Below are 63,086 nucleotides of genomic sequence, written 5' to 3'. Positions count from 1 at the left end.
TGAACCTGGGAAGAGGTTCAAGATCTAGTGTTTCAACTTCCAAGCAAGGGCTGGCTTACCTGACATAATGTTCCAAACTATTTTTTGGGATGGATATATTAGGCTACAGCCAATGCGGTCCATCTGTTGAATAAAAGTAAAATGTTTTGCATGTTCAAGTTACAGTTCATAACTTTGGCCAGAAAGGAGGCCCATTGCCTGAAGTGTTCTCCAGTTCATCCATGACATCACTGCCCTCTGGTAGGTTTCCTGCTTTTGATGTGTTTAGGTGAGGAGAATCCAGGTTTTGGCCCACCTCCTCCTGAAAGCAAAGGACTCGAACAGAAACTGTGTCCCTGTTATTAATAACAGACTTGAAGAGATAAAAAAATAATCCTCTCAGCTTTGGCACGATCTAAGGCTGAGTAACTTCTCTTGAAATCACTTCCTAAAACCTATTTTATAGACTTGCTTTTATGTGGCGTAATTGTTTAATTCTTTTGATTGATTTATACCTGTTTTATTATTTATGAATTTTATTGTTTTAGTCTTATTTTTTGTATTCATTTATATTTATTGATGTTTGTCAGGTTCACTGTCCTTATCTTTCATCATGTCTTCCCTCGATGTTTTGCTTCTTCTTGTTTTTTTTTAATTTTCTCTTGCTTTTGTCTGTCAGAGCAAATTGATCAAAATGAGTTAAACATAGAAACTATGTCTGACTATGAATATTTTTGGCTGCAGATAACTCGGCGGACAGTTTATCCACTGCTGTAGAAGGTACGGCGATAGACATGACAATGTGAAGTAATGTTATCTGTACTTCTAAGTACAATTTACTGAAAATGTTAAAGTAGAAACAAATTCTGAAAACAAGGCTTGAAGGCTGCACACACACACACACACACACACACACATACACTCACAGGCGGTGGTGCTGCTGTACTGTGGACTAATAATGTGGTTGGAGTAGTCCAGTTACACTGCCTCCATTTAAAGCCCCTTATAAGGCTTTGAGCACTGCACTGATGGGGCTGTGGGTCTCCCTCTATCGCGATGACGTCTGAGCTGTGGATTTAACTGTAAGTGTTTGCTGCTCGTAAATTGTAACAAAGTGACGATGGTGATCTGGTCAGAGACTGATTGATTGAGGGGGGGAAAAAAAACAATAATTAATTAACACACGTACTTGATCTACGTATAGTTTGCACAAAACATCTCATTACTGTTCAACGTGATGCTCGTGACATCAGCCTTACCACCAGCTACGCAATCGTGCGTCGTGCAGCTATTTTTACACTAAAATGCTATTTCTGAACAGGGGTGCACCGACGTGCTTTTTAGACTGACAGACAAGAAAATATAAGTAGAGAGACCGACAGCTTGAAGTACTCTCATGTCATTTTCAAAGCTGCCATCATGTCAATGCGCAATTGCGCAGCTGGGTAACCCGGAGCTGTGAGGCCAGTGGCATGACAAGGGTGCTTGAAAACTACCGCAGCGCCTCACGAGAACCAGCCTCCTGCTGTGACCCCGTTCACATGAAACAGACTTTGAAATTTCCTCCTAATAATCAGGTGAGCTTTATTTCTATGAATTCCCAACGTGGAGGCTGTTGGAGGGAGCGCTTCGTTTACTGAAGACGTTTGGTGCTAGGGAAGGGTGAATATGTGTTGGATATGTTGTGACTGCAACTCACGATGACAGTTTGCATCAGGACGGTGGATGCACTCATCAAAAGTCTGGATATTTGAGAGGGGGCAACATGGACGCAGCGGACTTAGTTGCTTTCGTGTTGGTTTTGGGGATTATTGTTGTGTCGCTGCTGTCCAACATTGTGGTGCTGATCTGCTTTGTGTACAACCCGGAGATCCGCAAACAGGTACCCGGTCTTTTTATTCTCAACTTGACGTTTTGCAACCTGTTGCTAAGCGTGTCCAACATGCCACTAACTCTGATCGGGCTCATCACCACGGGCCACCCCGGAGGCAGCGTCTTCTGTCAGATTGTGGGTTTCCTCGACACTTTTCTCACCACAAACTCTATGCTGAGCATGGCAGCTCTCAGCATCGATAGATGGGTGGCGGTGGTTTTCCCGCTAAGCTATCACTCAAGAATACGGCACCGGGACGCAGTGATAGCACTAGGATACACGTGGATACACTCACTTTGCTTCTCCACAGTGGCCACCTGCCGGTCCTGGGTCGGGTACCACCACCTTTACGCATCGTGCACTCTCTGCAATGTCAAGGCGAAGGGAGCCAGGACGCAGTTTATCATTTTTACCGTGGCTTTGCACTCTCTCACTTTCCTCCTCACGCTTATCGTGTTGTGTGTAACGTACCTGAAAGTGCTGAAAGTTGCAAGGTTTCACTGTAAACGCATCGACGTGATCACTATGCAGACGTTGGTGCTGCTTGTGGATATCCACCCCAGGTAAACAGATCATTAGAGATGCATTCAAACTAACCCATTTGTCCTTTGAAATCATTTGTCTTTTAATGAAATGTTTGTATCTGCTCTTTTTTTAAATTATGTCCAGTATGTGAAGCATGTTCACATTCTGTGTGCTCAAGACACAAACATAATGCGCCAGAAGTCCTGCATTTAGTCTGTCTATTTCTAATTTTATTATGAGATCATTATGGTGGATTTTCCTTTCTTCTCATCTTTGAAAAAAAAAGCGCTGAACATATCACTTGATGGACCGAAAAACATTAAAAACTGATACCCAACTTATTTATCAAAACTGTATAAATCATTTTAATTTTAAGATTTTCTATTTCAGATGTTTGTTAGACAAAATAAGCAATTTGAAAATGCCACCTTGGATTCTGGCACATACGATGCACATTCTTCTACATATAATCAGCTATTTGTAAAAATAATTATAACATTAATCAGTAATGAATGTAGTAAGTCACCATAGTTCCCTACACTATCAAAAGTAGACTTCAAACTATAAAAACACATCTTTTTGGGGCATCCCTCTACATGACTACATATTTAAAGACTTCACTGATGATGATGGTGGTGATTGAAGTCTCCTGGCAGTCAGTGTTTAAATTATAACATCTCATGAAGGTCAGCAAGACTTCTTCTTGTTTTGCGCTTCTGTCATTTGCGCTTCATCCTGACGTAGTCAAATATTTCAACTTTGAATTGCTCCCAATTTACATAATTGATATCTGTGCACTGTGAAATTTCCACATTGTAATCCTCAGAGATAGCAGCGCACAGTTCACTGCTTTCCTCACATCCATCCCACATGTTTTCTCCGTGGACTGCTTCATTATGTCTGCATGTCTCTGATCATGCCTCCCGGGCAGATAATGGTATACCTGTGTGCTTTGGCAGTGTGCGCCAGAAATGCTTGGATGAGCAGAAGCGGAGGAGGCTGAGGGCCACCAAGAAGATCAGTACATTCATTGGCACATTTGTTGTGTGCTTCACCCCTTATGTCATCACAAGGTGAGCAGAGATGCATAACAATGTGCATGGGTTTTTTGTGTGGGTATGCATACAGGTATGTGTGAGCTATTTAAAACCATGTAGAGTATCATCAAAACAACAAGGAGATAGACGATTGAACTGCATTTGAATTCTGCACGTTTTGTCTTTCCTCAGAAATAAAAGGGTTTCAGATTATTTTCCTGGTTCAGAGGAATAAGTAGAACAAGTCTCCCAAGATTTAGTCTATTTGACTGAGGGAATCTGGGGTTTCACTTACCTTGTTGTAGCTGCAAATGTGGCTACACTTGGCTGATCGCCTGAAAACAGATGGCTAAGATAATTATTTTCAATGCTGTCTTGTTATCTGGTAACATTTTAAACATTTTCAACTGCTTTCTTTTCATAACATCATATCGTATTGCTTCTACACACATTTCTAATCCCTGTCCCTGAGCCTCCATTATTGAAGAGATGAGAGGGAGAGCGGCAGACAAAGAGAGAGATAGCAAATGAGTCTGTGATCGTATCACTGGCTCTCATTAGTATTAGCGCCAGAATTAATGGTGGCAACCTGTCAGAAGTTGTTAGAATTGTGGTATGGAAATAGAAAGGAAGCACATTAGTAGCTGGTGAGACACGTTAGACTTAAAGGAGATCACACTAATTAAGAAGACAGATTAAAGACAAAACAATGCTCCTGTTGGTTTTTATTTTGTCTTGGCTTTAATTGAATTAATTAGGACAAAATAACTGTCAAACACCGGATCTGTTGTAATATGTTTTTAACCAACAAGAAGTCCAGAAGCAGCAAAAATGACACCCATCACTTCACATTTCCCAACACAGTGATGACATTTCAGTGAAGTGAAATGATGACATTTTCACAATATTACTGCACTGGGGGAGGGTTATTCTGCTTTATATGTCTTCCACTCCAATTACACTGCTCTAAAAACTGGCTCATCTGCTGATGGTGTGTGACTTTTTTTTCCTCTTTTTGCTTGATTTGAGGTAGAATTGTAGAGCTCTTCTCCCCGTGGCCCATAAGCCCTTACTGGGGTGTGCTGTCCAAATGTTTGGCCTACAGCAAGGCAGCGAGCGACCCGTTTGTCTACTCACTGCTGCGTCACCAGTACAGGAAGACCTGCAGCCTTCTGGCTAATAAAATCCTCAAGAGGAGTCCTCTCAACTCCACCTCCCTCAGTATGGAGAACAACACAGGAAGGAGCAACTCCAACACAACCAACAACATCCAACTACCTACTAACAAGCCACTTGGTCAGTGAAGGTCATCACTTTCAGAGACAATTAGAGTACTTTACCATGCTACAGACGTCTTTGATTTGACTTCTTACTTTGAGGTTAACACTCATGAGAACAGGGGTTTAACCTCTGTGAGATGGTGTTACATCAGAACATCAGTGAACAAGCTTGTTACTTAATTACTTTTTGAAGGACAAGGCTGGCAATATCCTATTTTTTTTTTCCACATTGTCAACAAAAGACCATAATGACACATGAGCTCTCAGCCCCACTCTCATTTGTTCCTAGTGAAGACATAAATCTTAAAATAGGTCACAAAAATACTTTATTTTCAAAAAGGCTTAATAATTTCCTGGCTGCACTGCAGTCCTCTGCAGTAAAAAAGTGCATTTGTAGGGGGCTACTTCCAGTAGCAGAGTACACGAGTGAATATTTACAGCAGCAGACGGTGCACATGGGATTAACTCTGAATAAGATACAGAGCCTATCCTATGTTCATGGAAATGAAGGAACATGTCACCCAGTGCAGCAGTATGACTCATAATTGTGACAGAGAGGAATAGGCTATATCAGGCTTTGACTGCACAGGTCATAAGGATCAGTTAATTGAAGAATATAGAATATCATCAGCCTTATCCTTTGAAGCAGAATAGACCGTCCACTTTTGTAGGTTGTGTGCGTAGACTGTAATGGCATTACGTATTTCAGTACAAATATGAGAAACGAACAGGTTCTAATGAGATAATTTTAAAGCATACTGATAGTGATAGTACAATCATATAGCTTCTGTAAGACTGATGAAATGTCATTAAAGGACCAGTGTGTAGGATTTAGTGGCACAGGTAGTTGATTTGAACTCCATCGCTTCACCATCTTCTCCTAGCATGAAGAAGAATTCATGGTGGCCTTGTTTAGTTTGTCTGTTCTGGGCTACTGTAGAAACGCGGTGGTTCAATATGACGGACTTCATGGGAGACCTGCATTGTTTTTTAGATATAAAAGTCTAATTCGAAGGTAACAAAAACATAATGATTTGTGTTTAAAGGTGATTATACACGGACAAAAACATAGTTATGCATATTTTATTATATTTCTGCCAAATTCTTTAAACAGAGCCCCCTGAATCTTACACACTGGACCTTTAAAGACATGAACTGAACAGTATCCTCAGACTTTAGAACACAGGAGCTTGCAGTCACCTCCCGCGTTGATTAGAGGGACTAACACTAGACTAAATCTAAGTATAAGTATTGATATTATAGTATTATCGGATGTTGTTAAAGGTTTGGTCAAATCAGTGATGTATTACACAAAAAAGAAAAGAGTATTCCATTACCTCACAGTTGTAAATTATTTGGTCTACTAAAATCTGTTACGTGCCACCTGTACTGAATGGTTGAATTTCTTCTGACCTCAATGATGATTCTCTGGCTGGATAAAGTAGTATAGGTGTTTATGGGATAATATAAAGTAGATGATGTTTTGACAGTGCGGTCATGTTGTATGCACAGCAGTGCACTGCATTGATGGTTTAATTGAAATTACTGTATGTTGTAGCTGTGAGGCCCGAGTTCTAAAGTGCCTTTTAGACAATGAGCTCTCTGATTTAATCAAAACCCAACAGAGGAAACCTTTCATATTCAATCATTTGCTTGGTATTCTGTGCTGTGGTTAAGTAATGATAGAGCCTGTTACGCAGTTTGGTCAAATTGTAAGAAAGTTTTAAGTTTTGTAATACCACCACATTGTGTTGTTACATCAGGAAAAACAGGGTGAAATATTATTTGAATGTTGTAGCAACTATTCAGTGATGTATTTTTAACATTCCAGCTCATGCCGTATGAGCGTCTGTGTGAAGGCTGGGTTGGAAAAATGTTTCATTTTGACAACACTGGCGAATCAGGATGTTGTGTTTTTACTTTACTGTGACAGTATGAAGCCTTTAAAATGTGTAAAATCTATTTATTTTTGTCAAAATTGTGTCAGATTTTTTTGCTAAATATGTTTGTGTTTATATTGCAATAAATGCTGTGCATTTTGAAATTTTAAGACCTCAACTAGTTTCTTCTTACACATGTTTTCATGCCTGGATCATTACTTGAAATGATGCATCTTCACAATTTTTTGACTTGAACAATGCTTTTTCCAAAAGATAAGTCTGCCAAATCTTTAACACCTTTATACTCCCCCGCTGATTAAGTCAAGGAGAGGGAATAATTAATTTCATTTCAAAAATCATTAAAGATGTGTTCCACCCACCACTACTGCTGTTGATGTGGCAGCAGAACAAAGACTTTTAACAAAAGCATCAGGGCTGAGAGTTAAAGGCTTTTTTAATTGCAGAGCTTCTAGAAGGAGTGGGAAAAGAAGAACAGGAGGGGAAAGAAAGAGGGGAAAGTAGGTACTACTCCAGGCAGACCAAATTCAGGCAACTGTGACAATACCAGGATACTGGTAATCTGCATCATTTCATCCTCCTCACCCTCATCAGAAACCAAATTTCATCATCCATTCTATCAGCTCTGGTTAACCTCCTCCTCCCTTTACACTTTCCAGTTTGATAACAAGTGCCCGAAACAATATCTATTCTGTCCCTGTCAAATGCATGTCAAATACATGAAACAATCATGACTTGTCACCCATTAAAACTGCATACAGTGGTTTTTATTATTCACCAAGGGGTGCAAAAGCTGCATGGAAAGTATTTCGAAAGTTTAGAAGGATCCCCAGTCTGGAGGTGTGCGTATACCTAATCTCTCTGGGAGACTCAGTGAGTGGGTGAGAGGCAGACACAAACCTGCCATACACAAAACGCTGTGTACAGACCTTGTGATTAAGCCACAAGGCGTAGGAAGGACAAGAAAGCAGAAGAGGAAGGCAGGGAAGAAGAGTGCACTGGCTGTCTTCATCCAACCGCTGTGTCGGGGCGAGAGTGATTCTCTCATTCTTATAGAGTCAAAGCACGTAAAACATCATCAAATCCTGTAAAATTTCTCATTAGTGATTAGTGGTTGTTGTGCACCATGAGCTATAACTGCAGAAATTTGTGAAAATGTGAATACTGAAGGGATTACATCATGTCTGTTTATGCCTGCTGCCACGCAGTACAACCCCTGTCTGTGCAGTCCCATCTGACTTAATTGTGCAAGTAATGTAGATTTTAGGTCAAATAAAAAGATAAATACACTACGTCCAAATGTGGCATAAAGGGAGAAGCTGACTAAAGCTCATATGCAAAACCTTAAACAGTCTGCGATAGACAGAAACATATCCTGGCTAGACCACACAGCTGAAATCAGTTTTTTTTAAAAACATATCTAATAACTAAAAAAGGGGAGATGAACTTATATAATAATATACTGTATTTTTAACTGTCTGTGTAGTAAAAAGTGGCTGTCAAACTGTGCAGTTACTCATGCACAGTGACTTCTTTTAATCAGCAACACTACACTGCAATAAGTAATGAGTCATCCACGACACGCTGAGAAAACTCAACTGATTGATCTTCTTAATTTCTTCATGCCAACAAAAGAGCAAACAATACGCTTCGTGTACGCTCCCTCAGGTTTGCTCGTTAATCATACGAATGCAAAGCAGGTGTTACAATTCAATCTGTGTTCAAACTTCACAAATCAATTGATCACAGCAACCAAAACACAAAATGAAAAAGACTACTGTAAATATGGCTCTCCATTATGTCTTATTGTCTCTCTTACTCTCAGTCTCAGAGCTTTACTTGAACGGCAGCCTGACAGGCTCGTTTATAACTCTGCCAGTGAAAGTATAGGACTGACTCCTGGCATATAATTGGAATCATGGGAATGTTGGATCCAGATGTCATGGTATTCCCCCTTTCCCTCGAGCAAACAGTCTGCACTGCTCACATAACAAATAAAAAAAGACCTTCTATTTCTGTCCAGGAATGCTGTATTTGTTTTTGCTTTGGGCTGAAATGATTCTTCTTTGGTCTCAAATACATTTGCAGAAAAGTCTAAAGACTATAGTTGCCTTACGGTGAAAATCTTGTGCCTACAATACACAATTCAGAGCACCTTAAAGGACATTAGACAAACCGCTCTTTGATTTTATCCAACACATTTGGAAATGGTTTCATAAGCATAATTGTGTCAATTCAAAGATGAGATAATGCTGTCCAAGTCATGAAAATCAGCAACACCTGATACCAAAGGTTTCCATGGTTAAATATTAATAAGCAGCAATACTGGAAGCTGTTTGTTTTGATATTGTGTAAACCCCCACAGGGGCAAAGTCTGCTGCAAATGTCTATGTCTACAGCAACTATGTCAAGTTAATATTATGGTGAGAAGACTATATCAAGTATGTAATGTTGCAGCCATTTGTTCAGCTCATAACATTTACTCATGAGTGAGTGTACCTGTGTGTCCGAACACCTTCTGTAGCCACAGTCAAGCTGGCAGCTCTTTGAGTTTATACAATGTTCATTGTAAAGTGAAACAAACTGTTAAAAACTATGAACAATAGTTTTATTTCACTCAGTCATTCAGATTTATCCTCTGAGGAACATGATTGTCTGTACCAAAACTGATTGATAATGGAGACATTTCAAACCTTAATCTGATGATAGCACTAGATGAAAAGTCATTAGGATCCATCCTCTGGGTACCATGAATAATTGGCAATCCATTCAATATTTGAGATTGAGATAAGTCACTAGAAGAAGAACAAACATGTCAACCTCATGATGGTGCTAGAGGAAAAGTGACCAAAGTTTGTAGGCTTAATCCTCTGAGGGACTTCATTGTCTGTACAAAATTTCATGGCAGTCCGTCAAATAGTCGTTTAGTTATTTCAGTCTGGACCAAAGTGGTGGACCAACCAACAGAGTGATAATACGATCCCTATTAAATGTGATGTGGTTTATTTGGCTAAAAATGAATAGTATCAAAAAATGATGCCATGTTTCACTCAACTGTAAGTAGCTTTTGGACCAAAGCATCTGCCAATAAATGTAATGTAAATTTATATACCAGTAATATGAAAGCTACAGCTTATTGCAATGGGCTCTGATCATAACTATTTGTTGACTCTGTACATTTATCATTCAGTGAGAGAAATGTAGAAATAATCACAGACAGACTCGTGGTAGAGTCTGATCTGAGTTCTCCCACACAAGATGTGCTGGGTTTCTTCTCTGCAATAATAGATAATTGCCTGGCAGTGAAGCACCACATTGGTCCAGATTCAAAGCAATAAAGACAATTAAAAAATTAACCCAATTTGGCCCAGTGTAAAGCTCAAAATCGGATTGCGAAAATTGCTTTAATCGGATGGGTATTCTGTCTTAATGACACGTCTCAGGTTGTGTATATAAGCGAGATATAATAGGAGAAATAGGGAGACTCACAAACAGGCGTATAGTAAAGGAAAGGAAAGGCTTTACAAGAATGTCTTCTTTCTCTCCTGCACCTTTATCAGTTAAAGCAGAAATACTGTCTGCTCCTAGAAGTGTATCTTAATGTGAGTCACATCCACAGCTGAGTAATGCAGCTCTGAATCAAACAACAGCAAAACTCCAGGGGAGGGAATTCTGCTACACTTTGTGCTCGAAAATAGATCAGAGGAAAAAAAAAAATGCTCCGTGTATTTTTTTTTTCACTCCTAATCAAAATTCAAGACAGGGCAGCAGACATGTTAAGTTGTAACCACAAGATTTTTATTTCCATGTGAATACAAAGTGAGTCAATTTGCATTTAAATGCTTGCTACACGTATCACGGGTGCCTTTTGAAGAATAGTCAAGAGTACTCAATGATATCCCGAGTTATTCTGGATGTAGTATAATTTTGGTTGCTTTAACTGTGCCTGCCGCTCTGCTCTGAGTGCTGCAGCGCTGACAGTTAATGAGAGTATGATGTATGCGGCTTCAGTCTTCAGAGTGAATCATTTTCAACCATCTGTTTAATGATCAGAAGATACAATAACTGGAGAAAGTTTTGGTGAATATGTGATTTGGATGTAAAACAGATGGTCCCCACTGAAACTTTTTGATTAGTATCAAATAATTAAAGCACCATGATTTATTTTCATTCAAGCGATTTTTCTTTTGACAATGTATGTTAGAGAAGGATTAGTAGCAAATAGAATACAAACTAATAATAAACAAGTAAATAAAAAAAAATGTGACTTTGCATTGCATATGGTATGGCTTTCATTGGTGAAATGTAGGTCTCATGTAGGAAAAGAAGCTTCACTGTTTCATTTTTCAAAGTCAGTGTTTGTGTGGGGCTTGTGTGGGTGGCAGAGAGATAAATATTCTGCTGTAGCATGCCATACAGAGGATTGAATAAATGTGCTATAGATTAGAATTTGGTATGGTAAAATGTAAAACAACAATCTATAAAACAAATTCTGCTTTTCCTCTGAGGAGCCCTTTTAAAAAAAATCTTCAGTGGGCTAAGGATGTACATAAGTATATCAGCTAAAATACAGCTTCATTTGTGCAGTGCACAAATGCAGTCTGGTCTTTTCTGACCTTCATGTCTCCAGTTAGCATGCTGGCCATGTTTACCAGTGCTGCCCAGTATACAAGGCACATATTCAGACAGCCGCCTCCTACTTCATTGATGGGGCGCTGCACGCAGACTCCCAACCTGCTAAAATCCATTAACTTGACTCAAGTGAAATATAATCAATTTCTTTCGCCAAACATCCATGAGACATTTTAAAGTCCACTGGCTTTATTTGTCACAGGCAATAATTGAAGTGGTCAGTGACACAGTGGTACAATAATAATGTAATCATTCTATGAAAATTGTTGTTTTTAAATCTCATATCCATTCACAGCCACTTAACTTATTGCCCTGAAATCAAATAATCTGACTGTGGCACCTTTGCCTAGAGTCATTCTGCTATAAAACCCTCAGATAAACCAAAGACTATCAGCTGATGCTATGAAATGTGTTTGACAGGTGATTTCACCTTTTTCATTACCCTGCTGTCAGCTGCAGGGAAGGCTGTGTGTGATAAAAATGTGGCAAAAAATCCTTCTCTGACATGAGGTACCATTAGAAATCCCATCAGACAATAATTGAGACCAAAGAGGGGCACATCTAAACTGACACATGGAGGACATCCTTTATTTTTTAAGGTGCATTAGAGGCTGGAAGAGGTTAAAGGTAAAGAAGACACCTCTCGGGGTTGTGTTGTATTTTAACAGATAGCATTCACAGTTTTCATGCCCTGGGGGACAAAATACAATATCCGATAATGCTGAGTGGCACAATGTGATGAGGTGAGTGTCACATTCAAATACAACAGGCCATATATGTTTTTTTTTTATGTCCAGTCCTGTTCCACTGGCTATTGACTGATCCACAGAGGAAATCTTAAAGAGAAATGTAAGGAGATTACATTATATTGGACTGAGAAAATGTAATTGGGGGGATTGGGAATCTATCAAAATGACAGAGGACAAAACTGATCCACACAATCATTGTTTCAGCCCATGGCTTAGGGAAAATCCATCAAGTCGTTTCATTAGGAGAGACCTCAGCAGTGAAAAGATCTGGAGACAATGGAGCCATTTCTTGGTGAACGGCGGTTACGCATGAATAAGCCACTCTCACAGGGGTCAGATGAACAAGCCAACTCATGTCCTCTGAAAAGGAGGATTATTGTCAAGTGAAAACACTTGATAACCAAGGGAGACCTGGAATTACATTTGCCTTTCTTGTAATTTCCCTTATGTAAAAGCATAAGTTGGCAAAGGGAGGTGAGCTGATGAAAAACTGTTTTTTTGCACAATGTTGTCAAGAAACGATGTAAGGTAGGCTGAGGTGAGACCTCAGTTTAAAAATAGTATGTCCTGTTGCTTCACAGTGAGAAAATCCTGGGTTTAACCACCAGCCCGGAGCTCTTATTTTCCCCAGTGTCTGCATGGGTCTTCTCTGACTGCTCAAGTTTCCTCCCACAGTGAAAACACATGCAGGTCAGATGAACTGGAAACTGTAGGTGTGATTGTTTTGTCTACATGTCAGCCTTGTTAGACTGCCTACCTGTCCAGAGTTTACACCTCTTGCCCAGTGTGAGCTGGAATATACGCTCCAGCCCCCTATAGCCCCGCACAGGATAAGTGACACAGATAATGGATAACTGGTACCGATTTCAAGATTGAAAATGTGATTTGATAGTACTATTTGTTTTCTGTTATGAACCAATGAATGTTTGTCAGTCCACCACTTTGGTCCTGATTGGAATATCTAATCAGTTATTTGATTGTTATACATTTATGGTCCCTATATAATTAATTTTACTGAATTGATTGCTTGACTTTTTGCTACCATAAGGTTGACATTTGTAGTTTTTAGTGAAATGTTTTGACAACCTTTGTATGGATTGCCATAAAATCTGGGATGATCATTTATAATTCCCTGATGTTTTCTAAAAACCCTGATCTTTCAACCATCATGAGGCCAAAAGTACTGAGTAAGTAAACCCTGGTGAGACTAATGATATTCCTATCAACCTCAGGTGTATTTAGAGTTAATCAAGTGGCAACCTTAATGATTGTGCAATGAAGCCAAAGCAGACGTGCCAGAAACTGCAGTTCCTCGAGCATCCACTTGAGGCTGGTGACAGAACAAGTCAATCCCCCCAAGCCCCCATGTTAAAATGCCAAACTTAGCAGAAATAAACATGTTTACAGCCTGGTACAGAAAAACCTATTTGTCGCTATAGCTAATTTCCTCACTCATGACAACTCATGACAACTCATGAGTCTGAATTTCTATTTTAACTCACCTGTTCAAATTATATTAAGGCTTAAAGTTATGCATAATTAACAGTGTGGCTCATTTGATTGACAGGTGGGTGTCATAACATGTGCCTTGTTTGAGCAACCAGGTTTCATTCAGCCTGCCTCAGCTTCACACGTGATCCATGTCTTTGCCCCTTTTTTGATTTGCAGTTGTGCATAGAGAAGGGCGTTTATTTAGAAACAGATGTACCAGTGTTGTGCTAGACTCTTCCTGAAAAATCTCTGGATATACACAGTAACACACACACCAATGGGTCTTCACTCAATTATTAGAAGCAATCCCATCACTGACAGCTATGGACATCCATTAGCCAGTGTTCGAATGTTTGTGTAGATCTGTTGAAAGACCAGCTAAAAGGAAGAGGAATAACAGGACTGGCATGACATTAAACCTGACAGAAGGAAAACATCGTCACCTGCTGTGAACTACGAAGCCTCCACATCCATTTCCACTGGTCCACTGGCCACATATCTCACTAATAAGGAGAGAGAGGAATGAAGATATGTACAGTATGCTAGTGTGTGTGTGGGAAAGATCATGTCCTTGTTGTTTTAATCATGCAGGACTCAAATATCTCAAATATATTTAAATTCAGTAGTGACATAATAAAATCAACAAAATAGATTAATATTTCATACAAATATGAGTCACAGTTTGTCACTTTATCACATTACAAAAGCAACTATCATTGTGTTTGAAGTTTGACCTAATTACTATTTGGGATGAATCAGATATATGAGTCAGAAGTAAATCAACACAGCAAATCAGATGACAGATGCAGATTGATATTGACAGATACTAAATTGTCATACACACAGCAGTGAGATTTTGTGATTTATGACAGATAAAAAGTAAAAAAAATGTTTATTCAGATCATTCATACAACATTTCTATAGTTTTTAGCATGTATTGAAGGATTCAGAACTTTAACTTTATGCATGTGCATTTCAGAAATTTCTGTGAGGCTCAGATAATGTTTTCCTCACTTGGTTCCCTTCATTTTGAAGTGTATAATATGATTGATTATGTCCTTATAACAGACCATTATCAGTGGCCTTGGTATAATTCAGTCTTTTGAAGACGGCAGATGTCTTTAATCCTTCTTTGAGTAACATGTTATCAAAGCACAATAACACATGCTGCATCCTCCTTGATTAAATCTTAACGAGTTACACACTTCTGTGCTCTGGAGAAAGTTTTGGTGAATATGTGATGTGGATGTACAACAGATGGTCCCCACTGAAACTTTTGAATACAATATTATCAGTATCAGGTTATCATTATAGCACATGTCTTTTTATATATTTTTTAGGTAAAGACACAACATTACTGCTTGCAATGCAAACTGATTTTCCTTGTGTTAACAATTACATATTTAAAACATATTGCAGTCCACGACAACATCTTTAGAAGTTTTTCATTTTGACTCATTTTCATCAAAATGATATTAAAACTTAAGTCATCAGAATTATAATTTACATCGCATAGAGTAAGATTCAAACACGCACGGGCATTTCTTTGTGAAGTTTGCATGTTCTCCCCGTGACTCCAGCTTCCTCCCACAGTCCAAAGACATGCAGTTAATGAATTGCCTGAAGGTGCAACTGTGAGTGAAGTGTGACTGCGAATGGTTGTGCGTCCCTACATGCCCTGTGATGAACAACTTGTCTTTCTTGCCCAGTGTCGGCTGGTATAGATAAGTGGTTATAGAAATGAAATGATGGATGAATGAAAGAAATATTAAAGCACAAAATTTAATTAAATCATTTAATTTGGACCAGTAGTAAAGTCCTAAAGTATGAGTTCAAGAGGTAATTAAATTGACTAAATGTTAATGCAGACTGTAATCTGTTAAAATAAAATCTATATATATATATATTTTTAAACAGAAATCTCAAACTATTTTTGCCTATGTGTTCCTGTTTCTGTATCAATCCTGTCTATTTGTGGCACTATTATTATTCTGCATGTGTTGTGTTGTGTTCTGCATGTGTACTGTATGGCAAAATGAAATACAAATATCTGTATGTGTGTGTAAACATGTGGATTTTTGCACATTGTCATTCATATGGAGTAGCCTGTGTGTATTGGTTTGTAACACTGTCATGAAAAAACAAACATTTACAAAAATATGCTACATTTCTCCATTTCAGCAGAATAAAATAAACAGTCTCAGCACTGCTCCTTTCTATTGTGCAATCAAATGAGATAGCAGGATGAGTTTCCTCTCACCGAAATTGAAGTCGGGGCATAGTTCAACCATGACTGATTGCCTTTGCTCAGGCCCGGTAGTACACAGAGATTTATCTCTATCATTCTTTTGCTCTGTGTGTCTCGGCAAGCGTAAAACGAGACATGCTGCCTTTTCATGTCACTGACTGTTGTTGCAGCTGATGGGTGGTCATGAGGAAACAGGTCCAATTCTCACAGAGTCAGGACATATACCACGACACATGGTTGGTTCAACAGAGAGTTAGGTGTTTGGATTTCGTTTTGTGCGTGAACGAAAGATGAAAATCCCCCGGAAAATATCATTCACATAATAAATTCAATAAACAGCGATTTAATTTGTAAATGTCTCTATATAAACAACAGAGACTGTAGCGATACTGTCAACGTGAGACATCCTTCTGGGACAAGATGACAGCACCCATAGTGATTTTCATATGTTCAGACTCACAGGCGTAAGCTCTGCATTCAAATTAAATACCTCTGGATGTAATATTTATATTGGGTGTAATATTTCAACCTCTTAACATGCTGTTTGTTTCCTGTTGAGTGTGAAATCAAATGTTAAAATGATCTTATCTTGTCTGACATTTCAAATATATTCTTTATCGGCTTTTTCATTGAACGATTCTTTCAAATTCAAGACGGCATGTTTTTTTTTATGGCTGCACTCCATCAAAGTCAAAAATTCTCTCTCTGTGTGTCACATACTTAGTTTCGGTATCTTTGGGATCTTCACAAAAATTTGAAATAAAGTTTTTATAGTAGTAATGACTCACTGCAGTCTGCTGCTTGTTGTGTCATGGTTTTATGTTGAAAGAGTGTAACTTTACTTCCTCCCTCTGTTGTGTTTGCCACCAATTTTGATGATCAGATGATGATTAGATTAATTAGTTTTTACCTGTGTTTTGTTTACCTGTCTTCACTTGTATATTTAGTCCCTGTGTTACTTGGTGTCAGTGTCAGGTCATCTGTGTTTTGGTCGTAGTGCTTCTCCCTGTGTTTCTGCTCCTAGGCTTTCTCAGTTCTAGATCTTTGTTTGCATCCTGTTCCTGAAGTTACTAAAGTTCCTCTTTGTTCAAGTATATCTTCTCACCTCCACTTCTTGAACTAAACCACAACATGCTGACCTTAACAAAAAAATCTGTTGATTGAACTGAGCCGCTGGAGTCAGTTTTAACAAAGACAATGTTTTTATTTCCACCTGAGGGAGACTTTTACATTTTCCAACTGACATAAACTAATATAAACAGCTATCAAGCTCCTCTCCAGCAGTTTGAGTTTGGGAGGCAGATAACCACTTCACATTTAAGAGAAGACATAAGATACTACTATAGGCCTAGACTGCATCCCCATTACCACACATACAGAAATGTAGTGTTCTGTTTTCTTTTCTTTGTTTTAAAAAACAACAACAACTGTTAGTCTCTGAGGTGCTGGTGTTACTATGTGCCAAAGTCTCCTTTTGGGAGGTTTTCCATCTTGTTAAAGGGTCTAATTGTTGAGGATGTAAAACCCTCTGAGGCAAATTTGTGTTTGATTTTGACCTACAGTATATTAATAATGACTTCACATGTGACAAGGAAGGAACATTATGTCCTAAATGAGTAGTGAAGGCACGCGAGGCATCTGAAAGGAGAATAATAGTTAATTTAATAATAAATATTAATAATTATTTTAATAATAATTATAATAGATAGTGTATAGATAATAATGATAGAAAAATGACCAAAACTCTGCGGTCAGTGTCCAGAGATGGAAGAAAAGAGAAGAAGAGGAGGAAAAAAACACGACAAAGACGGAGGTACAGTGAAGATAATATGCTGTTATGGAAAATAATGATTAGGTAACTACTCCCACCTTACATTTATTGGGGGGATTTATAAAGATTAGATCTGTTCAGCAGGTGTTATGTACATTTAATTTGCTGAATATTAATGTATGCAAATGAGAGTTCCAGTTCCAGTTCACTTTAGAAGGAAAATGGTTCTGTGTTCTGAAGATATTTGCATATAAGAGAGAGAAAGAGAGATCAGCACTCATTCCCAGATGACTTTTGAAGAGGAAGGACTGCCCTGTAGCTGGTTTAACAAGTCGTTTCTTCAGTCTACTTTTTCTGAACGGCATCGTCTTGGTGAAGGAGCACACGTGTTTTTCCTGCATCGGCCTTTAAGCTAAGTAACTTTTACGGATTACATTTTAAATAAGAAGTTGAGGTTGCAACTGCAAAATGTTGTCTTTAAACTTTGCCTCACTCACTCCACATGTGCAAAATGTACTGTATTCAACATCTTTCTTTACAGGACAGGTGCTTTCATGTGAGGTAAAAGCTTTGCAGTCATTGCTCTGTGTTTTCTCAGCTCTTTCAAAGAAACAGTGAGAAGGAAAGATTATTTCATGTTTACTTGCTGAATATGACTGAAGCTTAGCACTTATTCTGTACTGTATTGTGTGTATTGTGTATTGTGTATCGTGTTGGAGGAGGAGTACACATGCTCTCTTAGCTAAATAACTTTAGCAGGTTACATTTCCAATAAGCAGGAGGTGGATCTTTTGAGTTGCAATTGCGCTCACACAATGATACCCAAACCAAGGACTGACACACCTGCACAGTGCACAACCCAGGTAATGAGGAGGAAGAAAAGGACCTGGAAGAGACAATGAAGATGGTCGTGTCCATTGTCCAGAACTACAAAGAGAAGGCAGGAGTGGGCCAGGACAGCGCCGGTCCTGGCCACATTTGCGCCCTGGGCGAACCCCCCCCCGCCAGTGCGCGCCTGGATGCGCCGTGCGCCTCCATCAGTCTGTCCGCCGCACCCCTCTGCCTTGTCAACACCCCGCTCCCGGGGCGCCCGCTCCGCTAACTTAATGAGCGGTATCGAAAATTCGAAGCCATTCAGCAAGGACGAGGTCAGAGGTACAGAGGTAGGCTGCAACTTATCTAATGTCCTCGTATAAAATGACCGAACTGATGAAAAACAAAATTGAGTGATATGCCTCATAAGAAAGGGTCAAGTATGGAAGGCTGCTTCACCAATGACGGGTAAGATCCCCCTGAAAACTTTGGGACAACCTAAGGCAGGGACAGTCACGATACTTGACCTTGTCGACACGTGAGCAGGCCCGTGGTGCGACAACTCCGTCACTGTCAGTACACAGAGAAAACAAATGTGAAAAAAACAAAACACAACAGTGATTGACTCTAAAAAAGGCAAGTATGGAAGGCTGATTCACCAATGACGGGTAGATCCCCCTGAAAACTTTGGGACAACCTAAGGCAGGGACAGTCACGATTACGTACCTTGTCGACACTGTGAGCAGGCACAGTTGGGCACAACTCCGTCACACGTGCAGTAAACACAAAGCACATGTGTACGGAAGATACAAAGACAGAGAAACAATACAGTGGTCCTCGTTATTATCGCGGGGGGAAGTACGTTCTAAAAATAACCCCAATTGCAAACAAACTCGCGAAGTAGTTTACAATATATACATGTTTTAAGGCCGTTAAAACCGCTAACCACACATTTTATACAGCTTTTTAACGCATTTTGTACAGTATCCTTAACAGGACGCAGAACACATGTGCGGTCCCTTGCCAATTTCGGACGCAAACACAATGCGCGTTCATACTGTACAGACGCTGTAAAAAAAAAAAAGCATGCAAAATTACACTGCAAAAAATCAGCGAAACAGCGAGCCCGGAAAAGTGAACCACGATATAGCGAGGGACGACTGTAATGTAACTGAAAAAAAAAAAAAACACAACGTGACATGACTCTAAAAATAAAAGTCAAGTATGGAAGGCTGATCACCAATGACGGGTAAGATCCCCCTGAAAACTTGGGACAACCTAAGGCAGGGACAGTCACGATTACTTGACCTTGTCGACACTGTGAGCAGGCACAGTGTGCGACAACCCGCACTGTACAGTAACACAGAAAACAAATAGATGTAACTGAAAAAAAACAAAACACACAGTGATATGACTCTAAAATTAAAAGGTCAATTATGGAAGTGATTCACCAATGACGGGTAATCCCCCTGAAACTTGGGACAACCTAAGGCAGGGACAGTCACGATTACTTGACCTTGTCGACACTGTGAGCAGCACAGTGTGCGACAACTCCGTCACCGTACAGTAACACGCACAATGTGCAACACTCCTCACGTGCAGTAACACAGCACATGTTGTGACGGGAGATACAAAGACAGAGAAACAAATACAGTGGTCCCTCGTTTATCGCAGGGGATACGTTCTAAAAATAACCCGCAATAAACGAAATCCGCGAAGTAAGTTTTACAATTATTATACATGTTTTAAGGCCGTAAAACCCCTAACCACACACTTTTATACAGCTTTTTACACGCATTTTGTACAGTACTCCTCTTAAACAGGACGCAGAACACATGTGCGGTTCTCCCTTAGCCAATTTCGGACGCATAACACAATGCGCGTTCATACTGTACAGTACGCTGTAAAAAAAAAAAAAAGCATGCAAAATTACACTGAAAAAATTGCAGAAACAGCGGTCCGGAAAAGTGAACCACGATATAGCGAGGGACGACTGTAGATGTTAACGAAAAAAAAAAACACAACAGTGACATGACTCTAAAATTAAAAGGTCAAGTATGGAAGGCTGATCACCAATGACGGTAAGATCCCCTGAAAACTGTGGGACAACCTAAGGCAGGGACGTCACGATACTTGACCTTGTCGACACGTGAGCAGGCACAGTGTGCGACAACTCCGTCACGTACAGTAACACAGAGAACCAATGAAAAAAACAAAACACAACAGTGATAGACTCTAAAATAAAGGTCAAGTATGGAAGGCTGATTCACCAATGACGGGTAAGATCCCCCTGAAAACTTTGGGACAACCTAAGGCAGGGACAGTCACGATTACTTGACCTTGTCGACACTGTGAGCAGGCACAGTGTGCGACAACTCCGTCACTGTACAGTAACACAGAGAAACAAATGAAAAAAACAAAACACAACAGTGATATGACTCTAAAATAAAAGGTCAAGTATGGAAGGCTGATTCACCAATGACGGGTAAGATCCCCCTGAAAACTTTGGGACAACCTAAGGCAGGGACAGTCACGATTACTTGACCTTGTTGACACTGTGAGCAGGCACATGTGCGACAACTCCGTCACCGTGCAGTAACACACACATGTTGTGACGAGAGTACAAAGACAGAGAAACAAATAGATGTTAACTTAAAAAAACAAACAAAACAGTGATATGACTCTAAAATGAAAAGGTCAAGTATGGAAGGCTGATTCACCAATGACGGGTAAGATCCCCCTGAAAACTTTGGGACAACCTAAGGCAGGGACAGTCACGATTACTTGACCTTGTCGCACACTGTGAGCAGGCACAGTGTGCGACAACTCCGTCACTGTACAGTAACACAGCACAATGTGCAACAACTCCATCACTGTGCAGTAACACAAGGCATATCACTCAATTTTGTTTTTCATCAGTTCGGTCATTTTACACGAGGACATTGGATAAGTTGCAGCCTACCTCTGTACCTCTGTACCTCTGACCTGGGTTGTGCACCATGCAGGTGTGTCAGTCCTTGGTTTGGGTATCATTGTTACATCCACATCTGTGCTGCCGTGTTGTCTCCTCCCCTCCTTGTGTTTCTCCCTCCCTCCTAGGGGCGGGTCTCTGACACAGGCAGCTGCTGCAGCACACACCTGAGGCTCATCTTCAATTAACCTCCTGCTGAAATACAGCGGTTCTCCATTCACTCTTCGCCAGATCTTCACAGTTTCCCCCGTGGTAACTTATCAGGCTCCCCTTTGATTTGACTTGTACTTCCAGTGTTTTTGATACTCCTTGTGCTTTCCTGGTCTTCCTGTGTTTTTTCCCTCCCTGTGTTCCTGCCTTGTTTTTTGACCCTGAGCTCCCTGTGCTACAGATCACCTAACCCTGCTCAGCAGCTGCCAACCCGGACCCGCTCCTCTCCCGGACCTGCTCCTCTTCCGGACCCTTACCCCACCGTCGTCCTCTCCCCCCTTTTTTGTGTCTCCCTGAATAAACACATAACTACTTGTGAACTCAGCGTCCGCCTCTTTGGTCCAATTTACACCTGTCGTCACAGAAGATCCAGCCACAATGGACCACAGGACGCTGATGCTGTCGCACACCGTTACCAGCCAAGATTATACACCGTGGATAAAATTGTTGCTACCCTTCGTTTAATGAAAGAAAAAATTCACAATGTCACAGAAATAACTTCAATCTGTAAAAAGTATAATAAATAAAAATTCTATGAAATTTAACCAAGGAAGCAGACATTGCTTTTCACCATGCTTCAAACGACTTATTTAAAAAAATAAACTCATGAAACAGGCCTGGACAAAAATGATGGTACCCTTAGAAAAGACTTAAAATAATGTGACCAAAGGGACATGTTAATTCAAGGTGTGTCCACTAATTAGCATCATATAGGACCTATGATGCCACCTATGTCGGGTGAACAATTAAATTCCTTAAATTTCATTGTGTCGTATGTTTGTACGTAAACGTCCCATTTTTGGTTTCCATGTGAATCTAAGATGATTTAGATTTATTTTTCTGTGACTGAATTCCTCTTGTTAAAATTTAATTGTCTGCATTTGATTGTGTCCTGCTTATATTGAAACATTGAAATAAAAAAACAGCATGTTTCAAGTTTAAACTTGAAATTACATCTTATTTTTAATTGAATGTGATTAATCAAATGTAATTCATCTGCTTTGTTTAAACTTTACACACACACACACTGAGCTCTCCTGTGTACAAATATATGACAAAATCCATCCATAAATCAGATATTTATAGAGTGTATATACTGGAAAATGATGAAATGGTGAAGATTTGTAGCTCTGGTAGACCCAACAAAATTGTTGAGCTGAATGCAGATTCATTCATTCAAGTCTTTGGGTGTATCTCGAATAATTCAAACAAATTGTTATAAAAATAGAAAATATTATTTAAATTTAAGTAATTTGTATTAATTCCAGCTGTTCTATATAAGCATGATACACGTTGAATTTCATACAGTTGTACAATCTGTTTTTTTCCCCTTAATATACATGTCCTTCAATCATCCTGTAGTAGTTGGGTGGTTTAAGTAATGGGTCATTTAGTGGAGAAACTCTCATCCCATCTCAAGTCTCATCCCATCTGTAGTGTAAGTAAAATGTATCTATGAGATTTACAGTGTACCACTAGATATACATTTTTAATTACCATTGATACCTGGTTGATAATTAAATATTTCAAAACAAAAGGAACAGCACAAACTGCAACACGTTATGGTTTTATGTGTTTGCCGCTCCCGTCGCTACATGGTACAGACTCTGAATCATCATGACAGTGAACAGCTACATCAGTTACTCTTCAGTTAACTGCCTCTCTCTCTCTCCATTATAATCAACACTCAGAGTTTCACAGTGAATGATAATGCCTTATTTATACTTTGATTTATGTTACCGGTTCAGAACATGTTCTGTCATCCTTTAAAGTTTGCAAAAGAAATGTAAATTCATTATTTTTGTGGTTTTCTTGAAATGTCATTACCGCATCCCATGATGCACTGAGCTCTTCTCTTGCTGGGCGACGTCCACTACAAATACTATCTTTATTACTATCATTATTACTACTATTGGCCCATTTATACGTATAGCTATAATTATTATTATTTCCTTTGTGCATCTCTCTCTATCTACCTATCCTCCCCGCTCCCCTCTCCGTCTCTCTCTTTAATTCAACCGGTCATGGTAGATGGACGCCCACCAGTGAGCTCGGTTCTGCTCGAGGTTTCTGCCTGTTAAAAGGGAGTTTTTCCTTACCACCAATGCCAAGTGCTTGCTTATGGTGGGAATTGTTGAGTCTATGTAAATAATATAAAGCATATGGTCTAAACCTGCTATATGGAAAGTGTCATGCAATAACTTCTTTTAAGATCTGATGCTATATGAATGAACTAAAAATGATTAAATAAACTTTGTGTTAAGGTGGCTGCCATTTCTAGTCTTTTATACTAAATCTCCTCATTTTAGTTGGCTCAGTTTCATGTGGTCTAAAACTAGTTCATTCAACTCCAACAGGCTTTACGTTGGACATTTAGTTATGTATGTTAACATCAGCAGAAGTATTTATGCCACATCTATCTACGATACATCTATGACTACTCGCTGAAAAGAACAGAATAACCTTCTGACGATCTTTTTTTAATGAAATTAAAAGAAATCTTAAAACTCTTGTCTAGTTCTCTGCCTGATAGAGTGGAAATGAGCCGTCATATAATTGGACTAATTGGACTGAATCACAGGGCCAGATGTCCACAGTTTGCACAGTGTGAATATGGTTGCACATCCTTTTTTTAATATTATCGTCAGCAACAACGTCATCATTCTCCTGCTGACCAAAGAGTTATAATGAACAAAGTGTTCAGTGAAGAACAAACAGCAGAGACACTTGGAAATAACAGAAAATGAAGGTGCAAAAGTTAAATGGGCAACATAATTGGCCTCCACAGTCAAGTAAGGTCAGTAAAGTCTGCTGATAAGTGGGCTGATTTTTAGTTGGCACTGATGCAGCTCCAGGGTTACCAGTGTTTCCTACGAGTTGTCTACAATAACAACCCAATTATTGCTTTTTCACAAACTTGAAATATATGTGCATGTTGTTTTTTAACACTTTAGTTTTTTCTCTGAACCTACGTGGGTTCCTCTGGGCGCTCCAGCTCCCTCCCACAGTCCAAAGACATGCAGGTTAATAGGTTAATCGCAGACTCTTAATTGTCCGTAGGTGTGAATGTGAGCATGAATGTTTGTTTGTCTCTATGAGTCAGCCCTGCGATTAACTGGCTAGGTGTCCATGTTGCTCTTGTTGTCTCTCTCTCTCGTTGTCTCAATTAATGTGTTATATCTTGTTTATTCAATCCTTAAAATCAGATGTGAAACAACATGTTGTGGTTTTATGGTGGTTGTGTGCAGGAACTTGGCACTGACTTCCTGGAGTCTAGAGAACTAATAAAACTTTTCCACAGGAACCTCAGTTGTCCCATGACCTTTGAAGGACTCGTAAGGTCACTAATGGAAGTTGCTTAGAGCCAACTCATCTGATATCGCCAACATCTCATGATCTGGACTCCATCAAGTACTCATAAAACTAAAAGATGCAGAAAACAGAGAAATGACTCTGGCATACAGAATTAAAATGTACAAACTAATATGTTATGTTTACCTTTATTAGACTTGAATGTTAATACAGGAGCTTATGGAGAGTGATATGTTCTGTAGCCAACCTCAAGTGGCCGTTCAAGGGACTGCAGTGTTTGGCATTTATGAACTGGCTTCACTTCACAGTCATGGAGGTTGCTGCTTGGCTATAATAATAATAATAATAAGAAGAAGAAGAAGAAGAAGAAGAAGAAGGATAAAAATGTTTACCAAAATGTCAATCTATACTATCTTTAAACAGCTAATTTTGAAAATATAATAATTAATACAGTGGTCACAACTAAAAGAACCAAAATCTTTGCAAATGAAATAATAATTATATTATATTTAATCATTTTTATTAAATTATTATTATAAATTGTTCATTAAAATTGAAAACATTTATTTTTTTATACATTTAGTTAGTTTGTTTGTTTGTTAAACATTAAGTAACAGATTAACATATGTATTTTAAAAAGAGTCTATATATATACAAAAAATAGTTTAACTGAATAACAGCGTTACTTCAGTGGTGAACAGGTAACATGACACATTACTGTTCTAATAATATCCTTTAAGATGTTCCTTCTCTTCTCCTCCTCCTTCCATTACGCCTTTGTCTTTGAGCTTCTGGTGCTCTAAATCTATGCCCATTTGAATCCATTGTATTCTCTATCGATTCACTAATCAATGAGTTGAGGATTCTCAAAAGCTTTTCCTCCCTAACATGGGTAATTTACCCAGGTCATCACAGATGAGCTGTACAGAAATGCCACACAAAAAGAGTAAGCAAAGGATCGGTTGTGTAACTCAACATCAAATGTTAAAAAAAAATTAAAATTATTTATAACATGACGTCGTCTTTTCAAACCTTTATCACTGCTGGGGAAATGGTTTGCAAAGGCATACTGGGCTACATGAATTAGACTGGCTTGTTAGAGATTTTTAACAATAAGTAGACAAAAATAAGTAAATTAACTACATTTAAAAACACACCATACAGTAACAACCAATACCATTGTGTTTGTTGACCGCTGGCTGATACTGTATATGATTTAATCAGTGAAAAATGACACTCAAATCTAAAGTAGGTTATATTTAGTTTTTTAAACGAACTAGTAGAAGTCAGATGTCATGGTGTGCAGTGACAAATTACAAATTACACACATGAGTTACCATTACTTGTTAACATTCACACTTTTGTTACAACCCTCCTCGAACTGAGTATATGGTGGGAGACTCTACTGCAGATGCCAAGTTGCCAGCTGCCTGCGAGGAAATAAACACCATCTGTCTTTTGACTGTGGTGCAATAGCGATGGAGCAAAACCCAGAACAAGGAGCGGCTTCCAGCGGCAATCCCTGGCCACATCTGGCCACACTTCTTATACCAAAATCTAAAAAAGACAACAGTTAGATGTTAGATGTTAGAAAGTTTTTGCTTTGCTCTTCTAACTTCTGAAAGGACATTAAAGTATTTTTCATACGGTAAGTGTTTACGTAGACCTGATTAGATGTCAGTATAGCGTTAAATAATTGTTTTTATTGTTATTTAATAGTAGAAAAGTTTCGTAATGTTGCTTTAAAATGGAAAGTAGCTTTGAGTAATTTATTAACCAAGTACTGTCACTTACACATTCACAGATTTTCAGCACTCTACTCTACTGTTCCTACTACATTGGGCTGATGAGAGCATTGCAAATGGACACTACATTTGTTAAATCTAAGCTATCACTGTGTAGTAACAGGTTTCCATTTGGAAATGATGAGAAATACAAAGCTCAATCTTTGTGATCCATGTCCATGTGCTCTTGGGCTACTGCTGTAGTAGACAGTAGATGATGATGGTGGTGGTGGTGGTTTTTCTCATCATCTCCCGGGTTTGAATGAGTTGAAACTGTGAAACAGCGTGTGAAGAGGAATGATGCAAGAAAACAGGATAGGTTGACTCTCACATCCATCTAGCTGCTAAGAAGCGTCTTCACACGCATGCACACACATTGTATGTGCACGATACAATGTCTTACGTCCTTGACATAATGAAGGAATGTCAAAAGACACCTTATCGGTTTCTTCCACCTTTGAAAATCCTGGAGAGGATTACTATCAATATCACATGAATAAGGCAATCAGCCAAGCTTGACGACCACTCACTCTTTAACCCTGCGTTTCCAGGAACTCTGTCGTCATCCATGGGGCCAATCACCTTGTAAATGCACATAATCAAAGAGCTTAACAGAGTGATTCTCTTCGATCTCTGATCTTTGACTTTCTTTCCACAATTAGTGTCTGCTGACAATGGCAGAGGGAAAGTGTCATCTGTAACCTGAATGCCGTTCAATGTAATTGTCAACCCATTAAATCGTGCGCAGTTAAAGGTTGTAATCTTCTCAAATGACAGTCAATAAAGAAAAGTAGGAAAGTGTTTTCATGAGTAACTCATCTGTAAAGTGTCGGTTTAAGCAAGGCAAGCTTTGATATTGTATTTCAGTGGAAGAGTATTTCTTTTTAAACCAAAAGCAAATTAGTCCTTTAAACAAGAAATGTGAAGAAGTTTTTCTGTGTTGGTTTTCCTTAAAAAATAGAAGTCCTGGGAATCAAAGGCGAGAGGAAGAAGCTAAAATAGTTTATAGTTTTCTCTGCCTTTATCACTTGCAGCTCTCACTGTGACGCCCCCTGCCTCCTCTAATATAGCATTTGCATACACAATGCCACTGACATGCCTTACATCCTAATTTACTTTGAATTTGTGTGTCTGTTTCCTGCTTTTCCTACTAAGCTTATAATACTGTGGGTAAACATGCAAGAAGGATGTGTTGTTTTGCATTGCGCTGTTTATGATCAATCTTTAGTCTCTGTGGTCTTCTGTGTAATTATTTGTCTCTGATTATAAATATATATAATTATCATGATTACCTGGAGAAATTTGATTGTAGGGTTCAGTTTGTGGCCTGGGAGGCGGAGTTCAGTTATCAGGACCTGGTCCTCTCTCCTCTGTGTTCCATCCTTTTGGTTTGGTTTATGCTGTATTTGGTTTAAATGTCATATACATAATATTTATTTTCTATTCTTGCACTCATCAAGCAGCTGGAAGATATACTTGACGACGTGTCCTCGTCAGCCTTTAATCGCAGCCATGTGAAATCCTCATAGCTGAGAAAGAAAAACATCATTTATAATTATGCATGGAGAGTCCTAAACAACCAGGGCTGCATTGACCTGCATTGTATCCTACATATAACACTGTGAAATATCACAGTAATCACAGGTTTGTGGAGTGTTTGGATGTTGAGTTACTGGAATTATGATCTGTGTTTTAGTGCCCTCTTGTGATTAATCCCAGAACATGAGCATGATGTCATGATGAGAAAGTCTTACACTGTTCATTCACATGAAAATATTGTAGATACACAATATCTGCATCAAATCACACTTTTTAGCATGACATGTTTGGTATCTTAAGAAACTTAGGGACAAGTAGCATTTTAATTAACAATTGTTTACACTGCTGATGGTTAACCATCTTCAAGGATCTACAGATTTAATACATCTTTTAGATTTAACCTTTTTCTAAACTTTCAAGAGGCTTCTTTAGTTCTGACTGACTGGTAGGACCTTACATCTCAGACAGATAGTTATTACAACAATAAAGAGCACTCACAACCCAAGTGGAAACAATGGTGCCTGGTTAATGATCCCACCAAGGCTATATACAGTCAGTCAGAACTGAAGAAGCCTCTTGAGATGAGAGGTGAAACGTCTACACAGATCTACAAGTCCAGTTGCCCCAGATTTTACCCTTCTCGAGGAAAGATGACCTGGATGACTGAGAACTTTCACAGACCTCCATGTGACAGCCAATTCACAAGGGCCTCGGGATATTCAACTCATCATTTTGAGCCATAGATGAAGTGACAACTTTATCCAGAAGTGTAGATTAAGTGATTTATGGTGACTGTAACAGTGCATTGTTTGGGCTTTGAGCTTTTATCCAACAGCAGTAAAAATTATTTTAAATTTCACTGTAAAAGCCTCAAATTAAAACATAAATTTTCAGTTTATTATTACTATTATAACTCACATTCTTTTAAAAGCAAATAAATATCACAAACAAAACCCATACACTTATTCAGAGCATCATATAATTCAATTTACAACTATACACCTGTGTACGAGTCCTCACACTGTAAATTCTTTTCTATCAATAGACGTTCCTGCTTTAGCTTCTTTCTCTGGTTGTTCATTCACATCCGTCCATGTTCTGTCCATGCTTGTGCCCCTTCAAGTGTTACTCCAGAGGAATGCCTTGTTGTCCAACACACTGGCCAGTTTATGGTTGAGAGGCTGGTGAAACTCCCTGAGGAAGTCTCTGGTGGCTGGAAGCATAGGACCCAGGTTCCTGTCTGCTGCCCGCCGAGTGTTAGACATGGGCCGTTTGGTCAGTGCTACCTCTACCTGCTCTGACAGAGGACCTGCAAGAAGGATGGGAGCTGAGTCAGTGTCCTTATTGATACATATATACTTAGAGTTTTAGATATAAAGAGCATATCACTGCAGCTTTTTGGATACGTACCTACACTGAGAAAATCAAAAACTTTCTTGATTGTCACATTAAGGTTAGCTGCGTAGTCCTCTAGTCGAAGAACTAGAATCTGCTCCCTGTGGAAAACTGTCAGCCAGTCCAGCAAGAAGATGATGTACATCCCCAAATTTAGCCTCACCTGTGGGGAGAAAAAAATCAGTCAAGTCAACATCACAAGACGTGTTTTTGCAAGATTGTTTTGTCAGCTGCTGTTCCCAAGGTCGAAACATTAAATCTCAACTGTCAATTAAACATGAACGAGAAATCCTTAAAGCGTCCAAAGTAGAAAAAAAATCATTTAAACAATGCATGCAAATTGACTTTAAGGATAAGAAAATGTCGACAAATTCAACAATTAATTGATCACTGTAGTGAAGGTCGTCTTCAGTACTCATAGTCAAAAATCAAAGAGATGGATGTTTTATTGAGATTATTTAACAATTGTATTAACAATAGGTGTTTGTAGATTTAGCCAAAAGGATAATGTTAAATGTGGCGTGACTGAAATCTTTGTTCAAGTCACTCACCTTTTTCGTCTTCTCTCCGGCGTGCTAGGTTTAGGGTTAGGGTTATGTTGACTATTACATAGTGTTTGATGATTTCCTTCTGTGATATTTAACACAGTAAGATCAGCCAGTACAGTAATATATATGTATTTTAAGATGTCTGTAGTGTTGTTTTCATGTCAAGTGAGGGGAAGATTTCCCTTTGCTGTCAAAGACTCTGGATCAGCAGCAAACTATATAAGGCTGCCAGTTTCTAGCACAAGGGGGCTGCTGTCAGGACCACACTTCCACAGTATTTATATGTGGAAAATGTCTGTATTGCGAATATGTCTTCACTGTCAGTGAAATAAACACCTGGTTGGTCTGCACCTAACATCTACTTTAAACCTCCTGCTATCCAGCTGTTACACGGCTATCCTAACAATCATGTAGCAAGAATTGTCTGTGCTTGACATAACTTGCTCCTCTCTAACACATCACTGTTGCATTGGGTGACGTGTTCCTTCTTGATGACAAATGCAAACTGTATTTTATTTTGAGTCAACAATATAATGTTGTGTTGCTCTAAATACTCTAACAAATATGTGTTAACAAATACACTGATATATACCTAAAAACCTAGAGACAACATAACTGTGCTTAGCAGCTTTTGGACATGGCAGAGAGACCAATGAGGATGTTGATAGAAGAAGAGACTATTCAATAAGAAGATCCAACTATTCATTTCAGTTCAGCGCCACATTAAACTTTTATTTCAGCCACACTGTCAGCAGCCCTGCAGGAGACCAGCTCTGCTGATGGCCGATCTCCTTCCAGGTTCCAGCCAATACACTGGAACAAGCAGACAGTTTTTTTTAATACAAAGTAAGAAATAACTTCTTAACAGGGCCAAATTATTGGGAATATGTCGACGATATGTCATGTTTAATTACTGTTTGTTGCAGGTTAAAATAAGGATGAGACAGATGCACTGACACTATGAATCCTCAGGAGGGCACCAGAGTACAACACCACCGGCTGAAAGAAAGCTTCTGTGCTGTTACTCCCAAAGCAGAGTGGCATGAACTTTAACAGATTTTGAAAGCCCTCATCCTCGTCTCATTCCTAACAGAAGACTAAATGGAAAGAATCTAATGTTGTTGTTTTTTCTTTTGTTTATTGGTCAGATTTGAGTTGAACTCTGTTCCAATGGTTTTAGGTCCAGCTGATTGCCGCTTTTCCCTGTTGTAAATCTCCCAGGATAACAGTGCTGTCACCTGTATGCTGTGATTAGGGGTGACAACCGACAGAGCTCATAACTCAGCTCACTCCTGTGGGAGCGATTCCTGATAGAATATATGCTGAAGGGTCTGAAGTGACTCTGGGCAGAAAGTTGGTCATATTTTTCCCTGTACAGAACAAGATGCACTTGCAGTGCAGTAATATCCATTTTCAATCACGTTAAGGACAGGTAGAAATTCTCAAAGAAGAAATTAAGTGTTTGTTGTGAGGTATAATTAGATTTAGTTGTAAAAAGCTATTATTATTCTTATGTAAACTAATCTTCAGACAGTTAAAAGTGAGAACATCATATCAGCTAACCGGCATGGCATTGGAGAGGCTGGTGTTGTAGACGCAGGAGCGAAGTGACCTCTCAGACAGGCAGGACTGAAACAACTGCACAGACTCTATGACCTTCTGATGGAAGTCTTCTGCTGACTTGTTGGCCATCTTAAAGTACAGGTAGTCAGAATAAAGTCTGGAAAAGGAGAAACAGAGGTGTAAGCCAATTGGAACCATGAAAGGACATTTTGCTGGATGTACAATAGGGGTTGTAATTTATATCTGTTCTGCAACTATGACAAACTACCCTTAGAAACAATCCAAAGTAAACTGTCCCACCACAGAAAATTACATCTGTATCTATACAGGCATGGATGTTTTTGTCTACATTACCTCTCTACTGGATCTCTAAGCATGATGATGATTTTGGCACCGGGCTGGACTGTGTGGATGAAGTCCTGGGCCAGGAACGGCGGCTCTGTCTCTTCCCTGTCTCCATGGAGATAGCTCCAGGCTTGGTTGTCCCACATCGTGGAGGCACTGGCTTCACCTGTCAAGACATTGACAGTCTTAGCAACACCTTGGGTAACAACAGTTCATTTAAAATGCAGTGGGTAGTGCACATGCTCAGTTATAATAATGTAGTGAAGCTGAACTGAATCTTGGGCCAAAATATGCAAGCGATGTTGTAAATATTTTCCTTATCTGGAAACTTTATGCATTCATAATTTACCCTTGAACTGATCTGGGAGTACGCTTGCAGATCTTTATTTAAAAATGAATCAACATTGTTTAGTAACCATGCAAAATATTAATAAAGAGCAAAGCCAAGTGAGCAGAACCTTCTTTTCAGCACATGACCTGAAAAACAAAATTAATATCATGAGTTGCCAAAAAGATAAACGCTACTTGACCACAAAACTGGAATTTCTTGACTCAACCTCATTTAAATTCGCAGATGCATGGAGAATGAATAAAGGTGGTTGTGACAGTACCCAGAGGCGTTTCAGGTTTTGTGTACACTTCTTAGACAATAAAGGACGGGGAGACAAAAGCGAGTTGTATTTTGAGTCGTGGTCAGGATCCTGGGTCTTCAGAAAATATCAAATGAAACTATAACGGCAAGAGATTGTTCAATCTGGTGCCCAATGGACACTAATAATACCAAACCATACCCACCCACACACACAAACACTTTGACATGTGTTCACCTGTTATGAGCTGGAGTGTGCGGTGGTCTCCAGATGAATTTCCACTGATTTCTTTTTGGATGTTGTGGGCTGCCAAGTCAAACAGATCCAGGTAGTCTTCAACAGGAAAACTTTCCTGGAAGCCATCTTTGAAACGGATATAACCTGCACCCCGAAGTTGAACACCAAAATAACACTCATTATACATTCTTTTGTGCACTTCTTCACCGCAGATTTCATATAATGGATTACATAAGCGCCTTAGTGTTTTGGTCAAGTCTAAAAGCACAAAAATGATGCCAAGTTCTTATAAAACAGACAGAAATCAGACACTAAGTACAATAGTTATATAACATATTGTTTTTCAATTTCAATTTCAATAGCAAGTACTTCCTGGCTCACAGTAAAAGCTCTCCAGTGGAAAGAATAAATCATTCATATTATTATGAAGCAGTTGCAGAAGGTTTTCAGTTATAGTCAGTGGTGGAGTTGCAGGAGCTTGCAGACTAGAAGTTTATCTCTTCATTTGGACATTTCTATACTGCAGAATTGGAATTTATTGTTAGAAATAATGTGCTCTTTTGATTTGTGTGAAGAAATTGTGTGTATTAAAGGAAAACATAATTTTTACATTAAAGGTACATTAAAAGAGCATCCACACCACTTGGCATCTAACCCCCAAATATAGACATAACAATAAAATCATGATGTACAAGTTAAGTTCAATTAAACTTAACTTAAGTTAAATAAATGTTATTTCTGTTCGGATATTATTTACGTGTAAAGTCATTGTATATGGCAAATGTTGGATGAAAGGTCTAAGATTATGTTCAGTTTCTGACATCCTGTTTTAAATCAGTGAAATACAATTTCAGTGCTCAAAAAGCATGAACAGGTATGGTGCTAATAATATACGTAAGTAGTAGTTATGCACCAAAGCACCAAGAATAATTCTATGTGAAAAACTACTTGCCAATAAAACATTTTCTAATTCTGAGTCTGTTATGTTGCTTTGTTTTCCTGTCTCACTAAATTTCGATTGCACCGGGTTTTCAGAGGAAGACTGAATTAATTAATGACCCGAGTCAAAATAAGATATACTCTGGAGACTATGGGGCCCAGGAACTTGGAGCATATGGTAAAACAGCTTCTACCTGATGATTGTTTGTGACTGTTAAATTATTTATATGTTATTAGAAGCAGAAGCAGGGACAGATTTCAGTGAGTTTAGAAGCCAGCGTAGGGGTAATAGTTTACAGGTATACAATACCAATAATAAATCCTATTAATTAGGTCCTCTAAGATATCTGATGACTTACCAAAGCGTTTCCTGGTCCACCAGTGCGGCTCCTTCATCGTGTTGAATTTGACCTCTGGATGCAGCAGCAGCCTGTGGAACAAGTCAGTTGTGCCACACTTCGGTTGGCCGATGATGTAAAAAAACGGCAAGCAGCGTAGACGAAACAGTTTGCTGTCTCTGTGGTGTAAGTGCTGGTGGAAGTTGGTCTTCAGGTGGTCACACACAGTCTTGAAGCTCTTTGAGCGCAGAGTGAAGAGGTTCCTCTTGTATGGATCAGTGCTGAGTTCACTGGAGAACTCCTCGTACCAGCAAGGGCTCTTGATGCCGGGAAGGAAATGGCGAGGAATTACAGAGAACAACTGCAGAGAGGATCAAAATGAGATCAGAAAATACAGAGGCTGGACCAAAGAACAGAAAACTGTATTACCCCATTGGTAAATCATGATTTGGAGGATATTCTCCAATGTACTCCTTTAGTATCTGAAAGGTCTATCACAGAGAACAGCAGCTGTTTTCACCTTGAATTCATACAAAAATGTTGGCGCGCTGTGTAGAATGTTACTAGAAACGAAATGTGATGATGTTCAAAACATTAAAACCCCATATTTAATTAAAAATAGCAAAGACATCAAATCTTGAAACTGAGAAATTGAGTTGCTTTTGGAAATTTATTTTGAATTTAGTGCCAGCGACACATTTGGAGGACAGTAGCAACAAAAAGTTGTAATGAAAAGTTGAACACCTGGTGAGAGATCACACAATTAATAGTTTAAGTAACATGATTGGGTATAGAAACTCTGCGCTATCAAATAGTGCAACAATTTAAGAATAATGTCTCTCAACGTCAAATTGCAAAGAATCTGGGGATTTCGTTGTCTATAGTTTATAATACCAATTCATAGAATCAGATGAAGTCTCTCTGCATGCAATGAATAAACCAACTTGAACCAATGCTGAAAACCAACATTGGATGGCTATAATCTTCAGGCCCTCAGACGGCACTCCTTGGTCTGAGGAACACTTCCAAAACCATTGTCTGCGAACACAGTTCATCGCTGCATCCATAAATGAGTGTCCCATCCAAAAGGGAATCCATATATGAACCAGATCCAGAAACAGTGTCTGTGTGTCTGCAATAATAACATTTCTCAGTTTCAACATTTGATATGTTGTCTTTGTGTGCCAGTGGCTAGAAGTTCTCATGACATCCAACATTTAGGCCCAGATGACTGATGATTTTTACAGATGCATCATCACCTTCTGTATTTGGCCATTTTGTAAAACTGTTTTATGTCGCTTTAAAAAACATCCATATGTCTAACGCTGACACACACCACTAATTGCTATTCAGCTTACTGACTCAGTCGGGCTGTAGTTGTGTAACTGTCAAGCGCTGTTGATGCTTTAGCCATAAACACCGCAAAATGATGTAGGGCAATGTGGAAAGGTATGATGAGAACATACACCAAATACAAGAGAATTACAGTCTATTAGCACATAGACGTGAGTAGGCCTTTAGCAACATGTGTAACCTGATATTTACTTAACAGCATTACAAACTTTACCTCTACAACCATTACGCAGAATCAACACCTCTGTCAACACTAGTCATTATGAGCTTCACCAAAGAGGCTTTTACTGTAGGGTTGATTGTAACGTGTTTGTTATTTGCCAGTCTTCTACTGAGTTATCGTTATATGCCAGCATATATTTGTCATTGTTGGTCTACTGATGTAAAGCAAAAATGAGATATACCACTTTTCTACAGACTTACACGAGAATCTGTTTCAATAATGTCCTTTTTGTCGGGAACCTTCCTGGGTGTGTATTCCAGTTTGGAGCTGATGTTCTTCACCAGCGATTTCATGTCTATTAATTTCTTTTCAGAGGAAACTTCATCTGCTGCTGTGCTGGTCAGCACAACCACAGGTCTGAAGTGATCGGGTGAGGGGGTGAACAAAGATCCTTTCTTGTCCCACGTCAGGATGTAAGAAGCCATGACGAGGAACGTCAGTGTCAACCCCATCAGGAAGCTAACCACTTTGACTTTTGAGACACTCCGCAGTTGAGTAAGTGACAACAGGGGACCCCATTTCACAACCAGATTTTCAGACATGTTTGTGTGCCTAAAGTCAAAAAATGTCCTGATAGGCCTTTTCTCATAGTTCTCAGCCATGGGCAAGCTGTGGAGCCTGTGACTGTGGTCCGTTTGGGTGTTGCTCCCATATTTGCAGTCCGATAGTGTCATACTGACATAGAAGCAGAGTAGGCATGTAGAAAAAGGAGCCAGGAAATTATCCTTTCAAAGCTTCACCTACAAGAGGTTGTGTATCCTGATGTGTCCATTCATCATAGTTTTTAATTTGCAGGTCATCATTTGTCTTCATTTCTTATATGCTCCCTCAGTCTTCAGCAGGGCCTCCTGTAAACCAGAAACAGTTGTTAAAACACTGCACATGGCCTTTTTTGACTTCAGGTTTCTTTTCACCAAAAGTGCAGCAGTATAGCTGGCACCCTTTGAAGTATTTTAGTAATCTCCAAGAAAGATATGAATATTTTTAATATTATGGTATTTGAGGAAACCTCTCTAGGGCATGTGAATTTCAAACTATACTCCTTTCTATAGCACAAGTCAGCTCTGTGTTTTATGTCAGCTGTAGCGTGTGTGTGGTCTCCTGAATTGAGATCCCTTGCTTTACGATGAGGGCTATATAGCACATGCAAAGACAAGCTTTTTCAAAAGACCTTCAAGGTTAGAATAATAGTTACTCTGTAATTCAAAACTAAAAACACACAATTATTCTGTGTGAGCTAAAGGCCCACTCAGAGCTCTATTTTGATAACCTGGAAATATTATTTTCAAGATCAAGGTTTTTCACAAAGAGAACCAGGTCAGCTATTGATACAGGTGGACACGCAGTGTGGCAAGTACGTGCATTTTGTTTTCTTTTCCCTCCACATGAATAATAAGAAAGTAGGCAGTATTATTATAACTCTAGGGTCCAGTGCTAATAAAGTCCAGACAATGATGGTGTAAAATGTTCTTCAAACACTTCTCTGACACATCCTCAGCCTTTAACACGTTTTCTTTTTTGTTGTTGTTGCAGAGTTCATTAGATTTAACAATCCCACTGGAGCAGGGAATGAAATCCTGCACCAGTTACATGGAGCGCTGTCTGAATTTACAGAGCCGCACAACAGCAGCCTGTTAGAGTGTTACATGTGCACACTTAAATCATTAACGGTGCACATATAACCAATTTTAGCAATAATAGTTGATGGCTGTAAGTAAATGAGAAACTTCAACCAGCTCACAACAATTTACTTATTGCACCGATAGCGGAGCCACCTGCAGAAGAGATTGGCGGGTAGACATCATAACTGTAGGGCAAGTCTATCAGTTAGCTTACTGATAGCAAATTCTTAAATTATTGGACAATGTTGTGAAGGAGATACAAGCCTTGGGAGGTTTTTTAGAGGTTATTGGTGGTGCTGAGAATGAAGAGCTCAAACTCAAATATTTAGCCCCTCAGAAGTGAAACCTCACAGGCTTATTTGAGTGCAACAAGTGCAAGGATTTTTCTGTTCATGCTCTGTTTATATGGCGAACAGTTAAATCAGATTAAAAGGAATACAGATTTTACACATCAAGTTCAGTTTACTCATCATGAAGGTTGCAGCTCATAAAAACCAAGCAGCTCATAAAAATTAAGATGAATTGCAAAATAAGCCCATTTTCACAAATCATGACCAAGTCATCATCAGATACCCGATAAACACACACCTTTACATGTACATTTGTTCTCGCCAGCTCCTTCCATGTGTTTGTTGTTTCCCTCATTCCTCTTTTTTAATGTTGCAACAAAGCTATACATTGTGGCTTACTCAAACAAAGTCTGCATTATTGAAGACTTGCTGAATGTGTGCACAGAGGGCTTTCAAAGGTCCTCCAGAAAGCCATCTCACAGTTGCAGATTTCATAACGGATCAGCTCTGAGGCTTTGCAGACTTATCAGGAATGCATGGCAATATCTTTAGGTCTGCGTGGGTAGATGGCAGAGTCGGGCAGAGAACTTATTTTTGATCCCTTTAGAGGTGTTATGGGCCTCATATAATGGATTCCAGTAGACAGAAGTGGGATATTTAAGATGCCAGTGAGTTAGGTAGTAGTTAATAGATTAAGTTATTAGTGAATCGTGCTGCTTCTGATACTATTTCTGATTCCTGCCTCATCTTTCTATGTCTTATATTTCCATATCTGGATGATGTTTTTATGTTTTTTATGATGTGTAAAGCCCTTTCTAGCTATGTTTTGTAGTATCATATCAATGAATGTTACGCTTCTCTGGTCTCATTTTTTTCATGCCTCCAGCTAATTGTAATCCACTCTATTCTTTGTAGCTATCAATCTATTATTCTCATTAAAGATAAATGATTAGTTCAAGCTAAAAAAAAAAATCAAAGTGTGAGAGATGAATAGAGATTTGGAAATGTGACAGAGCATAAAGAGAGTAGTGAGAATCAAGGGCAAAGCATGGAGTGAAGTGAAGCAGCAGAGATGAGCAAATCAGTGTGAGAAAGAGCAGGAAATACAGCCTTTAGACCTTGTTGGTCTAAGAATCGATCTATGGTGGGAAGCAAACAGCAGGTGGGATTGACTGAGGTGAAACCCCATCATCAAAATCCTGCTGACTCCAAATAAAAAAAACTGCATTCATTATTACGTTAGATGCCTTTGTTGTCCTAAACACTCAAAATGTCAAAACTGATCTGGTATCCTGAACAGGATATAACTCATGTTGTTGGTGCAGTGTTGTTTAGACTGTGGATTTCTCAGATAATCTGAAATTTTGCAGACTCAGGTCTACATAACATAATACCATCAACAGTATCTTAGCGTGTTGTGTGTTGCAGATACTGTACCGGCAACATCTTCTTCGTCCATATTCTGTATTACTCTATATTACAATACCAACATATCTATTGATTTGATTGAAAGGAATTGTTCTGAAACACAGCACTCAAGTGATTTTGTGAAATTATAAATCTAAGTGATTAAATCCCTTGTTCTGTAATCTGTTTAACACTTCTCTGGGCTTGTGACGAATGCACAGCACTTCATCATGTCCATAGCAAGTGTGTTTGCTGCTAACATTTACTTATTTGCAGTAAACATAAAGTACAAATGTCTTTAATGGGAATGTTGTTTTTCGGGTGTTTGGTCATAAACTAATGAAAATTCTTCATCTTTTATGCTGCTAAATGTAAAACCAATGTCATTGCAATTCATGCTGAGGGCAACATGAATATGTGCCAAATTTCATGGTAATCTATGCAATATTTGTTGAGATATTTAACAAAAAAACACATGGTAAGTTCACTGTGGCGCTAGGGGAAAGGGTCAGGGGTTTGCCGGAGTTATTAAGATTCATCCTCTGAACACCACAACTGTCTGTATTAAATTTCATGGCAATCCATCATACTGATATTTCAAAGTAGTAGAACGATCAACAGATCATAATTGCCATCCGTGGGGGCACGGCTAAAAACCTTGCACAAATAGTTTCACATGCACACAGTTCAGACAGTTGTCTTGACTGTCCAAAGAGAATTAATCCTAATCTGTTTGGTGAGTCGCTGACCTTTCTCTTACTGCCACTGTCGGGCCAAAATTCCCTACTTGCAGAAAAGAAATTTCAACACTAGACTGGCAGATTGCCATGGGATTTAGAGAGGACAGCTGAGCTCCCACAGGATGAATTCTTTTTATTTTGGACAGTGAGTATTCCTCTTTCCCCATGCTCAGGTCAAGATATCAACTTTGCACAAGATGTCCCATGAAAAAATGTGCAGACACCCAGGAGGTCAAGACTGCAAGAGCTGCTATTTCTTACATTAACATAAACCCAGCTCTCTTCTCTTGATAATTAATAGGTATGTAAACTGCACTGCTCTGCTGTTTGAATATAAACCATGACTTGTGAACTTTTTTTTCAAGACAACCAACAAAATTCAATTGGAACTATACCTATATTTACCTTATATTTGAATCAATGTTTTCAGTCACATCACTAGTCACATCTACAACTGTCAGTAGTATTGCACTCTGAAAGTGGGGGATTTAATCACAAAAATACTATTTTCTACACAATATTGCTTTAAATTATATTATTTTTATTATGTTTTACCATGTTGTTTGTAAGTATTTAAAAAATACAGTTTTATACCTGATAATGGCCCTAGATGAAATGTCTTCAGTTATCACAATTCAGCCTCTGGGAACCATGAGTGTCTGTACCAATCCATGAAGTTGAGATATTTCACTGAATAAGTGAAATCTTTGACTTGTCGGTAGTGCTACAGCAAATGTCAAGGGTTTACCACAGTCATGAGAACTGCTCCTCTTGGATCAGTAGCAAATTTAATGACAATCCATCCAATAGTTGTCAAGTTATTCAACTCTGCGTCTATTGAGACGGCTCGTGTTTTGCTCTCTGACACAATGTGTTTTTTGATATATCTTCCAGGGGCGTCAAAGACTGACATTTTCAAATTCTGCACATTGTGGCATCATTTTGTTGACATCGTTGTAATACCAATGTTCAGCTGTGATGAAGTTCCATCATATCCAGTAGCTTGAGGCTGTTATATGGACAAAATATGAAGCTAATTATTTTTAATTAGCGCCAGCTGTACAGCTCCACAGCTCTGTGTCAAATTTGGTATTCAACTTTTTGCACTGCTGACAAATATTAACAATTAATAGTGTCAAACTACAGGCCAATGCCTTGTTCACTCTTCTTCCAGTCCTACCACCTTCAGACAGAAGACAAGGTGACAGTATATTAAAACTTGGTAGCATTTACTGTGACATTTCAGGCTTCAGATTGGCTCTAATGCATCTGCTTGATTTGTTTACTGAAATTATCTTTGGGGTGTTAAAGGCATGCCTTATACACACCGCCTCCCTATCTTGCACACGTTAATTTATCGCTTACCCTTTGAGACAAAACGATGCCAATCAACCTCAACCCATTCTGTGCCGCAGGTACCAAGATACCAACTGAACAACAAAGCTGCATCCCCGCAGAGCTTTTTCCAGAGACAAAATGCTGCACGCTGGATGCACAGCGCTGTTAAGCATCAACATTATGAAAGAAAGACGATCCACTGTGACCACAAACTCAGTTAAAGATCAGTTCTGAGAACCAGCACTCAGTAGACACGCATATTCTTGCCTATCTTAAAACATGTTTTAATCATGTCTTTGTGTTTATAACTGCGTAAACACATCCCGACCTTGTACAGTACACTCTGTGACTGGAACTTGGCTGAATCCCAGCACTGGGAAATGGGAGGCACGGGAGAAACCAATGCCACAAAAGGAAGTAAAACAGTCTCCCTGTTGATGATGAAGTAAAACAAAGATGGATGCAATACCAAACTGCAGAAAAGACTATAACTTCCTCTGTGTGGATGAAAAAGAAATCAAAAGTAATTTCAAGGACAGAAAATAGCAATTACACCCTGCTGTGAGGTACTCAGAGATTAGTGGTTTCTCTCTCTCTCTGGTCCTTTTCACAATCAGATTATGGATGAAATCTTGGCAGGAAATCTAACAGGTTCCTGAGAGCACAAATATCTCAGGAAGCGGGCTTCATCCGTCTCAAGATGTTGTCTACTCCTGATATGAGACCTCCCTTCCCATTTCACTTACCACTAAGAGAAATGATGAGTGACTTGATTTTCTGTCACTGGAGAATGATGTTTACCTTCTCAGTGATCTGACTCCTTAATCTGTTAAATAAGCAGCCTATCTAAGCAATAGTACAGTTTAAACAAAACAGACAGATGCTTTGACAGAGCACTAGAAATATTAAACCTCTTGTTTTACAGTGGTGTCTGTCTTGATCAAGCCAGGTCACCAAAGTCCACCTGGACATCTGGAGTGCAGATGTGGTCCTCAGCTCAACTGTGTATTTGTGCATGCGTGTAAGTGTATATATCTTCATACATGTGTTTTTTTCTAATAGCAACAGGTTGTTTGGCTTAGCAGCGCTTTAAAACCAATGTGACATTAATAACAAGCAGAGAACATCTGAATCATTTTTCCTCCTGTTTAATGAGTGCGAGGGAGAAGGAATGGGCAGCTTTGAAGACAAGAGGTAGATCTGAGGTCTGTCGAAGGTTGGCAGTGCAGCCTTTGTCACTTAAAGGGTAATTCAAGTTTGTAACGACTTGGGTCTTGTTTTAAGAATTCTGGTCGGTGCTTCTATCCATTATTGTGTTTACCAAAGTGATTGCTGAGATCTCGGACACAGCATCAAGACGTCTGCCTGCAGGATTTTCAAAGGCTTTTTAACACATGGTTAACCCTGTGAACAGGTTTGTTTCAACCATGATCTTCTTCTAAACCTAACCAAGACTTAAAATAAGAAATGTCAGATGTGTGACAGAACAAAAACAAAGTGTTTTCATCCTTTGTCTTCTCTGAAATGTGTTTTTTTTTATAGAGTGCATTGAAAAAAAAGAAAAGAAATGTTAGGCTTCTATAACTACCAAAGTAGACAGAATATACAAATAAAAAGGAATGCTATAATTAATCTTAATCTTAAATGATATCTGGCTCTTGATTATTAAATTAAGTTCAAAATATGTGCATAACTTTTATAAATCGACATATAAATTCTTTCTATTGGCAGCAACTGCTGACATTGAATCTCCCTCCCACTCCTTCACCCAATCCCTATAAAATAAAAAGAAATAATAAAGTTGATCTTTAAGGATTCATTTTAAAATGAAAATATAAGTCAACTAGTCTAAAAAAAAAGCCATAAACCCCAGACAAACCCCAGTCTCCTGGGTGTAAATCCTATGTTTGAGCAATTCATCCACCATGACCTTCTCTCTACATGGACTTTGTACCCATACTACACATGGGTGTATTATTAGAGCTGGATACCAGACCCAAAGATGGCGCCTATTCAGTCCAATGAGAATGCTCGCCTGGTGCGTATGCCAAAAAAAGTTTCTGGATTCACTTCCTGGTTATGTGGCCAACTGAACATGCACATAAGTGTTTTTTCCAGTTGGCCCCCTCTGCAAGTTCCCACACCACCTACAGACTTACATTGTGATCAGATAAATCTGTTTACACGACTCAAGGAAAGTTTCAAAAAATCATCATATATTAAAATGTTTTTTTGTTTTTTTTTCAGTGTTTACCGATCAATAAGAACGAAAAATCAGAACGACCCTTTAATAAGACTCTGGGCCCTGCTGACTGCATAATTCTAAATGTTACACAAATGTCCTATTTTATTTTGTTATAATTACAAAATAATGATGAGACTAATTAATCTGACCGCAGGGGACTTGCATTTTGCCAGGAGCAAATGTTCTTAACCCAAGAACAAAGGAAAACTGTTTTGAATACAGATTTCTGAAAGCTTGATTTAGCAGCATGTGCTTTTTCTTTAGTGTCCTTAATGACAATGAACCACAGTAACATCGGCCAGCTAGATCACAGCAGAGTAACTCCTCTGACTGATCACAAAAGTGACACAAAAGCTCAGCTGGGTCTTTTGGTTAGCATCGGCTTGATGTTCTCCACAAACCTGACACATGAATCTTCCTGAGCGGAGTGCATTTGGCTGCCGATTACGCCAATGAGAAACGCTTGAAGACAGAACCTGTCAGCGCCATTCAACGGCTCCTCCTTTTGATTGTGTGCGTCCATGTACTACAGTGAATCCTGTTTGTGCACACAAAAACGTTGCCACATGACATGCAGCAGCTTGTTGGATCTCTTTATGTACTCATGTAGCCAAAGCACACACCCAGTCTGTATTTTTAAGGTGCAAAAGTGTAAAATAAAAAGAAAGTTAACACTTGTGTAAATGTATAATTCTCATTTTTAAACCTGTATAATTGGACTGTAATTACTATGCGGCATGAACATGATAATTATAACCTGAATCACTAATGATTCATGAATCACTCATGATTTCTATTGCGACATTTCTCTGCTTGATCCCACATTGTAATACTTCAGGGAAAATATTTGTCTTGGCTGGTGACTCAGAATGAATCTCATTCAGCTGCAGCTAATTAAAGACATTTAGACTTTTACTGTTGGTTTCACGCTATGTGCAGGTAAGTTCTTACCTTATCTAAAGGTTGCATTCTGGTGTTAATTCATAAAAGGCCATTTTTGGGTGTTTGGGAGTTATAAAATTGTTAGCAATGCAGAATAACCTTGGTTTCTACAGCAACACTTTATGCATCAGAATGGATGCTTTTATGCACATATGTAGATAACGTCTTTTTTTTTTGTGATGTATGCAAATTCAACCAAACAACGTAATCTTGAAGGAGAAAAACATTTAAAGGTCAGTGGCAGTGAATGAAAAAGCTTCCTGGTACGACTGTAGAAACAACACATCGTCACACAGGAAAGAAAAACAAATATGCCAGCGAAAAACATCATCCATCAGGAAATTTCTCAACAGCATGGACAGCTCGAGCACAACAACAAGGGAGTGACAGATACAAGTGTACAAGTGTTAGAAATAATGCAGAACAAGTCTTGCGTTACTGAGGACGGTTGTCATCTGAAGTTTTAAACTACCAGCTTTTTAAATAGAAACTATGAGCAGTTGCCAAAACACTTGCATGCAATCCTCCCACATTCCTAATGTGCTCTGTTACAGAATCCTTTTCTTCCATTTGTGGCGGACCCCCAGAGTCCAGTCTAAACAATCTGATATGGTACAACTCTCTCCCTCTCTCTCTACCCTCTCATACTTTTAGCATTACCTAACCCTTCGAAAATCAGCCCTTGCCAAAAGAAGCATAGCTTTGACATCTCAGCAGCTCCAGACATTTGTTCCGCAAACTCGGGGGGCAACCTAAAACCTTCCTGCCCAGTCGACCAGACAGACTGCAGGACTGGGTGCAGCAGCCGGAGTGAGGTTTGATTTGGGTGTGTGCAGAGTCATACGGAGTGGAGAGGTGATAGAGGCTGACACTACATCCATGCCCTCCTCCTCGCACGCTCCACTCTTTCGCCTTCCAATTAACAATAATGTACAGCTTCAGTGATTTCGAAGCTGCCCACAGAGGCCAGTTTGTCCAAAGGTCATCTGCCTACCTGTCAGGACCTCTGCTCTGCACTCTGCAGCCCCTTTAATAGACCAGAATGGAAAAAAAAAAACAGGGCAGGATATTAAACTAAATGTCAGACAGAAAGTGAGCGCACAAACATCTCACACATCAACAGATATCACATCCCGGACTTTAAACCAAACTAAAACAAGAAAACATACACAAGTTAGTGACTTAATGGCTTGTTTGCTGGGATGCATGAAGGGAACCATTTAAGCAGAATGGAAGAAATTTACCATGGGAAATCTGTCAAGTAGTCATGCCCAGTTTGTTATGTTGGAATACACAGAGCAGTAATTACAAGATAAGCACAAGATGTTGGGGGCATGTTTACAAATGTTTTACTACAGTTTATCCTTGCCTCATAACACGGTCCTGTCTGTAGCTGGATCTCTGGTAAACCTAGAGTCTCTTACCCCCCAGAGACACAACACTGAGATATTCTGCAGCTGTTCGCTTAGGGAGAAAATGTAACCGGAGGGTTGTTAGTTTTAGTCTTAAACACACTCATTTTTTGACACAATTATTGTAATATTTGTATGCAGTGTTTTGATTATGTCTTATATTTCAGTTAAGTTTATTATTGGGTGTTGCTCTATATGCAGACAGACTATTCATGGACATAGTGACTAACGTTTCCTGTGAGACTAATGAAGATGATAAGAAGGTGAATATATGAGGAAACAATTTTTAGTATCAGGATAATGAACTTTTAAATAATTTAACAAAAACGCCACTCAGCTATGGTATAATCTGTAATCACAGCAGAAATCTAACATTTTTTTAAATTATTTTTTTAATATACTTTATCAACAAAGATACTCACACTGGAGTTGGATCCACGCGCCTCTGAGCCATGATGACCACCAATCAAGGCGGCGATTGAGACGACCATGACAGGTGTGTGAATGAAGCGTCCAGTGAAATACATGTGAACGTATCCTCAGCAGGAACGGTGTTCATGTTGACAAAAGCCGGCTGGGTCTTTCCTTACCTTCCGGAGTCTCTCCATCTGACTGAAGCTCCGCTGCGCGCAACAGAGTGAGGAGAAGGAGAGAGAGAGAGAGAGAGACAGAGAGACAGAGAGAGAGGGGGGAGGTGCGCATGTGGAAACACCGGCAGGACAACCATCAATTGTATCTACATTTCAACCACGAAATGCTTTTATTGACTGGGTTTGACGAGCTGTTGTGATGAATGGAAGGCTACAAGACTTCAAAAGCAAATCAATAGTTTTATTCCATTAAAAGTTGCTGCTAGAATGAAAAGACACAATCTGGATTAAAATGTATGACATAATTATTGTTCCAGGTGCTGATTTGTTGTTGGAAAACATCCTGTTTATAATTATGAGCAAACTTCCTCAAGTGTCCTCATGAAGCTCCACAAGAATCAATAACATACCATGCAGATGTGTACACCACTTCCCATAAATAGGCTGTTTTTATTTATTTGGCTTTTCATTTGCTTTCATTTTCATGGACAAATTAGACTCTCTGAATTACACAGCAGCACTCCAGCCTTGAAATAATCCCCTACATATTTAAATCATCTCCCTTTTGGATGTTCTTTGAAGCAAAAAAGAAAATGAAAGAAGGTTTTCAGGTGAAACACTAACATGGCCATGGGCGATTCTTGAGAAAAAGGCGTGTTTAGTCATCACCTTGTGGTTTCAGCAATATTGTGCAACTGGGGATACGTTTTGGTTATGCAATATCTACAGTGTTATTACCGGAACGGCTGTCACTTCCACAGGATGGTTACAACTGATTTCGAAAATGGCTTTTCAACTAATAGGAAGATTCTTAATTAGTTGTCATGACTCATTCTGTGTGGGTGGGAGTCCACGCACACCAGATCCAATGATAAAATCACTGAACTGCAGGTCCACTCACACGTGAAACCGTTATGGTGTTTAACACTTTGTTTAAAAGATACAAACTACATATTTTCCTCTTTATACTAAAAAAATAACCTGCCATATCTATTTTTATCGTGTTCTAGAAAACAGGCCTAAAAATGTTGTCATGTAAAGCTGAACACATGAAAGACACTGCTGCAAGCAAACCAACCACATTTTAAACAGTGGTGTGAGTCTTTAATCACTACCATATGTTACTAAAACCAGAACATGGCATATGTGTTCTGATTTATTGAGGTTACTGTTGGTGGAGGAATCGATATCATCCGCACTCGATTTGATATTGATGTCTCGTCTACAATTGATGTTTCACCACTTCTACACAATAATTGCCAACAAGACAACAATTCTATGAGAAATTTATGAACTACTGAACTCACACTGCGATACCGTGAATTTTAAGTATCACATCAAACTGTCGACATTCTCATTAAACCCCCACCCCCCCAAAAAAAAGACACCACCAAGTCCAAAGATGCAAAGTGCATTGCCAGTTACAGTTTGTATCGGCATGAATGAGTTTAATAGGTGAAAAGACCTATCATGATGAAATGAAATCTTTTCACTTTCCACTACATCACACAAGATATTCTCTATTCTCTATAAGCCCTGTCAGTGACACATTTCCTCCTCTTTACAGGAAGGAAATTAATTCTGTTGTCAAGAGCCAACTCCTTCACCATTCGTCATGACATCTGTTTCTTACAGAATAAAAAGAAATGAAATGTTGAGGGCTGCCACGATGTTCATCTTTGGAGCGCCCACCGGTTGCAACTTTAAAGAGGTGAGATGGTTCATTTCTGACAAGTGAAAGAGTCTGCCCTGGGAAACTGACACTGCTCTATGAAGATAAAGTCTCATTTGAATAAACTGCCTCCCCTTCAGAGCATATCCATATGCATGAGATTCTGAGTCTAATTGCTGTTAATTCCTGTTAGATTGATTGTGATTTATTCACATCTCGCAGAGATGCACAAGCCGTATGTATAAATGGAGTCTAACTGATAGATTTCCCCACAGAGTCACCTGAATCAGTTTTGATCTGATGTGGTTTATGTTATTAGATAGATGTGCTCATATTCAAACATATTTTTAAATGATGTTATCACTCCAGAGACACCAATAGCAGCAAGGTCTTCCAACAAATACTCAACTGGTTGCCATTAATTTAATTCAGACATTAATGTTCCCACAGAATGACTCATTTAACTTGTGATCCCATGACCTTTCCTCTTGCACAACAATGATGAGATTTGTGGATTTTCTAGGATGAACTGCACAGTATGACACGAAGAACACGAAGTGGAACGGAAAAATGCTCCCATGTCAGTCAGCCGTTCACACTACATGTGAAGCAGAACAGATTTACAGCAATCAGTGACGAAATTTACATCTGTTGTTGTGATTGATTGCTTTTTAATAATAAATTGCCCATGCACTTTGACTTACTTCTTCTAGAAGATGAATTTTCTGTAAATAAAATGAATTCTACTTACTTAAATGTTCTACTTACACTAATGTTAAGTCAATCAGTCAATCAGACTTTATTTATATAGCACTTTTCATACATGTAAACAGTAACACAAAGTGCTTCATAAACCAACAACCCATTATAAACAGAAGCACAACACAAACTGAGGAAGCGCCAGTAAGGGGTGCAGTGATGACAAACCAAAGGCATATTAACTGATTAAACTAAACTAACTAAAACAAAATAAAAAAAACATTAAAATGTATAAATAGTTAGATAAAACAGAAACAAAGTAAAGCATAAGAAATGTATAGATTAAGGTTAAGATATATAAATAGACGTACACATTCCTAAACAAAAAAATTAATGTGGAAATTGTGTAACAGGTTAAAAGCTATGAACAGAAAAATGTATAAACATAGTTTAGTATATATAGAGAAGTCCTGAGTAAGTAAACTATAGTCAGTTCATAAGATGCCACAGCTCCACTCCACTTAGACCACAGCAGACAGCTGTGGTGAGAACAGCCCATTGGCAGTCTAAAATATGGATGTCATATCCGTTACGTCACCCATAGGTTTCTGAGGAGCCGTATAGTGAAGCTCTGGGTGCTGCCATCTTCCCTCTGACTTGGACTTGGATGTCAGTGGACTTCAGGCAGGCTGAATGACCACCTGTCTGTCAAAGCAGCCAAGTTGTTAATTATGCATAACTTTAAGCATTAATATAAACCGAACGGAAAACACTCAGCACAGTTAGCTATAGAGACCAAACACGTTTTTTTTTTTTTTGTACCAGGCTGTAAACATGTTTATTTCTGCCGTGAACTTGGACCTTGGTGGAGAATGACATGTTCTGTAGCCAGCCTCAAGTGGCTGTTTGAGGAACTGCAGTCATTGGCATTTCCCAGCATTGGCTTCACTTCACAGCGCTGCGCTGGGCCTCCCACGTCTTCACAGTGAATGGTTGGCACTACAGCTAGCTAATCTCTGTTGAATGTCTAACAAAAAGAGATTGCCAGAAAACCACCTTGTACGGTTAACAGTGATGGGTGTAGCCGTGACCTGTAATGAACTAGAGACACTTCATGAACTCTGCATTAAAAAAGGAGGGATAAAGCTGGGGTTAAATGTGTCAGTACTAAGCCAATAAATGATATGACCGTTTGTTTGTAAGTGCTGTTCTGTATTGTCAGAAAAACAGGTAAGGACATATGTAAAGATTTGAGAGGCATTTTGTTTTGAAGGCACTCCAAATGAATTATAACTGCTGGGTGTGTAAATTACCAACAGCATATTACAATAACTCAAAAGATGATGATATGTTGATGTTGTCACAACTTGTTTCTATTGTCCCCGAGGGGCAAAACAAATTAGTTATTGCGGGTTCCTGCTTTTTAAACTATGAATTATGACTTTACACCTATTTTGCTTTGAGTGTTTAATGTCATGTTTCTTTTTATTCCTACTGAGTCATAATTGGCTTAATATTGTGGTTTTTTAACTTTAACAAACTGCATTTGTAGCATAGTATTAGGTGATTACTATGACTTGTTTTTACAAAGGCTTATTAATTTCACTTACTTTCAGTCCTTCTAATCTTCTGTGCCCGCTCATAGAAAATAGTACATTTATGATATGCATTCACCTACGATATGGTATCTACCAAATATACCAGGCCTGCACACTGCACACCTCTATCATCTATGGAAAGTTGATACTTTCTTCAAAGACCTGTCAAAGTATTCCACAAGGTAAAAAGTCTTTTTATATTGTTACTGGAGATCCTTGAAGGAAAACCCAGCTCATTAAAAAATCTGAAATTTTCCTCTCTGCATGCTGCCTCCATCTCCACCGATCTGAGTTAAATATATGGATGTCAGCTCACCTTGGAGTGTTTGCTGTCTAGCACACAGGCATCAGGATTTTAACAGTAAACAGAGGCTTGGGTCTCCTAATTTATGTTTGTGAAATTGAGCTCTGCAGAATCTGTGCACGAGGCAGACAGACTGTTGTATCTCTTTCTCAAATCTAACAGCAGAGTTCATTAGACTGCCATCAGTTCACACAGCAGCCATTGCGAGGTAATGTCCTCTAATGAGTGTGTTGGAGATATGGGCATGTGTGCACACAAGGGAGGATGAGCTCTCTTGCAGCACCGCGGTCTTTGACTTTGAGGCAGACTGTAATTAACAACACTCTGTCGTCCTCTGTGTTATTAGCACAGCTGACCTTTGAACGCTTCAGATCAGTGAAACAACACATCTGCTAAAGCTGCAGTGTTTGAGACGAGGAGTCATGAAGAGAATATTCAACAGACTGTCAGTTTTACAAATTATTGCAGGACTCGTAACTATTGTTGCATTGTTTTGACCAGAAGGTACATCGATACCCAGATTCTGCTTGAGCATCCTTTTTTTTTTTAGGATCTATAATATTTATTCTCTCTGAAACCACTCCATAAGGCCTCACACAATTTATCACAGAACTACAACTTGGATTCACCAGACGATTTCACTGTTCCAAGTCGATCAGATGTTAGAATGATTTTATATGAAGAGGACAGACTCTTCTAAGAGTGATGATGTGAAACACACTCCTCTCAGCTCTCACAGTTCAAGTTGATTCAATGATGTGGAATCCCCCCACATTTTACTCGAGATTAAATCACACCCATTTCCCGAGCCATACAGCCCTTTCTCTGGAAAATCTGTGTTCATCTAGGACTCAGCACCTGTGCCAGCAGTCTTGTAATCATATCAGTGCGTCCATGTTGGCCTATGTGCAAAGATTGAGAGCGTGTAGTCAAAAGGTTTGTGAAGGAGGGAAAAAGATGGACCAGATGAACTTAATCGTCATTGCCTGCCTGAGATTTATCCAAGACATCACTCATACACTGGCACGCCATTTCCGGACTTTCTTGAGCAAAACCCTGACTGGGAACCTATCCAAATATTTCCCCTGAAGTCAGATTAGGCCTGACGTCAAACTCTTAAATCATAATTGCTCTTGCAGGAGCTCAATTTGGTTCACTTTAATTGTTTTGCCACTTTTAACACAGGCAACTTTTTTTTTTTTCACTTTTGCATGCACTTCTATATTGAAACTGCTTCATCAAAACCACATTGTTTATCATGGAAGGAAGAAATCAATGAGGGAGGGCGAAGCCAGACTCAATGAGACAGAATATTGACTTTCTTGGAGAATCTGAAAGTGCTACACTCTCTCAGGCAAATATAAAGACAAAAACATAAAACTGAATAGTTACACTAAGGAAACGGTTTTAATTATTTAACCGATTTAATAATTAATATGGAAAATAGGATATTTACTCACTTAACACTTGGAGTTTTCACTTCATTACATTATTGCCTAATGGTGGGTAACAGCTGGAGAAGACAGTTGAAATGATGACAGACTGCAGGCAAACAGAGGGGAGCATTTGGATTGTCAAGCATTTGGCATTTTTTCCCTTCTCAAACACAGTAGCTGTCTGACGTCTGGGTAATTTGTGTTTTAGCCTTGAGGATTTAACCGAAGGAAACAGCTGGTGTTACAATTGAAATGTAAATATTCTGCATATAGTATGAAACCATCCTGCAAAAGAGGTTCAACAATTCTCGCTATGGTAATGGTGCCGTTTAAAATTGTATGACTTCCCAGGTTTGTCATTGAACTGACCCAGAGATGAGGTAGGACAGTATAGCTCACATCTGAATTCCCAAACAGTCAAACCCCAAACCTCAGGGGATTCACCCCCCCTTCTTTAAACCTCAACCTGACTTACACTTTCTACAGCTGATTAAAAGACCATTACAAGTTGGCTTCTTTTGCAGACTGACTGCCGCTTGGTACTGACGAAATCAGTTTTATCTCCTCCTGCCCTGGCCGGGGTCCCTGCTGTGCTGGAGGATGCATTTGAAATACAAAGCATCTACGAGACATGTCAAGCAACCCTCTAACAGCTGAAGCAAAAGCAGGATGTCTGCAAACTCTCCAGGATCACATATCAGTGCGTTCTTGTCATTCCTTTTTCCTCTCGGTCTGTATATTACTCACAGCAAAGCAGTAATGTTTCCAGCAGATTAACAGATATCCATGGAGTACATGCTTACTTGATTCTGCTGTTCATGAAGTTGGAGAGGTTTTAAATTGACAGCGTTAGAGTTAAACATTAATATCGAAAATCTGAGGCTGTCTTCAGGAGAGCACTTTCACAGTGATTTGGGTAATTTTTTTCTTGGGTCAAACACACAATTCAGATATTTCAGATAATGAGCTCAGAGTTATATTTAATGTAATCTTTAATCCTTATCTTTAAATTCTGCCAGATCTTGTATCTGTTGAACTGTCTTGCTTGTTATATTCTGCAGTATTCTGAAGCATGTAGAAGGAAATCAGTCATTTCTAAAAGTTAAAGATCACAAAACCAGACAGTGCAGCCCACATACTTTACTCAGAAAACCCCACTCCAATGAAAATGTATGACAATAGTAACCAGTAGCATTGTGTGTGCATGTGTGTTGGTGCAAATATCTGAACTGCTGCCGCTGTTGCTTATAAATAAACCAGCTCTGCGGATCATCTTTAAAAGCTGCTCTGGATGATGTATGGTTAAAATGTTGTGTTGCTTTATTCATCGCAATTAATGTTTTTAGTTTTTGTGTTTTAAGTTGATGTGATTGGACAATAGAAATTATACTTTGGATGTTAAAACTACCTTTCTCAGTAGATGGAGTTTGCTCAGTTATCATTGTCAAGATCATTATGATAAAATACTTCCATGACAAATATTCACAGGTGTGTTAAAAGTCCTGGTTAATAACAGTAAGTGGACATGGAGTTAGCAGGTTTAGTGTCAGGGTAAGGGTAGAGGGTTGGACACAATAAATGTAGTTTTACCAGCTGTTCCCTGATTTTTTTCTCAGTTCCATGAAGCATTTTAACCTTTTTTCAGCTCATTGTTTTGGTTTTTACAGCCAGCAACGTTAAGATTTTGGTTCAGTCTTGCAGCTCTCATCTGCATCATTTCCAGCAAGTAGCTGCTTTCAGTGAAAAACCTCTCGTGAACCCACTGTACGCAGCCTGCCCGGGACCAAACAAAGTTATCTACTAGCTGATAAGCGTAAGGCATCATTTAACTAACAGCCATATAATTCTCAGAGAAGTTGATATAGAACAAAAAGAGGGCTAAAAGGTGAGTAAATATTGGACTTGCATTCATCAGGTGGACACAAATACGACTAAAGCACCAATGATGAATGATTTATCTGCTGGAGGCATAAATGGTCAACTGTTTGCTCAAAAGTGCCAGCCTTATAATGTGTTAATGTGTCAGTGTTAATGCAAATTCAAGCTGTTTTAGATAAAATAAGAATAAAGGTCACCTGACCTTTTCAGGATTAAATCAGTATTAAAGCATATCTTTCTGGAGTGGAGTCATAAGTAGAGTTATAAATGAAAGATCAAGGTAGAAAAAACATGTTACATCAATTATTAGAGGGAATCAGAAGCTGGTTGTTTTCAGTCTGTACACATGTCTGTAGCCTTATAAAACACTTACAACAAACCACAGTTCTACCTGGAAACCTCTCTTTCTATATCACTTTTCACCTCCCATTCCACCACCCACTCTTCCTTATCTGACCTGTGAACCTCAGAGGAACCGACGCTCATCCCTGTGGACCACCAGGACTGAAAATAGCACAAACAAACATAGCAGGAAATCCTCAGCCTTGCTTTTATTTATTCAAACCTCCCACATGTTTCTCTGAAAAAAAAAAAAAAGTACACTGAACAGGGAATGTCGATGGAATTTTCTCCCCATACCACTGTGTGCACACAAAAGCACTGTTACTATTAACATCTGACCTTGTCCCAGAGCATTCTCCAACATGAATTTTAAACAAGCGCTCTCTTCACCCAGACCTTAATGACCCCCCTCAGATACCTTGCAAAATTATTCATCACATCGTCACATAACAGTTGCCTCAAGCCAAAATATGGAATGGGTTCCTTATGCTGGATTTTCCAGCGTATTGATCAAAACTGTCAAATTTTTCAGCTGCGTGCCAGGATGTGTTGGAATAAAAAGTATCGCAGAATGAAAAGTAATGACATTCATATGCATCAGTCAGAACGAACAGATCTAAATGGAAGGATAACCAATTTTTATTAATGCGCGTTGTGCATGTTTGTAAGTGTGTGTGAATGTATTCGTATGTGAAAGAGGGGAAAGAGAAAAAAACGCAGCTACACTAACACCTGAACCTCAGCGACAGGTTGACATTGGCCGGGTTTTGACAGGAGTGAGAAAATTCCATCTAATTGAAGGATGCTTGTCAGCCCTCTAACCGTCAAACTGATGTCAGGAGAAAATTGCCTACCAGCCATTCTCAGTCAGCTCTTCTCCTTTCTCTTCTCCCGGCAGCAAACTCACTGTCTGCAGATATAGACAGAAGCAGCCAATTCAACCAGTGTATTTTAGATCAAAGTAGTGAAAGCAAAACACACTCTTGAAAGATGTCAACTAATGACACATGCTTGACAGTGGGTTTGAAGCTGTCCTATCCCGGTCCTCTGCTGTGGGCCTGCACTGATAATCCCGGCTACCTATAGCTGTTGTGCCAAATCTTTATTTTGTCTGTCTCAGTGGATGTGTTACATCAATTGTGCACTTCACATGGAGGCAGAAATGGATTTAAATTAGGCGTAAGAGAAGAGCACATTTCTCAAAACCATACAACTACCCCCAGTGAATTAGCAGGAAGTCTACATTACATCTAGACCACAAAACACACAAGACCAAAACACACCGGACCAATATCATAAAACAAGATTACTTGTGAACAGCATCAAATATAGCTTTAAAAGTCATATATAAACATATACATTGGAACAATTCTTTAAAATTAGTGAATCAAAAGGATAAATAAGTCCTAAAACAGATGACACTAATGATCATGATATACTAAATAATAAATACAATAAATGGAGTCAGTCTATTCTTCCACTAGTCGTGTATGCATATAAACTGAGATGATATAGAAAGAAAGAGAGGAAATGGTGACACTGTGTGGTTGTATTATGTAAGTGAAATGTATAGTATAACTAGAGGAGGAAGAATTATTCAGAGCAAAGCATTAAGACAAAGCTTTGCATTCAAAAGTTTACTCAAGTACAAATGTAGTATAATGTACTTTAGTCTACTTTAGTAAAAAAGTAGATCCTTACTCATGACTCAGCCCATTTGTATTACTTTACATTCATATATTACCACTTTCTAATGAGGCACTTTTCATAAAAGATTTGTAAAATGACATTAGTGAGCTTTCATTAAATTATTTACTAATGCTTTATAGGTCAGTCTAATAACCCACCCATAAACCAATAGTAATAACAACAAATCATCAATCCTCCCTTTCCAATAAGTCATGTATGTGCAGATATACATGTTAGTAAGTGGAATGAATTAGTAATAAAGTAATAATAATTAATAAAGGATCGTTGGGTTCTCCCTCTCTAATAACTCACCAGTGAAAGTTGGTCACTTACCTGCAAATTCAAATGCAATTTATAATTGATCAACTTCTCTTAATAATCATGTAGATTTTGATCCAAATACTATGTGACCTATTCCAGAATGTCCATTGTACAGGTCTTTCTGATACATTTAAAGCAGCTATAACCAGTATTTTACAATTAAAATGTATCAGTAGACAATGTTAAATCAAGGTCACTTCTTTATAATAGTGAGTTCAGCTCACACAGACAGACGCAGTTATCAACTAGCTGGTGCAGCATTTAACCACTAAAAGGATAGGTATTTAGAGACTATTGGACTTACTGCACATCCTCATGAATTATAATGTTGCTCCTTATAACTGCTGCATGTGTAAATGAACAAATCTTTGCTAACACGTTTTTGTCTTCTTCTTGTTTCTGCTGCCCTCAAGTGGCCAAAAAATAAAACCTAAAGACAAAGAAAATGTCCCTGAACGAGGATTTTACACAACATGGCAACCCAAAACATGTTCTTCTTAATTGCTTATAGCTATATACATATATAGCTATCATAGTTATCATTAATAAAGCCATTAAGTACAGCTTAACCCTTTAAAACAGAATTTTATTAGAAAGTGGTACTATATATTATACTACTACTTGGATTATTAACTTGGATTTATACTGCTCCAGAGTTTAATCAAGTGTATCATATATAAACTCATCACCTGTTTTGTATATAAAATGTTTATCTACAAAGTAAATGTACAACATTTACCTCTGAGCTGTAGTATAGTAGATATGTATAGTAACTTATAGTATTCAGTGGAGTATTCAAAATTTTACTTGATGAAAAAGACTTAAATATTAGACTTGATCTAATAGATGCTTCAGTCTTTACTGTAAGTAATTTCCGCTGGGCCCTTTAACAAGGACGTGATATACCACTATTACAAACCTATTACTGTTGCAACGTTTCACCAAATTAATGTTAAGAGGGATAAGGAAAAGCTCTGCAATTCATTCTCATTTGAAATGTTTTTACTTTGTAATCCATGAGCCACACACAGATGTTTGATGTTTTTTTTAATTAAGTTACACTGTTAATGTGGTATAAATGGCAACAGACGTAAGCTGTGCAAGCCTGTGAGAGGTAGAAACACAGCTGGCTATTGGATGGTTGCAATATGCCACAGTTTGAGATGTAAGGCAATACACAGATGCAGAAAATTATACTGTATGAGCTGTCAAATGCACGGTGCGAGCAGGTGGTTCAGCAGACACAAGGACAGACAATCAGTGCATAGTGGTGCAGTCTTTTGACAGGAGGAGCACTAATGTTTAAATAGTTGTCAGTCACAGGTCATGTATTTGGCGTTTTGGAAAAAGTTCATGACAAAAGATTAAAGACAGTCAACAGCTTTTTTTCTGAGTTTCATAAGGAAGATGCTCCCTTTTCCCCTCAGTCTGTAAAACATGACATGACATTAAGTTACAATGATTCTGAGCAGAACAAGTTCAAGCTTTGAAAAGTTATTTTGTTCCCAAAAAAGTATCACCAGCTGCAATATGTCAGTCTTGGCTTCTTTCATAGGTGTGGATTAAAATAAGTCGGCTGGACGAAACCACTAGACATGAAGGGATGCAGGAGCCCTCCAGTGGAAGAAAGCGGAACACCAGCTGTGTGGAAGATCACATTCCCAGAGCTGAAGTTAGGGAAAGTTTGGTGGAAGCTGGCGGGACTTGACCCACACGTGGGAGGGTTTTGACTAACGTTGACAAGAGAATTAGAGCCGGACTGCAAGGTGCTGTCCGCCCCGGGGTTCTGCTTTTTCCATTTGGTCCTCCTGTTCTGAAACCATATTTTCACCTGAGTTTCAGTCAGACTCAAAGACAGGGCCAGGTTTAGTCTCTCGCACACGGACAAGTACCGAGTTGTGCGGAACTTGTTTTCCAGAGCGACCAGTTGCTCGTAAGTGAATGCTGTTCTGGCGCGCCGTGGTTTGGCGCAGGCCTGGTCAGGGCGTCGCCGCTTGTGCGGTGAGGGGTCCTGCAAGGTGACCGCCGTTGACCCTCCATCGTCTTGCTCCCCGGTGAGACGGGCCTCTGTTTCAGCCGGTGGGGAGAGCAGAAGGGGGTCAGCATCAACTGCATGATGTTTGGAGGCTGCAGAGTGTTCATCTCCTGTTTCTTCCACTGTAGACACAAGAAAGGAGTTAACTCATGAGGTGTCTGCACATAGATGCATAGTTATATCCTAATGCTTGTACTATTACATATATATGTTTTACATCAAGATAATTGTTTGGCCTGCTAGCTGTTATTTTGGTCCATCCTGACTTTAAGGATATTTGGATAGGGGTACCAAAGAACCAAAGAGCTGTCAGGAGTGTTGATGATTGTGTTGTAAAATATGGTAAGAGAGTCATGTAAGAAAGGGTATCTCAAGCCCTGTACAGTGTTTTTTTTCCTGTGTGTGTGTTTCCTTTGACGTGGTTAAGGGAGAGATTTCAGGTCAAAGGTTAAGAACAAATTGTTGGGGCATCCTGGGAGAGGGGCCTCTCTTTTCTTCTGTCCCTATCTGTCCCTATCTTGATTTATACTATGCAGCAAATTCAGCATCTAACATATAGTGTATAATTATTACTATTTCATTTCCAGTACATCCAGCATCCACTATTTAGGGGTGAAACTAAAGGCCCTCTCTGGATGACAAAAGGCTTTGCTGATGGTTCTTAAAACTGATTAACTGGCTGAATATTTTAGGTTATTTGCAAGATTAAACCATATTTTTGAAGAGGTAGCTAGTAATATTTGATTTGACCTTTTGATGTGATAGTCCAAAAAAGCCTAAAAGCTGTCTAAAATGGTCGCAGTGCTGAAAGGACAGCTCCTGACAAGACACAAGTCGTGTCAAAGTCCACACCTGCCTCACAGATTTTTTTTCTTCTTCATTGTGGAGCCATGCTCTATCCTTTTTGTCCTGTTTGAGCTGCACTTTGAATACCAGATATAACAGAAGGCCTAAAGTTGACATCTGTAAAGTGTTTGATTAGGATCCGGAGGTCGCTCGAGCGGAACGGGGCAATGATTCAGAGGAGGGGGAGACTTGGTCACTAATCCTTAAATAATTTATAAACCACACAGCGCCTCAAATGTCATGTTGCGGAAAGAAATCCCGTCTAAATCCAGCTCCGCCACCTCAGCCATGACGTGCTAATGGAGTTTCATATTTGCTGCCGGGTCGATAAATGTCATCTATTTAAAGGGAAGTTTTAATCGAACGATATTTAGGATCAGACATGGATGGGGTGTGAAGTTTGTACCTGCAAGGTGCTAGAGGGAGATATGCAGGATGCAGTAATGGGATATCGATCAAAGCGCGCAGAGGCATCCTCAATGGGACGATTTAAACAATTATCTAGCCTGCCTGTCCCTGTGCCAATCACACGCCGGGGCTCTGGGAGCAAGCCTTTGTGGCTTTCTTGAAAGGAAACGCAGCCTTGGAAATTAAGGGAAGGTCATACAGAGATGACAATAAATCTGATAGAAAATATCGCCTCACTTGCAGGTGTTGCAGTGAAGAGAAAAAAAGTTTTAATTGCAAGATTTTACAATAAATATTTAGCCTAATTAATTCATGCACTCTTATTTTTCAATGTTGAGATGTGGCAGTGTATATATATATATATATACACACATTTATCAATATGTCTGGGTGGTAATAAAATAAAAATTGGCATGTGTATTTAACAAAAGCAAACACGTGAACATTTGATCTATAGGCTGAATAATAGACTCAAATTCTCTGTTTTCTCTACCTGTTTCCATGCGCTCAACTCTGAAGTCTCCACCTGCAGTGCTGTCCGACTCCACACTTGCTCCCACTGCATTTGGCACAGGAAACTTCTCGGTGACGATGGAAAGTTCGTTTGCCCTTTTGCTGTTGAATTTCTTCGGATCCAAAATATCAATTATAGAAAAGGAAATCTTATGACTGGACGTCATTGTCACTCCACAGTCCTTGGGGTCCAGCATCCTTTGCTGAGAGAAAAAAAAAGAAGAGGGGAAAAAAGGGATCTGATGTGCGTAATTACGCGTGAGAAGAGGAACTTCTCATAGTTTACTTCTCGTCTTCAAGCTTCATCAAACCGGATAGGTGGTGATGATCTCTCGGATTGTGGTCTTGGCTCCTCCGCTTCTTGTCTGTCAGTCTCGCAGCTTGAATGAGATGACCGGAGCGCGGTCTTTAAAGCGCCTGTCCCCCCCGACTCTCAACCGGACACGTGACACAAACACTATTAGTGTTTCACACGACCACCTAATGGGCTCAAAGCATTCGTCGATAATCACCCATATCATTAAATTCAATAATCCACGACCTGCGAGTAAATTGGGCACAGATGGCACTTGATCCATATCAGAGATCGCCCTGTCTCCCCAAATTGGACTCTTTTAGATGCGTTACTGTCATGAAGGGGATTTTCGTGTCCCCTGAGCCACAGAAAAACTTTCTCCTAATCGAAACCAAACGGTTTCTGCTTATAAACTGCTGGCTCTTCATGGGAACGTTGCAGCATTACGATTCCTATCAGTGTAAATCAAAACTCCATGTATTAAAATGTAAGAATTGAGTGAAATGTAATTCTCTCTATTTAGCGATCAGTAATTATTAAGCACAGATGTTGGTAGATATGCAGTAACTGAAAAAGTAAATCAAACTCTTACAAGTACTTCAAGTGATGTTTATATATAATAGATATAATATTTAGTACACAGGTGGTGATTATTTCCAGGTATTATGAAGATATTTTGTTTAACATTCTAGATGCTGTGGCAGCTAAACTACTAAACTACTGCTTTATGACCCTCAATCCCTGCTAAAACTAACTAGACTAAATAAGGATGTGTGTTTTAAACAGACTTAAAGGATCCATGACTATTATTTGATTATTCTTCGAAGCATTTGAAGCTAAATTGCACACGTACAATGAACACAGCTGATTGTTTTCTCACCTGAGGTGATAGATTTATATTCACAATCAGTCTGCTCCCAAGTCTTTGCTATTAGTATTCAATATAAAGTGACATACGGTTGTTTAAAGCTTGATGCCTGGTGATGGCTTAAATGGTGAAACCAGCTAAAGATCAATAATCTCAGCAGGTGTCCAATACAGATAAAAACCTGATGGCCACAGACAGTCATTTTGGATACTGGAAGGCCAAACCAGTAACTGCAACAGCACATGAGGGCTTATTTGGCGCTTCCTTTAACCCATCAGTCCTTGAATGACCTAAATTATTTGGATTTTCAGTCACTCCTTCTGCTATAATTTCTTTAAAATGAGCTGATTTGTATTTTTGTAGAATTAGAATACGTGTTTTAATTTGTGATTTTTCCTGAAGGATAGCTGTGATTTCTGTTCTGGTCCACATTTATGATGATTTATGCATTAACATATTTTACTATCTAAACCTGTGAGGTCTTACATTGTGTGTGCGAGTGAGACAGACAGGAGGCATGAGGGCCATTTCTCTGTATGTAGTTCTGTCTGGTGTTTGTGACATGGGGGAGACGATCATGTTTACACACTGTTAAAGGCCTGCCCACACAATTTCCTGTGTTACTTATACAGTTCAGTAGTCTACATGGAGGTTTCATTGCTACCCAGTCATAGTCTGGTGGACTGGCTTGGTCTGCAGTAGTTACATAGTCAAACATTTGTTAAAGTCGCCCCTACAGGGTGTCTGCGTGTCAGCATTAGCATGTGTATGGCACTTGCACGGCCATTACTGTAGGCCCTTCATATGAATAGAGCCCACTGCACACTGGAGGTTTACAACTTCCTACGAGAAAGCCCAGTGGCTGGACATCTGTTTGTGTGTGTCAGCGGGACAAAGGGACGAGCCCCGAGGACAAAGAGGCCCTCAGGTAGACTTCAGAGAGCGAGAACAGCAGCTGGCTGTGTACGGGCCAGAGCAAGACTTCAGAGAGGAGGAGTGTCCCCTGTCAGACACAGCATGGAGCCAAAGAGACACACTTCCATCCAAGACCCCCCTCCAAGGTCAATAAAGTCTTCACTTCACGGGGAGGCTGCCCCCAGTCTGCTAAACGTCAGATAATTTGTCTAATGGCAGGAGCGGCATTATGAGCTGCAGTTCTGTATTGTCTATTGTTTTCTCTAAAGTCCTCCACTGTCTCCACAACTCTCCTGTAAAGTGGGACTCAGACAAAGGATCAGCAAGTGTCTGGTGAACCATTAAGAGAGGCTGTTAGATCGTCAGTGTCCGATTCCCAAACTGTGTGGTTGTGGGTTCCAAGACACAGTCACACTGTACATACTGTGCACTTTTTGCATACGTCTGTCGTCATTTATTTCAGTGTGTAACAACTTGCACATTAAGTCAAGTTTTTGTTTTTTTGTTTTTTGTTTTGCTTTCCAAATCTATCAAAATACACCAAATCATCCTTTTAACAGCTTACTATTCATAAGATAGGGTTGATGACAACACAGCTTGTTCTTGGCAGCTGATTTGCAAATCTTGGACGCTTGAATACTTGCAACTGTTCAACCTTTGACAAAAAAACTAAGACTGCTCACTGATAACTGGTACATTACAAATCTCACACAGCTTTAGTGTCTCCAAATTGATTTTCACACTCTGCAGAAATGAAATCAACTCATAACTTTGGGTATTTTTTGGAGATTTGTCAGCTTTAATAATACACAACCTGTGGTTAAAATACTAGAACATAGAAAACCTCCAGTTTGGTTATTTGAATGCTCTGTTTTAACTTGTGACTACTGTTGTGCCACTACCTGAGTTTCTACTTTATCTGCACTCGGAGGCACTTGGCATCGATGTGTGCCAGTGTAGATCAATACAGTACAATCTCCCTTAACAAACATGAAGCGTTCCTCATTTTGCCAAGTCTCCCGTCTGCACTGCATGACT

The 63,086-nt window shown here is 39.1% G+C and overlaps 3 protein-coding genes across 7 annotated transcripts; 1 reads left to right on the top strand and 2 right to left on the bottom strand.

Moving 5' to 3' along the window:
* The first annotated feature begins 1,274 nt into the window (after window positions 1–1,274).
* On the top strand, window positions 1,275–6,629 carry LOC104928877 (G-protein coupled receptor 26). The gene is made up of 3 exons (XM_010743242.3): window positions 1,275–2,415; window positions 3,337–3,450; window positions 4,448–6,629. The coding sequence occupies exons 1-3, from the start codon at window positions 1,745–1,747 to the stop codon at window positions 4,716–4,718; spliced, it is 1,056 nt and encodes a 351-aa protein (XP_010741544.1). The 5' UTR covers window positions 1,275–1,744; the 3' UTR covers window positions 4,719–6,629.
* A 21,787-nt stretch (window positions 6,630–28,416) lies between these two features.
* LOC104929338 (carbohydrate sulfotransferase 15) lies at window positions 28,417–46,282 on the bottom strand. 5 transcript variants are annotated; one of them, XM_027278032.1, is made up of 9 exons: window positions 46,062–46,282; window positions 45,222–45,254; window positions 35,844–36,491; window positions 34,089–34,428; window positions 32,791–32,934; window positions 31,973–32,129; window positions 31,619–31,775; window positions 29,523–29,670; window positions 28,417–29,421 (listed from the first exon to the last, which is right to left on the bottom strand). In XM_027278032.1, exons 3-9 carry the CDS (start codon window positions 36,315–36,317, stop codon window positions 29,231–29,233), a joined length of 1,611 nt encoding a protein of 536 aa, XP_027133833.1. In that variant the 5' UTR covers window positions 36,318–36,491; window positions 45,222–45,254; window positions 46,062–46,282; the 3' UTR covers window positions 28,417–29,230. The 5 variants fall into 5 exon arrangements, with proteins under 5 accessions (XP_027133833.1, XP_019124853.2, XP_019124851.2 ...); XM_019269308.2 differs by having other exon boundaries at window positions 36,388–36,491; XM_019269306.2 differs by lacking the exon at window positions 45,222–45,254.
* A 10,933-nt stretch (window positions 46,283–57,215) lies between these two features.
* On the bottom strand, window positions 57,216–60,711 carry nkx1.2la (NK1 transcription factor related 2-like,a). The gene is made up of 2 exons (XM_019269285.2): window positions 59,951–60,711; window positions 57,216–58,325 (listed from the first exon to the last, which is right to left on the bottom strand). Exons 1-2 carry the CDS (start codon window positions 60,165–60,167, stop codon window positions 57,718–57,720), a joined length of 825 nt encoding a protein of 274 aa, XP_019124830.1. The 5' UTR covers window positions 60,168–60,711; the 3' UTR covers window positions 57,216–57,717.
* Between the last annotated feature and the right edge of the window lie 2,375 nt (window positions 60,712–63,086).

Source organism: Larimichthys crocea, chromosome III (genome assembly GCF_000972845.2).
Source record: "Larimichthys crocea isolate SSNF chromosome III, L_crocea_2.0, whole genome shotgun sequence".
Lineage (NCBI taxonomy): Eukaryota > Metazoa > Chordata > Actinopteri > Sciaenidae > Larimichthys > Larimichthys crocea.
Note: the sequence above shows the minus strand (reverse complement) of the source record. Positions and strands in the feature narration are given on the sequence as shown.

Coding starts and splice junctions, on each gene's coding strand:
- LOC104928877 (XM_010743242.3), top strand. CDS start 1,745: ATGGACGCAGCGGACTTAGTTGCTTTCGTGTTGGTTTTGGGGATTATT. Junction 2,416..3,336: donor CTTGTGGATATCCACCCCAG/GTAAACAGATCA, acceptor GTGCTTTGGCAG/TGTGCGCCAGAAATGCTTGG. Junction 3,451..4,447: donor ACCCCTTATGTCATCACAAG/GTGAGCAGAGAT, acceptor GATTTGAGGTAG/AATTGTAGAGCTCTTCTCCC.
- LOC104929338 (XM_027278032.1), bottom strand. CDS start 36,317: ATGACACTATCGGACTGCAAATATGGGAGCAACACCCAAACGGACCAC. Junction 32,935..34,088: donor GTGGACCAGGAAACGCTTTG/GTAAGTCATCAG, acceptor TTCGGGGTGCAG/GTTATATCCGTTTCAAAGAT. Junction 31,776..31,972: donor CTTAGAGATCCAGTAGAGAG/GTAATGTAGACA, acceptor CTCCTTTTCCAG/ACTTTATTCTGACTACCTGT.
- nkx1.2la (XM_019269285.2), bottom strand. CDS start 60,167: ATGCTGGACCCCAAGGACTGTGGAGTGACAATGACGTCCAGTCATAAG. Junction 58,326..59,950: donor AGTTGAGCGCATGGAAACAG/GTAGAGAAAACA, acceptor TTGTGTCTACAG/TGGAAGAAACAGGAGATGAA.